The 72,089-nt window shown below is 35.2% G+C and overlaps 1 protein-coding gene across 1 annotated transcript; it reads right to left on the reverse strand.

Annotated features, from left to right (window-relative positions):
• Positions 1-2,026: 2,026 nt before the first annotated feature.
• On the reverse strand, positions 2,027-48,839 carry IGF1 (insulin like growth factor 1; the record flags this gene model as incomplete). Its single annotated transcript, XM_079538897.1, has 4 exons — positions 2,027-2,086; positions 10,749-10,930; positions 44,342-44,498; positions 48,777-48,839. 4 exons carry the CDS (start codon positions 48,837-48,839, stop codon positions 2,027-2,029), a joined length of 462 nt encoding a protein of 153 aa, XP_079395023.1.
• Positions 48,840-72,089: the final 23,250 nt, after the last annotated feature.

The following is a 72,089-nucleotide window of genomic DNA, read 5'->3' on the forward strand; positions in this document are numbered from 1 at the left end:
AATATTGCCCTTTTCTTGAAAGAAATACAAAACTCAAATTTCCTAAGGAGAAAGAAAATGGGAATTAATTTGTTACACTTTTAAGACCTACATTTCCTGTCTGGTTCACAAGAAACTCTTGATGAACTGTGCAATATATAGTCTACAGAGATTCTTCTGTATTTTAAAAAATTCAGTCCACCCCCATAGATGGTAGAAGATGAGACAGCTTTGAGCCTTTAGAGACAAATATTGCCTTTACAAATCGGATCTAACATCTTTCTAAGTGCTCCCCTCACACCGTATTCCTGATGCCCACTTTGAGTCTGACCAAGGGATATCTCTTTCCTTGCTGCATGCAGAGTAGTGAGGTGGAAGAAGTCACATGGAACCATGCTGCAGTTCTGCAAAGGATCAAGCAGTGCCTTCTCCCCAGCATTCTCTTTCCTTCTCTCACGTTAATTTATTGTTCATTCTAGGACATTGTTGGCTATCTATCCATCTTTACTGCATGGTTAATCTAGCACTGAATAGATTTACAAAAATGGGGCAGAAGAAAGTGTTGTTAATGTTAGAATCAATGCACTGCATATCAAGCTTATATGTCAGATATTATCTGGAAATATATTAAATGTCTCCTACAAAGCTTTTAAAGTAACAGTTTGAAGACCATTATGGTTTTTATCTTTTCTTGAACACTTTCTACACCGTAATTTGGTGATTAGCTTAGATTTTCTGATTTACAGAGAGATGCGGTGGGCTGATTAACAGCCATTTCAGTCACGTCAGATTTTGGGAAGTGATGAAATGGTAGAGGACCTGATTAACCTTCAAAAATATTTGAACAGAATTCTGATATTTCAGAAAGATTTAGGCCTCGATGTGCTACCTTTTAAAGTTATTTGAAAACTCTTTTATTAATTGTCTTTCCTGCACCTAGTCATCTATAAATCTGTGTTTCATGTAACCGGGGGAAAACACCATCATTCAATCAGCTAAAAGAAAAAAAAAGCAAAATATCTGAATTTCTTTTGTGAAGATGGAAGTTTTTTACATATTGGAATCCATAACTGTTTTAGTAATTTAAACCAAATATTCACAGCATTATTTTATTATTTGAACTTCATGTTTCCATATTTGCTTTTACCTATTACTGTTTTGGCCAGACCCTTTCATATAACAAACTATAAAATAGCACCGTTGTACTATAAAACAGAGATTTTTACATATTGTTTGATATATGCGTATTATTGATATGCTAAATTTTACATACTGCATTATATGGAGGAAGAAAAAAGTTACCTATACTGTTGCAAATAATTACCTGGAAGAATCATTAACGCTTTGAGAGCCTATGTATGCTGTAACTGCTTTTAAAAATCTTTTGTCTCACAAGTTGCAGTAAACTGCATCTTTGCAAGAGAAGGAAAAATAAAGCTGTCTTAAAACAACTGTATCTGTAACCCATGTTCTGTCAAAATGTTGCAGATGGAATTAATGGATGTTCAAAACTGTATATGTTACCTTACTGCTGCTGTTACTGGGAATGTCGGACTGTGCAAATATGAAGGGGTAGACAAACAATGTTATCAGACACTGTAGAACAAACAGCCTGTTGCTTGTATAGAAGTGCAAATAAAAAAACACCACTTAGACAAGGCTGATGAATGACTCCAGCAGCCAGTGTTCATAGGTTAATTTAGTGCAATTGGATCCATCAAAGGCCCATAAATTTGTAGGCTTTTGAGGGGCACAGGACTTTAAGAGATTTTGTGCAGGACATCTAAAAGAGGTTAACACACAGTTATATATCAACCACAGATTTTTTTTTCACTCTGAGTTGGTTAAAATGTTCTGTTTTCTAAAAGACTTAATATTGGAATGTTTAGTTGCATTGTTCACCGGGAGAATGCCCATTGGTTGAGATTGCATCAAGCTTATTAAACCATAGTTTTTTTAGTCTTCCAATGTTTAACAAATAATTTATTTACAGCAAAGTATCCTGCAGATGGCACATTCATTCTTCGTTCTTTTGGATGGCGTGATCTTACATTCTGTAGTTTCTGTTTCCTGTGTTCCCTCTACTTGTATTCTTCAAATGCAGTTCCTGAAGATGTAAAAAAAAAAAAAAAAAAAAAAAAAAAAAAGTCATTGCAGAAAGAATTTTATGTTCTATATGACCACACAGATTAGTAAGAAAAAAGTTATCCTAAATTATCCTAAATGCTAGAATTATTAGAGCTCTTCTGCCAGATTGCTGAGAACTTGACTACCTAAAATTTGTACTGTCATTTTCCTCTTCTTCTAGGAATAAACATCTTGATTGCTGTCACTGTTGACTTAAATAGTTGCAACATAACTGCATTTTGCATATTAATGATATTTGGAGAAAATCAACCAGGTGGAAGCTGTTATTTTGGAGCATTTTGGCAGAGGAAACCTCTATACAGGAGAACGTAGGTGGCCTTAGACACACAGTTAGGTATCATAAATTTTCTTTCTTTCAGAACAAGGGCATTTGCAAAAGCAGGATGCAGAGGGGCCAAGGGAACTTTAAAGGTGTGACTGTAGGGTTTGTGGAGCCTTCTGGGCTTTGGTACCCAGTGAGCAGAGGTTTTCAAAATTACCAGGTGGAATTCTGTTACCTATATGTTGCATGAGCTGCATATTGGATGCGTACGTAAGGTTTTTGTTGGATAAGGCCTTTAGCATGTATTTTAAAATATATGTGGGTTTACTGTAGCAGCAGCAGCCAAATCATTTGTATTTTCATAATCAGAGCAATGTGACAAACAAATCAAGACGACTTTGGAATGAATAAATGCCCTCAGTTCACCATCTTTCCATATATAGGCGAGTTTCTGGAAGCACTAGAAGTTGCTATATACATTTTTTTTTGTTTGATTTCTTCCTTTACCATGCTGATAAATATTAACTGGCCTCCAAACTTCCCATTCTCTATTGGAATAGAGGCAGAATTGACAAGTGACTTTCTATTTTTATAGTCGTCATCAGAAGTGAAATTCTTTGTGAAGAGGAATTATGTCTGCTGTCATAAGAAAACCACAAAATATGAAATTTCACTGAGAAAAGTGAGGCATATGTATGGAGATGTGCCACTGCACTGACTTCTATTTTAGCCCTAGAAAAAGAAATGTAACATTCTCTGAAACTTAAAAAGTAATGAAAACATCTGCTTTTCTGATGGACAGAAGGAAAATATGTGCTAATTTGGTGCATTACAGTATAGATATTTTTAAACAATTTCCTATATAAAGTACTATTTCATATATGACTTTTTACTTTGCTTCTTGGATCTATTAAAACATAAAATCAGAAAGTGATGAAAGATTACAAAACTTTAGCTCATATACAACTTATTGATTGCCATTGGTTTTGGATTAGGTTCTGATGGATACATGTTGAATTATGTCTTTTAGAATATATAAAAATACCAAATCCAACGAAACCAACAAGTGTCAAATTAATTATACAACCAAGCAATAACATTGAACTAAACTTAAAATTATCATCGCTGACAAGAGAAATTTGTTAACAGTGAAGTATTCATGACAAAGGTATTTCTTTGTTAGGAATCTTCCTTTATAGATTTTCTTAGCCTAAAGTACAATGCTGAATGAAGAAGAGATTAATCATCTAGTTCTATCAACTCAACAGAATGTGGGCTTATCTTCATCAAATTTTACTGATAGAGCTATAAAATAATTTTCTTAGAATGGATTGAGGACAAAAACAAAAACTTCAACAGAATTCTGCTTTTATTATCCTATTGCTGTTTGTTTCTCTCCAGCTTTTCTACATTTTGTTTCTCTAGTTTCCTCTCTCTTGCACTTTAGTTTTCACCCTAAAGTACTCATTCTGGATTTTTCATGATTTTCAGTTAAACTATCATTGTAGCACTTCACATGAGCTAAGGATCCTACTTCATGCTACAAGTATTTTGTTTAATGCTATTATCTATGATCTGAATCAAGAGATCAAGTGCATTCTCAGTAAGCTTGCAGATGTGACCAAGTTGAGTGGGAGTGTTGAACTGCACAAGGGCAGGAGGCTCTGCAGGGGTACCTGGATGGGCTGATAGATGGGCTGTGTCCAGTTGTGTGACATTCAATGAGGCTGAATGCTGGCTGATGCACTTGGGTTGTAACAACTCCATGCAGCAGTATGTAGCTGGAGTGGCTTGAAGTGTGTCCAGCAGAAAAGAACCTGAAAAGCTGGTTAGCAGTGAGATCAGGAGCCAGCCAAGTCCAAGTGGCCAAGAAGGCCAATGGTATCCTGGCCTGCATCAGAAATCTTGTGGCAAGTAGGACTAGTGAAGTGATTACCTCTTTTTACATGACTACATCTCAAATACTGTATTCACTTTGGGGCCCCTCAGTATGAGAAGGATTTTGAGTTGTTTGAGTGTGCATAGAGAAAAGCAGTTAAGCTGGTTAAGGGACTAGAAAACAAGAGTTATGAGGAGTGGCCAAGGGACCTGGGGCTATTTAGTCTGGAGAAAAGGTGGCTGAAGGGAGCATTCATAGCTCTCTACAGCTACCTAAAACGAGGTTGCAGTGAGGAGAATGCCGGTCTTTTTTTTTTCAAGTGATAGAGGAAATGACCAGAATTTGAGATGGGGGAGGTTTAAGTTAGATATCAAGAAGAACTGCTTCATGGAAAGGCTGGTTAGGCATTGGAACAGCCTGTCTAGGGAAGTGTTAGAATCTGGTCCTTAGAGGTATATAAGGGGTGTGTGGACACAGCACTGAAAGACATGAAGATAGGCCTCAGTAGATCAGGTTGATGGTTGTGCTTGATGACCTTTAAGGTCTTTTCCAACCTAGGTTCTGTGATAAGCACTTCTACAAAGTGCTTATATTGTAACAATGCACTAAGAAGACAGGAATTCATTGACTCATCTGTCTTGTTTTTCCCTCATGGCAACAAAACAAAATAGCCTTGTTACTGCTGCATCTAGAATCTCTTTTTTGAGGAAAGTTTACTAGTATATAAGAAACAAATTATACACTGCATTCTATTTGGAAAAAAAAAAAAAAAAAAAAAAAAAAAAAAGTCGAATATTCTTAAAGGCTGCAAGCTCATCATCTGTAAGAAAAGTAAGAGCCTTATTATGAAACAACAGCCATTTTCACCTCAGTAATAAATTTTTTTCAACTAATGTTGTTGTCTGACTTCAAAATTGCTTAATCACTGAAATAAAGCAAGCTTTCAGTAATAGCTGTTAATACTTGCATGTATATGGAGAAAGAGCTGTCACAATGTACAGGTTTTTTTAGCTTTGAAATTGAGGGAAGATGGCAGGTAACTTTTAGAACAGTTTCTCATCTGGAATCAGCATTTTGATCCATAAATAGATTAACGTGCATGCCAGGAAGTCCTTTGACACATATAACACATTTTTTTCCAAGTATGCAATGTTGAGACTATTTAAAACAAAATATGAATGCCTGAATCAGGATCTCAGACACGTCTTTACTCTAGTATAGAAAACCTTGCCTTATTTCTATAGACTTTGAAATTAAGTAACTAAAAAAGATTTTTTGTGTGTGATGTTTGTTTGTCTGATCTTTTTAGCTGATATTTAGATATAGACAAATGTAATAAGCATTTTAAGATGCCAGTTGCAAAATGTCAACTTTGCATAAGTCACTTTGTGAACAGAGAAGTTCAAACTTTAAGCCTACCACCTTAAGCATGGATGTTTGGAGACTCACGGATAACAACAACCTCAGTGACAGTAAAGGTCATTTAGCTAAGATGAAATGTACTGGGAAGCATGCAACAGCATTCTTATGCTATTAGGATGGACTTCCAAAACTCATATTGGCATTAAAAGATCTCTTGCTTTATTGGTAATAAATGGAAAGTCTAATGTTTGTAGTAACACACATGATATCTTAGCTACGGATTCTCTAAGGTCTATTTGAAAGTTTTTTAGTTCTGTGGGCAGTGTGGTTGGTAACAAAATAACAAGACTGGAAAGTAAGCAATGGGAGAAAATTTTCTGAAGTGAAGAGGCCAAGTCCTTCTATCTCTTACACATAAAAGGTCCCTCGCTGGCTTTGGTAATGTAGTATGGATGTGGTAGAAATTAGGATTAATGCCATTAAGCATATTTTGGTCTGTAAATATATCTGAGAGTTGATAAAGAGCCAATTACAAAAGATTAAGCCAATCTTAGAAAGACTAATGAGAAATCATGCAGTATGCTTTCTGTTTTCTCAATGAGATTTTCTTAGAGTAAAACCATCATATTTTCACTGTTTCTCAGTCCCACTTAGTATTTATTTAAATTTTGAAGATGAGATATAATCTGAAAGGATGTTGGCTAGTATTTGATCTTTTGAGAGAACCCACTTCCTACTACTACTTTGCTATTATTACATTTGTGTATTTTCCACATAAAAATGATAAAGAAGAATAAGGAATAGAGTTCTGAGAATGAGTTAAATTATACCAAATTGTACATCTCTTCAGTCTTGCTTAGGATGCAAGGGCATGGCACTAAATTACTTTTATTTTTTTCCTGTTCTTTGGTAGTGAATTTTATAATCAGCCTTATCAATGCAAAATTCATGTTATAATTCTCAAGGCATCTTGTAGCCTTTGTGTCAGCTTTGGACATTGATTTTATGGCACTGCTTCATTCAAAAAAGTTGCAGTCTTCCCTTGAGTATATACATAATTGTGGAAACAGTTCAGTCTCCTTTGCTTGAACCAAGAACAGTTGTTTTTCAAAGTTTTTCTCCCTGTTTCTTATTCCCACCTTACTAGTTAATGCATTTTCTCATTAAATGAGATTCTAATCTAAAAACAAGGTCAGTAGTTATTCTCATAATGTTAGGGGAAAAAAAGATCTGTAATGTGCTTTGGTTTCACACTCATTCTCTTTGTTAAAAGTTCAGGGACATCTTCCTTTTTCAAAACTTTTTTTTTTTTTCATTCAGTCTACTAGTGAGATATATAAAAATAAAGAACATTAGTATTACATATATGATAAGTGGATATATGACAGACATATGATAAATAAAAAAGTAATATATATCAAATTAAATAAATTAAAGACAGGAAAGCAGTCTGTATAGTATTGGCCTTAGTATTGCAGGGGGATGTAAAATAATTCTGTTTCTCATAGCTAAACTGTCCAGAAGAACAGTTGGCCCAAACATTTTTTTTTTTCAGTCTAAACATTAAATTGAAATGTAAGTTTAATCACTTAGTTTTGCTTAAGTAACTTACTGGAGAAAATCAATTGTGTTGCTGTTAGTTCTCATTTTATTACAGCATTTCTGTGTTTCTGGTGAGCAGCTGCTACACTGAGGAATCTGAATGGTCAAGGAAACATACTTTAGAAAACATTAATTGAGTAAAGATTATAGATCCTATTCTATTTCAATTCAACTTTGAAGGTAAATTATCTCTGTAGATTCTATTCAGGGGAAGAGAACCAACACACATAAAGTAAATAGCTTGCTAAATTTTAGACAGATATGTTGGTCTTGTATAAATTTTGATGATTGTTACATCTACATATGATGGCTACTGAAAAAACTACTTCTACATTTTCTCATTGACCAACCATTGTTCATTTGTCAAACATACTAGATAGTTACTTTCTTTTTCGTCAACTTTTAAGCATTTGAAAACAAAGCTGCCACTTCTTTATGGACTTTCACGTATTCTCGCTTGGATCAGTTGTGCAGCACTGGAGAAAAAACATTCAACGTCTCAAAATACCTCTCATATTACAAACATTTTTTCATTGCAGGCAGTTGCTGACCCAGATAGGTTTGGTGACCTCTGTAGGCTATTGCTCAAAGAATATAAAATATTTCAGGGATTTGGGGTGATACTTCTTTTAAAGCAGGACACATATGCTCTAATGAGAGTTTGGTATCCTTTGAATAGATGTCTGAAAAGGACGCTTGACTGTTGGGCACTACAGAAACATGTTTCTATAGATCACAACTTCATTAAGGTCGATAGTGTTGAAATCCATACTCTGCGTTAGCCCATTTGGTTCACAAGAAACTTTGGAGTGGTTAGCCAGCAGCTGTAGCATTGTGCTCTGATGTACACTTTATTTCTTTGCGCAAGCAAATATCCATGTCTGGTACTTTCATTGGCTGCCCCAGTTCAAGATAATTTTTTTACAGGCTGACTGTGGAAAAACAATTACAGAGATATTGACAGCTTGGTATCTAACTTAGAATTAAGGTTGAGTATGTGCTCCATTGCATACAGAATTTATGGCAATAAAGAAGCACTTCTAACTGCCTTTTTCCTCTTTCATTTTTTTAAATCTGTGAAGTATGCTGTATGTAAAATATCACTTTATATGTTATCAAAGTTTTTATTGCTTAGCTTTTGGAAAACTTTTATATTTGATTATGAATAAAGGTCTTAGAATGGAACAAATAGCAATCCTGAAGAAAAAAATCTTGTTTTTTTACTACACAAAAAAAAACACACACCCAGAAAACTCTACACATACAGTCTCTGTACTTGGATAAAACTGGTTCTTGATGCTAGCCTTCTACCAGCACAGACGTTTTGGGTTTCCCAGGCCACATCAATCATTCTCTGTCTGCCCCTGTTTATGAGCAGGATTACACAACATGTGCAGGACAGCCTGGCAATCAGGCCCAGCCTTGAGTTCATGAAAGGCAAGTTCTGCTTGACCAACCCAATATCTTTCTGTGATAGTGAACCCATCCAAAGAAAAGATATGCACATAGCATTGTCTTTCTTTAATGGAAGCATGTACTATTGCAAAAAGAAAGAGTAAATAATAACACAGAAATATGTATTAGAGCTTTCTGATGTATAATTTTTTTTCTTATTGCATTCTATTTCTTTTAACTATATGTTCCTCTTATCTAGCATAAGTTAGAATTATAGTTTCTCCTACTCCTATATTTTTGTTTCCTCAATCTAATTTTATACATTAACAGAGATGAATGAGAAATTCAGCTTGTTTTTCCTATAAGATTTCTAATATTTTATTGCCAATTTCCCATCAAGAAGCATTTATGAATTTTTTGCTTCAGATCATCTCTTTTTTCCTTCTCCTATAAATTTACTTCATCAGTTTTCTTTTCTTTAATAGGAATTTTTTCTCTAATTTTATTTTCTTTCCCATTTTCTCAAAACTCTGTACTTCACAGTTTGTTCAGTTTTCAGTGTATTTCATCTTATGAGACTCTTTAATTCCCTTCCTTATTTTTCACTGTTTTTCATTGTCTTTTTACTGTCCTTTTCACCTCTTGTTTATTCTCCTTTTCATTTCTTGAATGCTGTCTGCTGCAGCTAGTTCATCTCAGTTACTACACACTCACTCTATTTTTTTTCCTCTTAAATTAGAATATCTTACATTGGAAGGGACCTATAAGGATCATCAAGTCCAACCCCTGACTCCACTCTGGGCAGCCTAGAAGCAATATCTAAAAGCATTGTCCTAAAAGCTTCTTAAAAACTTAAAGTTTGATATCTCATCTCTTCTCTGAGGAATGGGAGCAAGGCCCTGATGCACACTATTCTTTCTCAAACACCTCCTTCTCATCTAATGTGCAAAGGCCTTCACTCTGGCTCTTCCAGTTTGTGAAAGTGTCTTCCTGCATGTATTCCCACAGGGAAAAATATATAAGGTGATGTTTCTCAGGAAGAATCATACAGCCATTACTTTAAAAGGTTGAAAATCCTTAAGGGAGAGATGGAAAGGATTCTCTTTCTTTGGTTATTTTACGGAAGAGAAGTGATGTTAGAACATTTACAGTTGTTATTTAATGAAGATAATGTTAAGAAAATTAGTACATAGGACTGGTTTCCTAGCTTTATATGATGTCTTAGGATTTCATGCAGTTTAATTCCTTATATGAAAAAGTATTCATAAAACTGTAGGAAAGGGAACAACATATATATAGGAGAGAAAAGGTCAACGGCAATAAAATATATTATTGTAGGTTTACAGAAGATGACAGATAACATGTAAAACAGATGTTCAGAACTCAAATAGGAGAGATAGTTGGAAGAGAGCTTAATGGCAGCCTAGCTGAACTATAGGCTCTGTTGAGGATAAAAGAGATTTAACAACATATATGTACAGTATCTTCATAACATAGGCAGATGTTTGAATGCTCTGAATTCTGTAACTATACAGATAATATCAATGAATATTTACAGTTCTTGGAGAATACACATATTAAACATTAAGCAGTTAAAATGAAGTATATAGTGACTGGAGTTAAATTATCAATTTAATTTACTTCTGGTAAATAAAAAAACCTAAAAAGCCGAAACAATAATGAAAGAAGAAAATGATTTGTTCATTTACACAATAAAAAGAATACTAGAAGAGCTCTCAGTCACTCAGTCTGCTTCTTCCTTACAAAAACGGATGAGTGAGTATTTTCTGGATAAATGAGTATTTAAAAACTCTGTTTGATTTCTCTTTTGAGAGAGGTTTTAGGTGCTATTTATGATCAGATGACGTAAGTACATCTCAGTTAATACCCAGAAGCAGGATAAAGCCTCACAACTACTAGCTTAGCAATTGCAGGTTTTTATGCAGCATTCTAAGAGATGAATCTTCTCCTTATTTTCTACCATGGAGGCTATTTTCCCCAAACCCACTAAATCTCAGTGTCTCTAGTAGGCAGAACGCATCAGTTTTTTTGCTAAGTAACCAGCCTTGACATAAATTTCTTTTCCTAAAATAGAACTTTTTGTCTTTTGGCCTGGCCTACCTTTTGTGCTTTTGGCATATCAGTGTGGCGCTGAGCACGTACAGAGCGTGCAGATTTAGGTGGCTTTATTGGAGCACAGTACATCTCCAGCCTCCTCAGGTCACAACTCTGGAAGCAGCATTCATCCACTATTCCCTTGTGGTGTAAGCGTCTACTGCTGGATCCATACCCTGTAGGCTTACCTATTCAAAACACAAGTGGAAAGTTTTCATGTTAGAAAGAAAATGCAAAGACCTCAGCAGCAATCATATTAAGTTGCATTATGTATACCTGAATTAGCACAACAGTAGTAGATGCAGCATCTATGGCTGTTCTTAGATAACAGCTTTCAAGGATACTCCTGGAAATGGCCAGCTTTGACTTCTGTCTATGAGTGGTTGCATTTAAGCATTTGAGCAAGCATATATCTTCTCAGAAAATTATTATCAAAAGATTTTCTTGAACTACCTTGGCATTGAAAATGGAGAAGAAGAAAGCCACATCCTTTAGATGTGCATTTAGAGGACTTGCAAAATAAAATTATCCTTTAGCTTTTAGACAAAAGCTGATCATTGTATTGATTGAGGTAGCTGACGATTAAAGATCATACCTGTGCAGTATTTTCAAGTATTCTCAAGTGAGAAAAATGAAATTAAGCCACTGTATGAAGTTAGAATATGTTCAAACGGGAAATGAAAACTGTATAAAACTACACAGGCTGGAAGATCTGCAAGTTCAAAAACTTGCAGGAGGAAATAAGCTAACACAGTAACTAATGAAATGCAGCAAAAATAGGATTGTGGTTGATGGAACAGGTAAAGACAGAATAGTTTATATTGTATAGCTTTGCACAGGATGGAAAACTGGACTAACATAACATGGTCCTTCCTGTGTTTAGTGTTTATACTGGGCATCTGTAGAAAATACATTTTACTACCTTTTCCACTCAGCTCCAGTGAAGAGTTACACTTTGACTCACAGAATTCTTGCACTGTCAAGGATTTCTGATTTCTTTACTACTTAGAGTTTTCACTGACATATTATGGAAAGATTACAGACCTATTTTTCCAGGGCTTCTATGTATAAAGCCCAGTTGGATACGTAGTTGCCCTTCTATGACTCTAGAAATGAATGAACAGTAAATTCACAGAAGAAACAAAATCATTGCTGTCTTACTATGTCTATTTTTAAATTCTGGTAGAATTTGGTTTCAGACAGTAAAATTTTGAAAAGATTAAATGTTTTGTTTTGACATTTTCAGCATTAAATTTTTCCATGTAGAGACAATCCACATTGGATAAAAACCCAAAATATGGAAAAAAAGGAAAGAAGGAGCCAAAAAAATGAAGTAACTCAATTCAGTCAGCTCAAAATTTTTTTTTTAATATTTTTCCTCTTCAGTTTTATCACTGAGACCAAAACTCTGTTATTCAGAGTTTGGCAGGGAATTCAGCTTTTAGAAATTACTGAAGCTAAATAAAGGGAAAGGGTATATCAACAAAGATGAAAATTCCATTTCTCACTGAGAAATTCTTACCTCCTACACAGAAATTCTAGGTTAATCTCCACATATCTGGTCTGCAGTTGTCAATTTGAAGACAACACTGCATTTTGCAGATCCCTGTGATTAAAACATATGTCCACTGATGAAGAACCCATGCGGCCTCAGTACATCCGTAAATGAAAAGACCTCTAGTGGTAAAGTATGTCTAACATTTTAGCCAGCAGTACAATCAGCTAAGAACTAACTATCCTCATGAGCTTTGTAAACCCAGACAATAGGTTTTTAAATGTCTTTTTTTTCCAGGGACTATAAATTAAACAAAAAGAAAAACATGCTTACTTGGTAGATTGCAATTCACTGAGGGCCTCTATACTGTACATTGTCTGCTACAAATTATTTGTTTCATAAGACTAAACGGAATAGCATGCCAGGAGTATGCTACAGTAATATTTTGATTTGTGAGTGTGCATTGTTTTCTGTGTATCACTGAAAAGTATTATGAATAGGAAGATAAAGATTTGTTGTTGGATTTTTTTTTCCAGACTATTTTCACTCACTGAGTTATAAGTTACAAGCTGTTCACTGGATTTTTTTTTTTTCCTGAAGCCTATTAATTGGATTCTCTAAGCCTAATACTCTTAAAATTTAGCTGTCATGATAGCATCTGGGGTGTCATTACTGTGTTGAATACCCAGAGCGCTCTCATATTTTGTCCTGCTCCAATTTAAAACATAGGAAGGCAAATTCTGTGATTCTGTGAAATTCGGTTCCTTCTCTTAATAGATCCAGTTGAACAGCAGGTACAAATTTTTGATTAGTTAAATATTTTCTCAGTCTATCAATGTCTCATAAGCAAGCACACTCTAAAAAAAATTAATTTGGGATTTTTCCTTTGAATAGTATTTCATAGGAGCTCGCAAAGTACATAGGTTGGCTACTGTACCCATTGCCATTGTATTGTATTGTATTGTACATTGTATTGTACCATTGTCATGCTACTGATAATAGTAGAAATAAGGAGGGACTGCTCATTTGTAGGTTTCAGCTGGCTTATCATGAGCTTTCTATCTAGAAAATAAGTCATACATTAAAAAAATCTGTCAAGCCAATAAGAAATTTTAGGATTAATTATGTTTAGCTCTTCTAAGAAGTGTACACGTGAGATCTTCTTGACATTCATACTAGACAGATATCGTTATATCACAGTGACAAAATGTAAGGCCAATAAGATGAAATATCTCTGCCAGGAACTTCCAAAAGTTATGTACAGAAGCTGATAGCTGAAATCTTCATGCTATGAGAAGCAAGACTACAAATATCTTGAACTTGTAAAGTTGTTTAGCAAAACAAGTGTTCTTTTTCTTTGCTGAAGCCAATTATTTACTTGGTAGAGCATTTACTAGGGTAGTTTTCCTTAGTGGAATATTTTGATCAGAATTTTCTTCCAATAATGACTAATGGCTAATAGTGGCATTTTTATGGGATCCATTTCTACACAAAAATGCTATAAAGGAAATAATCAAGTAAATGTTCTCAGAAATGTGCAAAATCTATTATTGTTTAACATTGCTAATGTTAAACAATAATAAAATAAAAAAAAAATGTGTAAACAAGCCAAAGATGAACTGGTTAATGGAGGTGATTTTTTTTAAAACTCCTTTGTCCTTTTTATCAATCCATAATTCTTTTCAGTTTGTCCAGATTGAGCATACAACATAGCTTAAGTTTTGACATTTCAAATTTATATAATTCAATGCATTCTTTCCTCAATTAACTTCTATTGCAATGGGATATATAGCATTCTGACAATATATCAGTATTATTTTGATTGTAAAATCTGTGATGTTTTGTTCAGAAGATTAGGCAAAATAATAGATAAGAATAGGAAAAATTGATTATTTTTCATATTGTAATTCTAGGCTCTACTTTTGAGCAATACCTAATGCTTACATTAATTAAAAATTAACAAATTTGAAATTGCTATTGTCTTCTAAAGTACTGCAATACATAATATTACTACAGATAGAGATGAGACAAAGAACTGCAAGGAGTTGTGATCACTTCTGTGGGTCTTATCAGTACTTGGCCCATGCTATATTCAGTAGGACAGGAGGTGATTGTCCCTTGTACTTGGCACTGGTGAAGTTGAATCTCAAGTACTGTGTTCAGTTTTGGGCCCTTCACAATGAGAAAGACACTGAAGCCCTGGAGCATGTCCAGAGAAGGGCAATGGAGCTGTTAAGGATCTGGAGCACAAGTCTCAGGGAGAGTGGCTGAGGGAACTGGAGTTGGTTAGTATGCAGAAGAGGCTTAGGGGAGACCTTGTCGCTCTGTATAACAATCTGAAATGAGGTTATGGTGAGGTGGGGATTGGTCTGTTCTCCCAAGTAATAGTGATAGAACAGGAGGCAATGGCCTTGAATTGCATCAGTAAAGGTTCAGATTGGGTATCAAGAAAAGTTTCTTCTCTGAAAGAGTGCTGATGCACTCTTTCAGAGGCTGTTGTGGAGTTACTGTCCCTGGAGGTGCTAAAGAACCATGTGGATATTGCATTGCAGGATGTGGTTAGTGGGCATGGGAATGAGTTACTAGATGAACTTCGAGGTCTTTTCCAACCTTTATGATTCTATAATTCTGTGATTCTTCTGAAAGGACTGCAGAATTAGATAATCATTATCAGATGCATTTAGATCTAAACCAATGTTCAAGTAAGTTGTAGTAAAGCACTTATTCGACATTGAGCACATGCCCGAGTGCTCTTTTGCACAATGGCTGATTTAACTGAGAACTTAAGCTGTAAACTAAAATCCATATGAGTAAATAAATGGTTGGGAATTCTGCACATTTTATATCAGTATTCTGTTCCTTAAGTTTTTATGATATTGTCTTAAAATACGGACTGATCCTGCTGCGTGAGTATACTGGGCACCCATAACATTTTTTCTCATATTTCTGACATTATTTCTGTGCTACCCTCCAGCTGTTATCAAAAAAGTTCCTTATAGTTACTCAGCCTTCAAAGTGCTGCCTGTGGACATGTGACAGTCCTGGGCATTATTTTTTGCTGATGTACACTGATTTCCTTGGAGGTTTCTTTTCTTTTTCTTTATTTGTCAGTTTCAGGCTCAAAAGGGGTTTCATATTGTGTAGGTCAAAGTTAATAGAATTTTTTGGCTTTCATTTAATCTACTGTACCAAATATGTGAATGTTTCTTTCCATGTGCTACAAGAAGAGACAAAGTTTAGTCACACTATTCTGAAGTTCACTGAAAGCAGGCCAAGTTGCAGAATTCCAATAGTTAAACAGCTGGCTTCTGTACTAACAGCACTTCCCTTGAAACCGCGCAAAGCCACTGTAGTAATTCAGTAGGTCTTGTTTATGTTTGATTTGTTTGTTTCCCAACCCCCAAATATTTCATTGATGCTTCTGCTCTACTGACAATTTCAATGTTAGAATCACTGGTGTAGGTGGTTTGTAAAAGTTTCAATTGTCAGACTAACTAGACATTCTTTAGAGAATCAAATCCACTGTTGTAACATTAAGGGGAGGAAATTACATGAAAAACAGCCCAGAAAAAAAAAAACAGAAAAAAATCAGTTTTTGAGGACTTTAGAAAGAACTGGGGTAATGTGTCACAGAATCACAGAATCACAGAATCACAGAATCACCCGGGTTGGAAGGGACCTCAAGGATCATGTAGTTCCAACCCCCCTGCCTAGCAGGGCCACCAAACATACACATTTAGATCAGGTTGCCCAGGACCCTGTCCAACCTGGCCTTGAACACGTCCAAGGACGGGGCATCCGCAACCTCCCTGGGCAGCCCGTTCCAGGGCCTAACCACTCTTCTTGTAAAGAACCTCCCCCTAACATCCAGCCTAAATCTTCCCTCCTTCAACTTGGATCCATTTCCCCTAGTCCTGCTATTGTCAGCCCTTTTGAAGAGTTTACTCCCCTCCTGGGTGTAGGTTCCCTTCAGGTATTGATAGGCTGCAATGAGGTCACCCTGCAGCCTTCTCTTCTCCAGGCTGAACAAGCCCAACTCCCTCAGCCTGTCCTCATAGGGGAGGTGCTCCAGCCCCCTGATCATCTTAGTCGCCCTCCTCTGGACCCTTTCCAAAAGGGAAAGGTGTTCTTTCTTTGACTATAGAAAGCTACCTGATCTACTCTCAGGGTACGCATGCAATGTCTAGATAATTGAAGTAAAGTAACATGATTTGCACTGCAAGTGATTTGTCCTAAATCACAAAGCATGCACTGCAAGTGGACTACAAAGCAATTTATTTCTATTTTCCATGATTAAATATGATGACCCATATTTGTTCTAAAAAGCATACCACCCAGTCTAATATTTAGTTATGCATCTCTATGCCTCTTGGCTTATGTTCCGTGTTTATGTATTATAAATAAATGCACATACAGAGTATGAGATTGTTGATATTTCTTTTCATCTGAAGATGTTAGACAAATGGTTTAGTATTATATCAGTAATACTTCCTGAGAGTACTCTGAAATTTATAATCAGAATTTGGAAAATTATGAGTCAGTGTTCAATCAGCAGGAAATGCCTGTATTCTGACACTTCTATGAACTAACGAAACACATACACAAATGAATAAACAAGCAAAAAACAAATGATGTGACCTTTCCTGAAGTTCCTTAGCAGAAGTACCTTGTGATTTAAATTTTGCAAAGTAGGCATTCTGATTTTCATGTAAATAATTTGCATGCATTTTGAAGCTACAGTATTTAATATTTAGCTTCCACTTTCCTCCAATGTTTTGTCACTGCCAAAAAATAATTATGCTTAGGCTGATTTTTGTTTGTGTTCATCAAAATGAGCATATATTAGCATTTATAAATGCTCAATGAATGGATGATCTAGCTCTGAAGTCTAATTTAATATGCATGAGAATAGAGGATAAGCTTTATCAGTATGCACAAGAGAAACTTTATGAAAGCATGTGCATTTGTTAATATTGAGATACTGCATGAGAGTTACTGCTTTGTAGAATACCAGATTGTATTAATTACTCAGTCTAAGGCAAGAAGGTCTTTGCTTGTTGTTAACAACTTTGCCATTTAAAATACTAGTTGATTAGAATCAGTTAACACTGTTCTATAAGAGAAATCTATTAGACTTTGACTTCTTGGAGATTTTTCCCTGAGTAATCAACATTTAGAAGCTCACATTAGGGGGAAAAAAAAAAAAAAAAAAGGAGAACTCATAAACATTTCAAGTGCAAAATAAAAGAACTCTTTCACTTCAGTGAAGTTGATTAGCCAACAAATGTAGATTTATCCTAAAAGTTATGATAATTTAATTTATCCGTCTATATTTATCAGGTACTCTGCCACAGCGTTGAAGAATGTTTTCTCCCCTCCTCTGGAAATATGCTTTCAGGAGCACTTTTGTTCTTCAGTGTATTTTAAATTGTATGTATATATATCCTCCTCTAATCTTATTTCCCAAGAACAGCAGTTGTAGCAATTTTCACTTACATATACTTATTAACTATATTCTGTTCTCCTTATGGAACTGCTGCTTCAGAGGTCATTAAGGGTACTAAGCATGTGATAGAGCCATAGAGCCATTATGCCTCACACAGTAGTTGCTAAGCCAGATGCAATGTGTAAAGAGAAAGACCTACAGTTTTGTGAAAATTGCGCTGGAATACAAAGCAGAAATTTTAGAATTTAGAATTCTTTTGAGGAAAAAAAAAAAAAGAGGAGAAAGAGTGGGAAACAGTATAATGTATTATTTTACACCAATTCAGTGCTCTAGAGGGTGAAAATGTTGCCAACCAAGCACAATTTACAAGCTTACATCAGATTCCAGAGCTGGAAAGTGCAAGATGCTGCCAAATATATATGTACTCTGGCAAGGGAAATGCTTTGCCGGACAGAAATTCACTCTTGCAAGTAGGAGCAGGTTTATCAAGGTTTAGGACAAGATAATTAGAAACCAGAAGGTCATTGTTACATCTGGATATTTCCCACTATTATGCAGCCAGGAGTACAATGGTAATACAGTCATCCATCTGTAATGAGTATACATTCGTTCCTTTTCTTGTGTATGCTCTCACAGTAATTAACAACTGCTTACCCTTGTGCCTAGTAAAAGAACAATAAATCATGTTATGACCTTCTCTACCCTTCTTATCCCATAGCCATATACATATATTAGCCCATAAACTCTGATTTATTTGGAATTTCCAAATGAATAAAAATGCAAAAAACAAAATTGGGTGAAATCCTAAGATCACTGATGTCATTAGGAAATCTTCTATGTTCTCCTCTATTATGAATCAGTTGCTTGAAGATACTTATATGGAACCTAATCCAAAATCTATTAAAATCAATTTTAAAACTTCCATTGCTCTCAGTGGGCTCAGCATCAGGCTGATAATGAACAATCATTTGATTTGCCTTCCAATCTTGCAGTTTAGTGAGTAAACAGGATCTTCATGGCATCCAGAAAGATGTGCAGGCAGTGGATGTAATGTGATTCGTTGAAGGAGGTAAGAACAAAAGAATTCTTTTGTACAACATGAAGCAGACCAACTGCTTCTCAGAATTAATGCCTCTGATTGCACAACAAGAAATACAATGTCTTGCAGTGTAATCGGGATTTTATCAAGATACTCTTTTTCAGATGTATTCTGAGAAGTGAAAGCAAATGACAAATGACAATCAGGGTACTCTTATGTCTGCATTACCTAATTAGAGGCAGAAAGTTTAAGTGGCTGTTGCATAACAATGAGACTAAACATCTCGTATCTCATATCTTTCACACTATCCATGTGTGCAACTATAGTTACATGCTACCAACTGGCAGCAGTCCTTACAGGGTGTAAGCAATTAAAAGCAGGCCACTGTCATTCAATCTATTATAGAGAACGATGCAGCAAGTTTCCTTCCCTCATTAGAAACAAATATGACAGTACAGGGTATGAGGAAGAGTAGGAGGGAGAAAGAAGATATCAGCAAGGGCAAGACTCACTTCTCACACTAGATTTGTATTTGTCTAACACAGTTGACTTCAGTGACGTTTCTCTATTATGCACTGTGTTACAGAGCTATAGGCTCTGGTTAGCAAGATGTTGCTAAAGGCTTTGTCAGCAAGCATCCAACCTTGTATACTGTTCTATGCAGTAATTGAGAATAAGAAATGAACAAAATTCAGCCTTTCACCTGTGCAGTAATTTTGTTTAGAGTCTCAATTATTTAACATTTTTTCTAGAAGTCAGAAACACACTATTTTTAAAAATTAAGCAACAGTAAAACATATTAATGCTTTCAATTGAAGTCCAGCATGTATCTTTCTTACCAACAATATTTTAAATGTTAAATATTTTCCAGAAAAAATATTTTTTATTGTCTGCTAGTTTGGGGCTATTGGTGTTTTCTTTGTTGAGGTTGAGTTAGAAAAGTTTTGATGGCCTACACAGATTAACCACCGCATTCTGAAGGGGAATTTAGACAGAAAAATTTAAAGTCAGTTTCTTTTATCTTCACTGATGTTAAACAGTACTTTATCTGAAATTAAGTGAGCTCTTTGCAGAGGAAGATGCTACTTAGTTTGAATGTTTGTGTGATCCAGCTATCAATTATTTGCAGAACAGAAGGCTGTGACAGTGATAGGAATTGAACTGACATCAACATAAGCACATTTGGTCAATATCTTAACCATATACCTGTTCTAATCTTGAAAGCAAACATTCCTTTGAGGTCATGACACTCCTGCTAAGTTTGTCTAACAAGATAAAAGAAAAAGTGAAACTTTCCAGCTAATTACATAGCAATTAGGGAGTGAGGATGAAGTCATCGGAGTGAGAAAGGGACATTTCATCTGGACATAAAATCTCGTTAAATCTGGCTAAATATAGTGCTATGCTTGACTTGCCTTTCACTTGCACTGGTTCTCTACCAGTAGTATCTTTATTCCTTAGTGATTTAATACTGCAAGAGGAGGTGGGAAGATAAGTTCCAGTGACAGGGACAAGAACCTGAGCAATAAGTGAAACGACTCTTACTCGCCTTGACTACCCAGCCCATCTTTTTATCACAGAAGACTTGCAGAGTACATGTAATCAAAGTAACGCTCAAATAGTTCAGGGAGAAATACACTAAAACCATGTTTACTGTGGGACCATTGAAGATGGCAGTGTTTATAGGTAATAAAGATACATATGAAGCAAATATGCAGTAATCCTACTTATACAAGACTGACAATGCCATCTCCAGTCACAATTTCCAAAAGACATTGTAGTTTTCTAAGAAAATGTTTTGAAGTTCTCATTTGCTAAGTTTCTATGGCCTTTTCAGGAAAGTTGAAAGTTTTTAAAAGTTCATTTCCATTTAAAGAGAAGTTTTTTTCTAAGTAACAAGAATTCTTTTACCATTTCCTTTCCAACAAGTTTAAACTTGATTAAAGATTGAAATCTCAGCATCAGTTAAAGATGTTTCTTCATGTCTTCTCTTATTTGGCCGTCATACTGCGCTTTTGTTTCCCTCCTTGTTCTCAAGGTTAAATAGGAATATTATCAGTATAAAAAGGCTGTGGTGATGCTGAAGTTTTAATCCAAAAAGACTCAAATTTTGACCCTAATTCCTTCTGGAACTGATCTAGCTTCTAAATTCCACATGCCACTTTTAAAAGCTCACTGACTTCTTTTGGGCCACAACTTTGTGCATCCACAAGCATTTAAGCAGAGGAATCAATTTCGTGAGAAAAGAAGTTGGATGAGTATGTATGCTTACGATGTTGCAAACTACTTAATTTATCATTTTGGTAGACTAATGTGTAAACTTAGTAAGCTGTGTCTACAAGATCATTCTTCCCAACATGGCCAGTGACTTTGTACATCATGAGATCCTCTACATCAGGCTGGACATATTTCTGCTCAGGAGCTATGGTGTTTATGGAAAAAAAAAAAAAAGGAAAAATAAAAAAGGAAAAAGAAATTCTGGAAAAATGAAAAAAAAAACCACCAACTAATCTTAAGCATACTTGGCTACTGAAGGACTCATATGGTGGTATCACAGAAAATAATAAAAAAAAAACAAACACGTAATTCTTTTGAAGTATATTTTTAAAGAATTCCTTAAGTCTCTATATTGGTCATTATAAATCACAACCATTTTTAATTCTCATGCCTTCAACACCTATAGTTCCTTGAAACAATAATAAATCTCAAAACCTGAAGGATTTTTTAAAAGGTTTTTGATTCTCTGGCAGTGTAGATTCTGAGTTGTGTCTGAAGATATTTCTTGGACATAGACAGAAGTATTCAAGTCTTTTCAAATATTTTTGTTGTGAGTCTTACCTATTCCACAGTTGCAAGTTATTAGTTGCATTTGAAATTAATAATCTAGTATTCAAACTTGAAATTAAGAGTCAACCTGTAGATAGGAAAGTAGTCTTTGGGCATGCCTGTAGATACCCAAAATTCGCCTTAATAAGGTCACTAATTTTTTCATATAACTGCTCTTTTGTAGTGCATTGTAGATAATCCTACAATCAAATCTGATATTGATATACTTAACCAAATCGAATAGCTAAAAAACAGTAGTTCCACAACAAAAAACTGTACTCCTTGTAATGTATTCATTTGCTTCTTCTGTATAATTTCATACAATTAAAGGAAAGGGCTAACGTCCAGGAGATATTAAGTCATGTTCAACCATCACAGATGTAGAGTTAGAAAGTATTTTTATAACATATTCAAAGTAACTTTATCCTTAGGCGCCCAAATTTCATAATAAAATAGAATAATCAAATTCAATTTTGTGATTATACATGCAATCATCTGCACTTTTAGCATTTATACACTCAAGAGTGTGGATACAGATTCTGTCAGCATAGTGCTTCTCTCTCAGTCGTTGTGCATCAAAACTGCTCAGAGTTCCTTCCATTCAGAGTAATTTTTGGATAAAATCTGACCATTGCTCTCACTGAAACTTTGGTCAAAACGTATACCAAATGAAAGTTTTCTGTGGTTTGGGAAAGTTGGATTAATTTTTTCCCCTTGTTTTTCATTTTGCATTCCTCTGAACTGCTTTTTGCTAGCCAAAAAAGGAGGTGCCGAAATAAACCAAGGAGGTTGTGCAGCCTGGTTGGAGAAGTTCAGCAAGTTTAGTGAGTGTGGCTGATCCTGTGAGGTTTCCAGCTGAAGGGCCATAGCCAAGATGACACTAATTCTGCAGACCTCAATCTCCTCCTTTGTGAAATTCAGAAAAGTTTCAGGTTAGCATCCAGAATGCAGTCATAATAGGAAGTGACATTAAATCAGCTTGCCTAAAATGAGTCTGTTTTCTCTTCTCAGTTTCTAAATTACTGTCTGAACTGCATCTCTTGTGATTTTGCTTAATTAGTTGCAATCTATCCTTATCTGTCATTTGCATATGCTTCTCATACAATACTTCTTGTCTTCTTTGTAATGTCACTTAATAACTTCTCTAATGAATTTCCTAAATTCATTCCAGCATTCTAGGTATCCTTTGTTTATGCCTCTAGCAGTTAGACAGCATGTCATTAAATAAGTTGTTATCAATTTAAACTTTATAATTGTTTTTACTTTCCATCTAGTATCAGAAAACTGTTATTCAGTCAACTGTAATCACTCTAAAGATTAAAACCACAAAAATAGACTACTGCATAAAGTTTTCTCTATAGAACTTAAGAGCAATATTTTGTGGACCAGATACATTTAACATATATCTCATTTAGAATTAGAGATGATGGAAAACAATCAACATAAACATCATCTTTGCTGCTTTTTTCTTAATCTTGATGATGCAAATCACAAACCAAAGACGAGGGAAGTAGCTGCATAGTATTGACTCGTTTGAGACTATTTGCTTCTCTTTCTTTCTCTGTGTGCATGACTAGCAGCTACGCAACATCTGCAGAAAATACCCCAGGTACCAGCTGGAGCTCTCCTATGAAGAAAGCTTGAGGGAACTGGGTTTGTTTAGCTTAGAGAAGAGAAGGCTCCAGGAAGACCTCACTGTGGCCTTTCAATCCTTGAAGGGAGCATATAAACAGAAGGGGGAATGGCTGTTTACTAGGGTGGATACTGATAGGACAAGGGGGAATGGTTTTAAACTGAGACAGGGGAGGTTTAGGTTAGATATTAGGTATTAGGAGGAAGTTTTTCACTCAGAGGGTGGTGACACACTGGAGCAGGTTGCCCAAGGAGGTTGTGGATGCCCCATCCCTGGAGGCATTCAAGGCCAGGCTGGATGTGAGTCTGAGCAGCCTGGTCTGGTGGTTGACAATAGCAGGGTTGTTGAAACTAGATGATCACTGTGGTCCTTTTCAACCCAGGCCATTCCATGCTTCTATGATTATATGAATTGCCCTCTGTGGTGACATCTATAGAAATTATTTCTATTTAACAAAAGATAGAGAGAAGTAATTGTTGTAATGAAGAGGTATCATAAAATCACAGAATGCCTTGAGTTGGAAGGGATCTTAAAGGCCACCCATTTCCAACCTCCTGCTGTGGGCAGAGCTGCCACCCAGCAGCTCAGGCTGGCCAGGGCCCCATCCAACCTGGCCTTGAGTGCCTCCAAGGATGGGGCACCCACATCTTGTCTGGGCAGCTTGTACCACCTCACTGCCTTCTGAGTGAAATACTTCCTGACATCTAATCCAACTTTTCTCTGTTTTAGTTTAAAATTTTTCCCCCTTGTCCTATCTGTACCTACTTTTGTAAGAAGTTGATTTCCTTCCTGCTTATAAGCTCCCTTTAAGTGTCTCTAGCTGATAGATCTGGGCACTGAAATATCCAGAATATTACTTCTACTATAGAGCAAACTGATCAGACCTCCAGAAGACTTGTGTTATCAACATGGAAGAGCTAAAATTTACCCTAATACAGAGGCTTTCTGTCTTTTAAATGCATTTTAGAAATTCTTCCCGATGAGAAGATCTACTGAAAAACTGAAACAATCCCTTTGCTACTTCGGTGTTGATAGCCAGGATCTATCACACTCATTGCTCCTTCCAGCCAAGGCACCTTGCAGGAGTGCTGGTTGCTGGTAGCAGTATATGCAGCATTGTGAGCCTGTTACTCTAGGGAGCCCTGAGCACTTTGGTGGCCAGCACCCACACCTAATCATTGCTTCTGTGTGCTCTGACACAGTAGTAGGACTCGTATTTTACAGACTGAAGGAAACACTGCACTCCCTGCACATTGCAATAGGTTTCCTGTCAGTATTTGGATCTTGGACTGCAGAGGCTCAGTTAAAAAACAAGAAGTGAAAAGAAAGCTTAATTGTTATAGGAAGGCACCCCCATGTGATAACTCCATTTTAGAGTCATATTTCAGGTCATGGCCTGTAAATATAGATCCTGCAATTTGACAATTAGAGAGAATAAGTGCAAATCAGGAAGTAACACTTCTCTAGTATCTCTCCTATACTCTGTACTTCGGCCTCCTTTCCACATTATTAATAGCTTCTTAATTGTCTGTGCAGAAATTTCTTAGTATTAATCAGGCTAGGCTTTCTTAATTTCTAATTTAAATTAAACATTACGGTAGAGAGTCATCAAATGCCTGTGTATTATAGTTCAGTAAACTTTTAAGAGTTTCTAAAGCAACCGAAATACGTTCTGTGCAACTGCTTGTGTGGTAAATAAACACTGCTGTCTATTCAAGTAATGATATCAGAAATTGCTCCCAATACAGAGTTCTGTTGATATTTTAAAATACTCTACTGATCTCCACAGCTTAAGCAGTTAAGCTCTACCCTGCTCTTTGTTAGCTTCATGCTTTGGAAATGTCACTGGAGTGACAGCTGGTGGAGTGAAGGCAAAGAGCAGAGTGGAAGCGCTGAAAAATGCTTGGAACATGTTGCAGTACTGCAGAGAGAGAAGATAGAAGAAATACTGAAAACAATATACGGCTTTTAAAATCTACAGTTTGTTCTGTCCAGTGTAAAAGCGAGGACTGGGTGTAAGGAAACATACAGTGAGTGGGACATTTATCAGAGCTCCTTGCCATTCTTCAGTAATGCATCAACAAGGAAGATTATCCTATTCCCTACTCCAGGGTGACGTCATTGTACTGATAAGTAGGACTTAGGAAAGATTTATGTTCTTAGCACTAGAATTAAAAAATATAATGCTCTTTTTAATATAATTATTTCTAGATCTAATAACTTTCAATGTTTATCTTGCGAGATCATTAGGAAATTCAGAAATCATTTCTCCTTGGTTGAGAGAACAGGAGAGGGGTGATTTAAGGATAAACACGCTCTCTGTTAATAGCGTTGCTTTACCACTGTACCACATCTGGCAAGTACCTACAGTGTTTCAGACCAGTACCCTGTAAAACTACTAAGAAGTGAAGTCTTTAAAAAATCATACATACTGTTAACATTTCAGTGTTGAAACTGGTAGTAATTACTGAGTAATACATTTGTTTCCTAATAGAACAGATGTTCTTAATTTATTATTTCACATTGTAAATTTTCACATTAGACACCATACTGGCTGAATGAATGAAAAAATGAATGATAAAATATCTCTGATAGAATACTTGCTCTTTCCTTATGTTCCAAAGAATCTAAGCATTGTTGCACCATGTCCCATATCTTGCTCAGACACATTTTGATTCACTGCCTCACAAACATTGCTGAAATATTTCCAGAGTTCTACATGGACTATTCGTTCATTATTGTCTCAGTGCTCTGGTACAATTATGTAAAAATCATACTTAGTGAATGTAGAAGTAGAAAAAATGAGGATTAGCTCTTCTGGATATGGCATCTGGTAAAGCTCAAGCTTGAATCAGTGAGGGGCAGCCCAATCCCTAAAGAACAATTCATACTGCCTTATTGCACGCAGCATATGTAAGTGTTTGAAAATTAAATACTTTTACAAAAGCAAACTAAATATCCTGCAACACTATAAACAACTGAGCAGCAAAATGAAAAGTCTGTAGTCACACACATAAATTAAGACTGTTTGGCACATAATATTGACAGTGACACTAATAGCTGGTGCAGGCAGCAACACCTAAACTTTAGATTGCCTGACACTTTCTAATATTAATCTCTGCCTTAAATTTGTTATAATTTAACCAAATCTAAATGACAGAGTTCCAGGTGTTTTGCATTGTAGGTCTTCAATAGGTTTTTGTTTTTCTTCTTTTAAAGGATGGGAGAAAGAAAGGTGCAGACAAAACAACTGAATAATTTCTGACAATAAGAGTAGAAGAATGCCCCTATGAAAAAGTAACACCTTCTTCTCTTAACTATATGGCTGCCTTACTGTGCCACTCTTCTGTTTCCATGAAGTGAAAATTTCAGGCTTCCAAAGTTCTGAACCGTATAAATAAATATAGGTGTAAATAGTTATCAATCTGGTGTAAGTATCTATCAGATCTATTTTCCAAAGAGTTAGTCTGCCACAGTTTTTGCTTTTATACCTGCCACGTGATAATCTTAAGAAGTCGTTATCTGGCAACTCTTCTGTTTCTTAGAATGTCTGCTGCCATATTTTTACTGCTGCTGTAACTTCCAGTACTGGCTTTTCCCCACCTGGTTGTTGAGGGAAAGTTTCTCTTAACATTTGCTCTTGGTCTTTGCTGACATGTAAGTTAAGCAAGATGTGGCTACTTTGTGGTTAGGTAGACTGGTGTGAGTACTTCTGAAGAGATCCTTTGCAGCCTGCTTCACAGTCTGCACCAACCAGGGCTGCAGGACTGATTCTTATATAGCTATCCACCCACATGCAATTGCTAACACACGGTGCAATCGTTGTCCAACCCTGATCTCGTAAGAAAAATTGGATGCAATTGCAAGTGCTGTGCGTTTGTGAGAGGAGAACTGTCCTTGAAACCTGGTTCAAACATGATTCACCCTCAAAGGAATCAAAGTCCTAGTTCAGGTAAGGTAGCTGCCAAATACAGAACTTTAATAGTAACTTTTAAAGTCCCCTGTATCTTAACTTACATTTTCATCTGATCCATCATGTTTACCTCTTTTGAGATGAGACTTTTCCTGCCTTGCTTTTAATGCTTTCCTGTAACTACTCATTCTCACCTCCATTTCTCCTGCATGCAATTCTGATATGTGATGATTATATTTATTTTTAAAACAAATGTACCAGAGTGGCAACTCTTATAAATGAAAAATGGAGATTTCAAAACTCAGAATAAGGGATTTATTTTCCCTTCAATCTTGTGTTCACAAATGTCGGAAACTTTTGAACAGTTTCTGTTAAATTGGAAAGAGTAAAACGTCTCTCAAACGATTTTCCCAAATCAAAATTACTTTGCAATTCTGAAAAAAAAAGAAAACCTCCAAAGTTAATTAACACAGTGTTGACCCAAAACTAACAGATAGCCTACCTACAGGGAAGTCACTGACTTCAGGGAGGTTAACCTGTTGGGAATATTGACAAAAACTGGGCTAGAAAAAGAACATGCAAGGCTAGTAGGTTCTTCTCTGAGGCAACTCTTGATTTATTGCTTCATCTCTGTGTTAGTGTTGGCAGAATGTTGTGGAGAATGAAAAGAAATTGCTTACTAGGCTCTACCACATTACTGAGAGGATGCGAGAAAAGTTGTGTGAAGAGTGGAATGTGTGGGGAATTAGAGTGAGAGCACAGTATTTTGTCACTGGCAGATGTCTGCTGGGCTTTACCATTTTACTGGGGTGGTACAATTCAGTTGTTATGACACATCCAGGAAGAAAAACAGAAAACACAAGCTGAAGGCTTGGAGAAAAATAAACGATGATGACTCAGAACTTACACCCCAAAGTAAAATGAAAATTGAAATATTGCATCAGTTTGCTTAGCAGAGCAATCTCAAGCACACATGAAGAAGTAAGCTCCCAATTATTTGAAGATTTGCACTGATCTTCAGATGAAGAGGGTAGTACTAGAAAGCCAGTGTTCATGTGAAAGGATAATTGCGGATAAATTGCAAACTGAGCTTATGTTTTTTCCTGACATTTTCTTCTATCTATGCTTTTTGTTCAGTATGTAGTCAGCCCCACATCTGCTTCTGCTGAAGTCCAAGGAAAAGTGTTTCAGTGCCTGGAAGTGTTATGGTTTTACTTGTTTGGCTAGGAAAGCTGGTCTCATGTAACCTCTGAACCCTGTGCCGTATACTTGCAGTAGGTTGTGGGGCCTGCTTGGGTGATCCACTTGCTGTTAAGTTTTATATAACTGTTCAAGTGTTGCTTAAAAAAGGTTTCAGGGATTCCTTGCAGTAATATTAACTTCCAGCAGTAGTCAATTTTTATCCCTTTGAAAAAAAAATGCATTTTTACTGTATTTACTGAACTGTTCTTTTAAGTCTGAGAAACTGTTACTTGCAATTTATTACCTTTACTGCAATGTGTAATTTTGCTTAAAATTTTAACTTTTCCAATAGTTGAGTTTACATATGGGTAAGCTTCTAAAAAATAGTGTTTGGATGGATCTGAATGATGACCTTAATCAGTGGGTTTTAAAAACGTTTAAAAGGTGAATAAACATCATTGCCTCATTTTCACACATGGTGAGTAAGACAAATACAGATAAAATGATTTGGTCAAGGTTATTTAAGATAGATCTAGAAATAGTCATAGCCCTTCCAGCTGCTGTCTGTTTAATGGGTGTTTGATCTGTTCTTTAAAATATAAAAGGTAAGAGTTTACACCTACTTCTAGTGTTCAGAATTCCATTCATGGATTACTAAGAAAAAAGGTGTTAACCATAATTGTGTACTACTGGACCCATACATTTAAACATCTCACTGTTTCTTTTTATGGGTGCAAAAATGATAAATAAATTCACTGTACATACGAGAAACTGGATAGCAACAAGATCATCTTAGGTAGCATACAAAGAAATCAAGTGAATATGGGTTTGATACTGAAAATAAGATATGCCCAGAAATCTTAAGCTCTTTAAATAGTAGTTATTGCTAAGTGTTGAAAGACATGATGGTATTTATTATTTTATTTGCTACCATAGATACACAGTTGCTTTTGTTCATACCAAAGAATCTATAATTCAGTCTATTCCAGATGATGGTTTTCTAAGGGGCACATCATTCCTTACCTTGTGAAAGGAGAACCTCAAATCACACTGAATAATATGCAGCATAATGGGTTTAGTAAGCCTTTATTTTATGTTATTTTGTATTTTTGTGTATAACAGAGAAAGACATTGTTAGTGGTCTCCTCAGTGCATCATCAATGGCTACATAATATCTTCAGAGATGTCTGTGATCTCACAGATTCTATCAGACCAACACAGTGCCTCTGAAGTGCTATACTGATACTCTAGAAGGTTGGGTTATGGGTAACAGCAGATAGTCCTGCCGTATGTCATTTGAAGCAAAGAACTTCACTTCCTTTACAAATACCTGGCAGCACTGAATTCTGTTTATTACCAGGCACTTGGCAATGAAAGCTATTTCTGGTCAGTGCTTTTCTGATGCACAGCAGCAGCTTTGGACTTTGTGCAGCTCTCAGGAATGAGGTGATTTGTGCAATGGCAGCAGATGATGCTTTGGAAAGGTTCTTACTTTTGAAAAAAAGGAGATGAAGATTACATTCTGAGCATCTGTTCTCCATTGCTTGTTGTTGTTGGGCCTAACCTATATGGTGTTAATTTGGCTATTTACTCATACCATTTACTGAGGTCTGTAGGATCTCAATGGTGTTTGTTACTATGTGCATTTAGGTGCATTTTGTCCCAGTGTTGTAAAAATTCAAGTTTACTCTTGTCCATCAAAATGAGATTAGCTTTCCTTCCAGTTGGTGATTCCTGATTATTGTTTGACTCTAGGCTTCTAGTGTTAACACTGGCTAAACAACCTTTACATTCTTTCTCCCTTCTAAAAGATATAAAGAACTCATATTTCAAAATAAACCTCCTGATCTGTCCGTTATTTAATATCTGACAGCTGAAATTTTAAGCTGTTGAATGCACATATAAAGTATTTTTAAAAGTGACACTGAGTTATGAGGTTATGAATTACACAACAACATAATGTCAATCTTCTGATTGGAGTCACAGTATTTAGCAATGTTGCTTGGACAGGAAAGTTCACACACAGAAGCCTGTCCAACAGTTCTAAGAATTTTATATCTTTTGAAGTATTTAATGTATTTCTTTATGTGTTAAAGCAGTGGACTTCCAAACCCTTGTTTTGGTTTTCCAGTAATCTCAGTGAACTCAGGGTCATTGAATCGCATGCTTTCTCACTGGCTGAACTGAAATCAAGTGGCCAGCAACTAAATTGCATTAGTTTAAATGTGTCTAAAATTATTTCAAAGCAGTAGTTTAAAAGAACTTTATGACTCCGCTTTCAACATAGCATGCTTATATAATGGAAACTGAAGAGGTAAAAGTGGTTCAAAGAAAAGGTGGATTCTCTGTACTGACTCCTGTACTGACTGTACAGGACTTTCAGATTTCAACTGCCTATTTCATCCAGAACTTTTCTGTGATTGTGGTTGTGTCAGTAAAAAGACAGTCTGCTGTTGTACAGAATTACATCAAAGTTTTCCTAGCCATCTATATGTATTTTGAGACTATAAGAAATCAGCAAAATTGGCAATAGAGAAATGATGCACTCTCATCTCCTTTGTTTGAAAATGTCCAGCCAAAGGCAGCTATGGACTTAACAAACAAAACTGTTTTGTTGTATGTACCTGTTTAGGTGGTTCAGAATGAACAGTTTTCCTAGTCTTTCTTACAGTACTGGTGATAATTCGTGGGGGAAGCAGGAAGAAAAAACAAATTGTCACATAATGTGGATTTTTTAAACCAGTTTACTGTCCATTGGCAGCCCAGGTTGATATGTGAAAAACATTTTATTCATATATGATTACTGCAGTGGTGGTCTCTGCTGACATTCATACTGTAAAATTATTTGAATGAATTGCCATCCTGTTGGTAGTTTCAGAATATTAGCCATGAATGGATAAGCCTAATTTATGTTGTTGTTACTGGAGACAGGAAGTTACTTATTCCAGCTAAAGGCTTAGTTTGTAACTCCGAGAGGTGTTTCCATAACCACAGCACACTACGAATTTTTGCAAACAACCATAGGGCTTTTCTGTACTAATTTGCTTCAGCTTTTATATAGCTGCAAAGGTTTTATATTCTGTTTTGTTTTAAATATATTCATCTAAAATGAGATCTCTGGACCAATAGATTTCAATCAATTACAATTTTAGATGATTCTGCACAGAATTCTGTTTACCACCAGCCACTTGGCAATGAAAATTATTCCTGGTCAGTGCTTTGCTGATGCACAGCAGCTGCTCTGGAATTTGTGCAGCTCACAGGAATGAGGTAATTTCTGTTGCTGTAATGGCAACAGAAGAGGGTAATGATGCTTAGTTTTGAAGAAAAGGAGAGGAAGATTAGGTTGCTTTTGATTCTAAGTGTCTTGTCAAAAGTGCTTTGTTAGTTCAAGTAGATTGGGGCATATTTGCCCTGTAAAAAGGAACAATGCTGCTTAACTGTATCTGTAGGTTAATTTCCAAGATATTTGTATTCTGTTTTGAATATACAAAGCACAAGCAGAAATTTTAAAATTACTTTACCAAATTAATCTTTGTCATCTCCATTTGGGAATACAATTAGTAGGTCAAAAAACCTTGTAAATGCTCATAGAAACAAGTAATCTTCTGAGAAGTTGTATGGTGCAATGCATTTGTCTGAGCATAACAAACAAATACTTCTGTGATGAGCACTCCAGAAGAGTTTATGAGAAAAATATTAATTCTTTTTGTCTGTAGCATTTGGATCTTTGAAATCAATAGGACACGAGACCACCCATTAGATAATGAAGAAAAAAGTAAATATTTGACTGGTTTATTCTTTCTCCAAAGAAGCATGCATCCCTGTGTAATTACGAACACAATTTTTATTAAAAAAACCTGTAACTTAATGTAAAACTGGTTGACCCATGACCATGTAAAGTGACAAAATTACGGTTAACATCTCCTGATTTTAAGGGATTTAAAGAACCACAGTTCCAGTCACTATTTTTTTTTTTCAATAAGCTCTTCTGTTTTAGCAACCATACATATTTAAAAATACATTCAATTCATACACTCCTACATTATTTGTGGTTACACAAACTAATACTTAAAATAAACCCTGTGGATTGTCTTACTCCTTATAATACAGTTCATTTAACATTACTGTGATAAATTTAGCTATCAGATGCTCTCATTTCATTGGAAAATGATAAGTGCTTGGAATTTCAAAACAAGATCTCATGTGAACATCACTTCTAAGAATTTTTAGAGATTTTAAATTACAGTTTTCAGTTTATAAGACAAACCAAACAATGAAATACGAATTGTCTCAAACTTCCTGCAATGATTATTACTTTTCTCATGTTCAGTCTTCATCCTATAATAATGTTTGTGATCCACATTCAGGCCTTGGCATCTTGCAAATAAGGCTAGTAGAAATATAGAATTTATAGTCCTTATTAACCGCTATCTGTTCCAGAATGCTTCTTTTGAATACTTATCCAAATTCAGCCTTCATTATTTTTAGCTCACTTGGGAAATTATTAGCTTTCATCTGATGCCTCACATACTTATGCTAGAAATAAGAAGATTTCATATTAAGCGTATTAGTATGTTTCACGTCAGAGAGGAAGCTAAGTCATTATTCCAACTCTTATTTTAAAGGGCTGTTGATAATGGTAGCTCTTTCACCAGCATTCAGTAAGTTCCATAACTGAACTAAGACAAGCAGGGAAGGAACCTGACTCCTGTTTCCAGAATCACTAAAGTGACTAAAACCAAAGGTATTTGCCTAGAAGGGTATTAAATAATTGTCTAGGACCATCTATCATTTATTTCAGTGGAAATTTGGATGCATGCTCACTTCTGAAAATCTCTTGAGTATCTATCTGCCACTTCAGTGCCTATTAAACTTTGTATATCTGCCACATATGCCTTTAGGAGTCTTCCAAAGACTCACTGACTTTTAAGAGACTTATACCCTATTTTGAAAACAGGGTATAAACTGTTTTAAAAATAGATCAACGCTTCTAAAATTTTGTCTCAGTCTTCTAGATGTAGGCATTTGGATGCCACAAAACCTAGGACAGTTCAGACATTTCAACAAACATCTGAATAAATTGGTATTCTTAATAGTTTACATCATGTACAAATGGTAGATGAACTTTAAAATTACACTACAAAGCTCTCAGATTGATTTGCAGTGCTATTGCCAGATGTTAAAATGATTTCCCGATGTGTATTTTCCCTTTTCTTACCAGGCACGAGAAGTATCTATGGATTGCATAAGATAAATAATATTTACTATATTTATGATAAAAGGGGGAAAATATCAAAATTTCAGTTGTTAGCTCTTAGGAAAAACAGATGATTGGTTAGAAACCTGTGGGAATCCAGTCAAGGGAAAATATCTGTGGTCCAATGATGCTTATAGTCAAAAGGCCTAGGAAAATCAATCATTGATTTCTTAGGTGAATATGGATAACTCCTCAAAGTAACTCACACTATCCTCATTGCACTGAGCCAAAGCCAATTGAAGTTAGCAGATAATCTTGAGTCCATTGACTCCTAATAGTGGATTGTAAAGTGAAGGAACTCCTGAACAAGGCTATCCTGGATTATTTAGTGTCACATACTAAAACAAAACAAAGCAAAATGAAAGGAAAAAGTTGTTCATTTGTTTCTTAAGCTTTTTTTTTTTTTCCTTGTATTTTGAGGATCAACTTCCCCAAACCAACATCAGCACTTGAACATCAGAATTTTAGAAAAAATACCTGATTGTTGTTTTATTATTTTTCCCCTCTCTGGTAACATATATCTTCCTTCCCTATTATACTACATAACAGCTTTTCCTTGACAGTGTTTCTCTTTTTTTTCTGCAATATGAAACTGCAGAAACATGCTTTTTTGTTATTATATCCCTACAAAAATTAAAGCCACGGCCCTCTCACCTGTTTCATAAAGATAACTCAATTGGTTATTTGATTATTGATAGGGGCTTAATGTCTGATTCATTCCAAAAATTTAGGTAATTTCACAGATCTGAGGTTCACCTGTTTAATATTAGAATACGAATTTATGTTTGAAAAGAGCACCAGACAGTAAGAATATCACCACTTATAATTTTTGCTCATTTTGTAAATCTTCTTAGTGATAACAGGAAATAGTTGTCCTACTGCTTTCAAAAACTAAATGATTATGTAGCAAAAATTATAGTAGTTCACATAAAGCCATTAGAGGTGCTGTTATGGAATTTTGTTCCATTCTTTGCAAAACAAAAATATCTTCCTGTTATTTTTTGAATGAACACATTAGTTAGACTACTCCACTTTTTGAAATAATCGTATCTTGGGATAGCTATATTATAGCTATATTATATAATATTATTATATTATCATTTCAGGCATATGGTCGAGTGAGAACTATTGGTGATAGGTGGATGGTTGGACTGGATGATCTAGTAGGTCTTTTCCAACCTTGATGTTTCTGTGATTCTGTGATTCTGTGATCTAATGTATTAAATTCCTTAAATAGAGACAGAATTTTATGAGTGTTTGAGTATATCATACAAGATCATGCAAGTACCTTACACAAGATCACCCTGCATGACTTTTAAACGTGGAAATCAATATATAATTGTGAAATCAGAGAACACTATATAAACAAGCACAGCCCTCATTTCTAACTATTTTCCCCAAAGTCAACTAACTGGGAATGGTACAACGCATAACTTCTCTGGTTTTTGTTTGTTTTGTTTTTATGCGGTTCTCTGATTGCTTTAAAATATTTCATATTAACAGTCTGTCAAAATCCAAATGACCTACTAATTCTTACTCTCCTAGCTGCTTCAGAAATTTTATGTTTCCAGTGAAGTCATCACTCTAAAGGTCACAGAATGCAATTATCTTTGGAGTGGTCCTATAGAGTTTCTGTATCACCTTGAGTGAAGGGAGAAACTCAAGTGAGGAAGGTAGAGGGGCATTGGGCTGTTGATTCAACTCAGTGAATGGCTAAGTACTTCAGGAAGGATTCTTATTTATTTCAGTTGTGTATTTGCTTTTATATATGATCTTAAAACATCATGAGTAGTTATAAATTAAATCTTCAAACTGTCTGATTTATCACTGAGTATCTCAAACCTTACTTGAGCATCATTCTGGTATCATCCTCAATCCTGGTACTTCATACATTTCAATGGAGAAATTGCTTCTTTAATGAGGTATGATTTCTGTGTTTAAATATCACTCTAGGTTTCAAATATTGTTATTGTCTCTTTGTCTTAGAAAACTGCTGGGCCATGCACAGTCATAGGACTAGGAATGAATCGTGAATAGCAGTATAAAAAATGGCTTCATTTTTTGTTGCATGGATAAGTGCACCTTGTCTTATTATGCAGGGAATAAAATATGAAGGAATATTACTTATTTTTCATAGAATAAAATCATAGAATCATTAAGATTGGAAAGACCTTTAAGATCATCTAGTCTCAAAACACATGCAAGATGCGTGTCATTCAGCTAGAGATTTCAAGCTTTACCTGAATCTTACTAGGTTAGCTACAGTTGTACTTATTTTCCAGAACATAGTTCACAGTAAGAAAAATCCAATTCCTACATGAGTGATCATCAGCACTTAAGTTAGCAACAATGTTTGATATGGATAAATAACAGAGACAGAAGAAGCTATTCTTTTTGAGTTTCACAGTAAATAATGGATTGAATTGAATACAAATTCCTACTTGAATGTTTCTTAGCAGACTACTATACACACAGCTAAGATAAAGGCTACAGAATAAAAGTTAATGGCTAGAGCATAAAGGATAATAGTTTTGGCACTTACCCAATAAAGATGGGAAAATGCTTTTTTATTAGACCTTGGTAACTGCAGCAATAAAATTATATATATATATATATATATATTATTCTAATAGAATGCAGATAAAATACTGCTTTAAGGTTTTATTTTTTAATAGAAATGTATTAATACCATATTTTCATTATCAACACCACTCTTATTTACGTCTTGTAGAGTACCCAGAGTGCTTCCTAAAGAGTAGCCTGACACCTGTCCTTTGAAGAATGTATTAAACCTATCTATTATGGGAAACCTTGAGGCAGAGAAAGGACAAAGAGCAGCCCAAGCTCGACACAACATCTCTGTGTGGTCCTTATGAGAGCACCTTAATTTAGGACTTAATAGAGAGTCTTTATTCAACTAACTTAACTAACTTAAGCCTGCAGTTGCCATAGCTTCTTTACTTAATTTAGAGAAGAAGGAAAGGTTCGTGCTATGGCATATCCACAACTTACGGAGAGATCTGAAAGCTTCTGACTCCTTTCACAGATTGTAAAATGAGCTCGGTAATCTCCTAACTACAACATCTCATTTAAGAAACTGAGAGTAGATGGAGTGAATGTGAAAAATCTCCTTGTATATTGGATCAAGCTTTTTTAAATCTTAATCTTTCAGAAAGGTTCAGTCTGTATGTGGATAAATGAAAATGATACATTTGTCATAGATTGTCTAGAAAGAACTTAATTTAAAAGAGACTTTTGTCTGAAAAGAGGCATAAGCAACAATAGAATCAATATAAATAAATATGAGAGCCCTTCTAGTACATCTATTCTCCATATGAATCACAGAGGAATAACATCACCAATTATTCCTACACCTCTATTCTCCCTTAAAAAGAAGAGAAAAAAAATCAGCAAGAAAAAGCTTATATTTCTGAATTTGAAAATGTAAATACGAGCATAATGCAAATGATTTTAGTACTGTATATGTTTTCATTCGGTGCCCATTGATTTAGCATATGATGCCAGAAACAATTAGGAAAAAACATAAGTGTTCTAAAAGCAAGGATTAATGGTGTTTTGAGGTTTAATATTAGCTATATATTTCAGAAATAAACATGGCTTTTATTCAGAATATGTATTTGCCAATAATACATCTGATTAAACTAGGAAAATTAGACATACTATCAGTAGCTTGCTCCCAAATTACACAAGAAGAAATTAGATACATTTTCAGTAGCTTGCTCTCAAATCTCTTCAGTCTGTGAGTCACCAGATTCTTCCTGCCAAACTAAATATGTCTGTGAAAGGCTGGAAACTTTAATGGAAAGAAACATAAAACTTGAAATACGTAGGAAAGTTTTTTCATGGAAGACCTGTTGACTAGTAATTCAGGAATTCAGGGCTTGTAGAAACAAATTATTACATCTTACTTGACTACAGCAATTTCAAGGTATGAAGTATATTCATTTTAAATTTGCTATGTTAACTTAAAATAGTTGTCCTTATTAGCTTTCATGTAACTTGAAGTAATCAATAAGGAATTACAGGAAAAAAAAGCTATTAAAAATTCATTGTAATAGTAGAAGCTTTCATCCAGTCCTTTTGATGTCTCTGAGTTAAAAGAAAACTTCAGTATATTTAAAGAAATATCTCTACTGTAGGTCAGGTGCCTTTTATACAGTACCATAAAACTATCAGAGCTAGTGAGGAATGTGATCATCTTTTCAGATTACAATTTCTTCTCATTGCCATTTTCCCCATAACGCTTATACTTTTCCTACCATTTGAAAATATTCCTTAAAATACTAAGGTGTGAAGCAAAGAGTTTGTGTGTGGAACTTAATATTTTGTCCATTGCCTAGTAATACATGGCTGTTAATGAACATTCCGTTGAAGTCAAAACAATTTTCAGCAGTGTCTACTTTCCTTAGAAGCTGCTGTTTATAGTGGCTGACAGTAACAGCTTGGAGATAATAAAAAATAAGAAATAGTTATGAAGTATTGTTAGAATATTCGTTTTCTGAAAGAAAGCCATTTTGTTCACAGAGCTGGACTGAATCAGAATGGTCTGAGCCAACCCGTTCTTTTTGCTGCTTACTCACAGCCTTGTGTAAATTTCTGCTTATCAAGAAACTGTGCCAACACTATAAACAAATTATATTATATATATATACATATATTTTAAATATATATATATATATATATAAAACAACATACACTTTCAGATTTGGGAGTAGACCATAGTTTCCTACAGAAAGTGCTTTAGCAGCATGCTTTCTCTACTCCTACACTTACATGGGAACATAAGAAAGTGAAAGGGTCTTCTTCAGCAGTCATTCTCTTACTCTGTAGCAGTTACATTTCATAGATGACAAAATGAGATCACAGCTGAATTTCAAAAATAAGATGGTAAACAGACAAATTACCTGAAGAGTCAGAAAAGAGAAAGATGGGCCCTATAAGGCATAACTTGATATTATTTCTTCGATATACAGCTGTTCTAGTTTTTATTAACAAAGGATTTGGTATGAGGTAAGTGAACAAGTTACACTCTGTCTTTGAAGAGCAATAAAAACACATTAGATTTGACTGTATGGGATACAGTTAGAATACACATGTACATGTCTAATGTACAGTATTTTAGTCGAAATAGGCAACTTTTGCATACAGTGACAATGTAAAGTTTTCTATTGGTTGGAATTACACACTGATCAGCATATGTTCCTCCCCTTCGAAGACTGTATCTCTGTTAAAGTTTTTGTTTTCAGAACTTCATTTACTAATCCAAACATGAAATGTGCTTGTCACTTAACAATTAAACCCACTACTTGTGCTGTATCTTGAATAGTAACTTTGGATTAAAAGTACCACACACAAACACACACACACACACAAAAGTATGAATTGAAGGCCTTTTCTTCTTTTTGACATGGAAGATCCTGCAAATATTACAGGGATAAATTGAATGTAAAATACTCAGCTGTGTGTGCTCCTTTTTTGGTACTAATTTTTAGAATGAAAAATGAATTAACTGTTGGTACCCCTTTCATTTGCGGTCGTATTTTTGATCAGTTAAACTTGTATCATAGACGAATGTTGCATTTGAGTATAATTTTATAAATAATTTCAGAGGCATTCTTTTTCAGAAAAGCTCTGAAATGAAAATAGCTTTAAGTCTACTTGATTTTCAGTGGGTGTGAGAGAGTTTTGAACAGATGTGTAAGAACTAAAATGCCAAATAAGCTTTAGAGAAATGGCTGTATGAACTTCTTTGAATGAGTACTTGGTATAGATTACCCTAGATGCTCAATTAGTTAATGGAAGAGTTTTAATCAAGAGGCTGTGTTTCTGGTAAAGTGAATAGTTGTTGCTTTGCAACAGTTCCTGCTGTTGATCAAATATTAATTCATTATTAGTACCAGACAAATGAAGATGTCCACATGCAAAGTTTTGGCATAATATATATGCCAGAACTGAAGTCAGTGAAGGGTTTTTTCTTGGTATTTAAGATTCAGTGGAAAAGTAAGAGGGGCATCTATGCCAAGAATAAATGCTGGTCTTGCCGAGTGCTTCTTTGAGTGATTTTATCCAACATGAGACTAAACATCGTATTAAATATACATGTAGCTAACTGCAGTTGAGGAATTAAATTTCAAATAACAGCTTTCTGTGATTTGAGACCAAATTTGAAACTTTGTCTAGTGCATAGATAAAGGCAAACATAAAATGCACTAGCATCTCCCATGTCTAACACCTAATAAAGACATATGTAAATTAAACTTCTGAAGAAACTATACTTATTTGGCTTTAGTAATCCAGACTTATCTCAGAGATGTTTCAGCATGAACTTTTGATCAATGTCTTGCTTCTGCTCTACTCAAAATTATAATTACTACTGCAGTCCCTCATGGCGAAAGGACTGAAAGGAAATGGAATTCTTGGGTACAGAAGAAGAACTAGTTGTAAAGGAGACTTTTACATACAGTCTAACTTTAGTCTATGTTAAAGCTAAATCCTCCCAGACTCGTTCTCTCATCTACGGATAGAGGAAGATGAATCTCTATTTCTGTTATTAAAGAGGTAGCTTAAGAATATTAACCTCACTAAACTAAGGCTAGCTTTTTTGAGTACCTTCTAGTCATTCTTAATAAGGTAAATAAGAACAAAATAATCTTAAAGACAGGCTTTTTTTTTTCAGAGAATTTACACAGTGATTTTTTACACTGGGCAACATAGCATACTCCAAACATCAGTTATTTGACTGTACAGTGATACCACTCTAGAAGCCCCAGCTATCTTTTGTTTTACAAAAATGTGTCAGTAACTGCATCTATAGTTCTGGTTCCCTGAGCACTGACACTCTGGGCTTGGCTGAATTGCACCTTAGCTCCTTTCTAGGCTACAACTCCCCTGTAAGATGTAAGGAGGGTAAGAGGGAGGAAGAGACTGAAATATTCCATGGATGCAGGATGTGGACATGGATGGGGCATGTAGCCAAACCAAGGAACTTAAATTAAAAACACTCTCAGATCTTGCTGAGTGGACATAGCCAAGGCAACTAATATTTTTTTGTGTTTGTCACTGACACTGTGAGATCTATGTCCACCACAGCTTTTCAGCACACCATTCCTGGTAACATTACAGTTTCTTTCAATCAGAGATACACAGAGGAGCTAGTGACTCATAGTTCCTACAGATATGGAGTAGTTAAAGATTCACACTTATAACACAGAAGCCTGTGCTAGGTCATTCTCCATTTCCTCCATTCTCATATGAGACAAACCATGTACTGTCATGTTTCTAAATTCAGTTCCTCCTGAGGAAATGATGCTTTTAGATTCAGAAGACTCATTTTTATTCCTGAAGTTGATACTCTGTGCTACATCTCCAAATTACTGTTGTCATTGAACCTGGGCTTTAGAGGTTGGAACAATCAAAAGTATCCAAAGAAATAAGCAAACTACTTCTTTATTGGCATTTGCATATACTGTTAGCCAAACTACTATCCATGTAATGGGAAAGGAAAATAAATATTTTCAAAAGAGAAGAAACTAGATGAAAAGAGAATATATTATTTTAGAGCAAAGTGCGCTTGCTGTTTTTGTGTGTGTGTGTGTATTTTTGTTTTTTACCTTAGAAAACAACACGAGTTAGAATGAATGTTTGTCCATCAAATTCAATCAAATTCAACTAACATGAAAAAAAAGGATATTTTGTTTTATTTTTTTGACTAGTTTAAGAAGAAAATGCTTGTTCTTCCCTAAATAACTTAAAAAAATACTCCCTGTTAATCCACCTCTTGAAGAACACAAGTTTTAGAAACATGTTTTGACTTCCTCTTGAAGTCAATACTTGTCTTCATGTGTGGTAAGCAGCTCAATCATCTCTTCAGAAGCTGTAATGAATTTCATTTTATAGCTAGGAAATTAGTTTTCATGAGCGGAGTATACAAAGAAAAAACTTTATTCCAGTCCTAGTAGTAGATGTCGTTATATGGTTCTGGGGTAATCTACATAAAGTATCACAATTAATTCTATCTTTATTTCCACCTACAATTTCCAAGAAATAGTCAGAAGCTTTGGCCTTTAATCTGAACCAGGAGATCCACCTCAGCTAAAAGGTACATTTCAAGTCTCTAGTGAAGAAAACCTTCCCACCTTCCCTCAGAGCTATTTTGTGAGCAATTTAAAGACAAACATAATCAATGATTATACGTTATGTAAAGGAACAAGAAGATGAGAATAGAGGGCTTAAAATACAATTTAAATTGACGTCCTCTTCACTGTAAAAGAAAAAAGTTCACTGCATTTTTACTTCTGCAAACGATGTAGTCTTCTTAAACGTACTGTTAGATTGAACAATGTTTAAACTTCCAACAATATATTGCATCTGAAGTACAGTTGATAGAAGGTTCTAAAGCTGTTTCACCAAAGAACTTACTATAATTTTTATTATACTTTAATAAATAAGAGGAAGAACACTAAAACAGATTAAATGGCTTCCTCATGAATCAATAGTAGAGTCAGGCATGGGACATACATGATTTGGCACCCAAGGGCCAGGTATTAACTTTATAAATTTCTTATTGCGATTTCTTAATTACAACAGTGTAAGACTTTACTAAAACACATTGGCCGTGTAAAATCTTTCATAGTCTTTCACAAAGATAAAGTAGAACTTAATGTGTCACCAGTTATACTAATTTCAAGTCAAAACTTAGAATGTAAGTACACAAGAAAGAAAACTAGAGAGGAAGCCTCTTACTGATGCCAGATGAAAGTCAAGATTGCAAGGGTTATGAACTCCTTTGAAAAACTTCTGAAACCCGTCCTGTTATTTTAAAGAAAGGGTCATCTAGCTCAGGGACTTTAGAGATTGGAAACAGGTTGTGTAATTTTAGAACAACTGAGATTGAAAGCAAAGACAATTTTTTTTTCTTTTTTTTGCTGATAGTTAGAATTTGACATATATTTTTACCTTGAGCAACACAATAATTGCACAGAAATGATGTCTGATTATTTGGCAGTAGCAGCCACTCTTTCAGGAAGCAAGTGTGATAGTTCTCTGAACAAGTAGCATTTTGCCAAATGACTGGAAAAATGCCCAAAATCCACATACAGTTAAAAAAAAAAGAAATAAAAGTTATGCTGTTCTAACAATAAAGTAAATTGTTTGATTGTTTTCTAATGTAGAAAAAAGAGGAGAATAAGAAAGTCTTCCTTTGAATTCCTTCAAATCACAAAGAGAAAGCATATGTATGCTACTCAAATAGTCCATTAAGAGTAACGTATCTGCTGATGATTGTAATAGATTGTGCTGTCTAGGTGAACAAATAAAGAACTGGTAGAAAAATGAAAATTTCTTTCTGAGTGCTTTAATAAATTACTGTGCATATATGAAACTGAGGCTTTCAGGTTCAAAGGGTAAACTTTAATGAATGTCTGAAGAAGAAAATGAAAATGTCAGCAATTTGTATGTAGAGGAAATCCAGATTTTCTGTAAAGTCAAGGTCCAAGAGTTTGGATTTCCCCAGTTCTATTTTTATTCCAAGCAAGGAAATAAATTTTGAAATCAATAAATCCATGTGTAGAAATGAATAGGAATGGTGTAGGGGGAAACTGATCAGAAAAATGAACGTGAAATCTTGGAAGGCAGGAATTATTGGGATAAAACAAGGATTGAAAAATTTTCTAAAAAAATTGTAGACTTTGCAAAGAATATAAAAAATATGTAGGAAAATTAAAACAACCTTCAGTTAGATTCTTGTCTTTATAGCCTAACCACTGCATATTTCCTTCTGTTAGTTATATCCTTGTTTGGAAAGGGAACTGAGGCCCTGAAAGACAGGTAACTTCAGACAAGAATAGTCTGGGAAATTATTTTGTTAGAAGTAAGCACTAATTTCAGAGGCTCTACAAGCACAATTTTATGTCCGTTTTGAATTTATATATATTCATGAATGAGTTCAGAATGAACATACTCCTTGCTAAAAGTTTCCTTATCCTTATAGCATTTGAGTAGCAAGAGCTGAAAATTGGAAGTAGACTTCTATTATTTACATATTGTGTATTCTTGATCTTGATGCCACTTGTCAGGAGGTACTAAGAGCTTCGCACAAACTAAAGCACAGCAAAGAAAAGGTATTGTGATGTTTATTTTCCAACTTGCTCCAAAAAGTTTCTTGAGTACTAATATATCCACTCTGTTACACACTTAATTTTATCTATTATCTGTACTGGAAATATTCTTTATTATCTCACCATGAAAGCATTTTCCTTCACCTGTACTTAACTTATGTAGCATGTGGATACTTGGATGCAGTACCTTTCTGCTTGCTGCCTTCCAGCTTTTCCTTTTTTTCAAACCAGATGTTGAAGATTTGTGTGTTTTTAATATGATACAATGTGTACTTAAACTGTTTACGAATAGTCTGAAATAATAGGTACGTGCAGTTCTGCTCTGTGAATATCTTGGGTCCAGTGTGTCCTTTCATTTCCTTATTTTTAGTGGCAGGTCAGGAGAAGTAATAACATAGCAGGTATGATAGCAGCAGCTGGTAAGTAGTTATAAAAACAATAATATGCCTGAAAAGTAAAATTCATCAAAATCTCAGAGAGCTGAATATAGGAACATATCTATTCTTAACTGAGATTTAATGGTCATGAAGGCTTGGGCATCTCTGAGATCCAGGATACTAGTGGTACCTGGCAGCCTGGTCGGATAATTCCTATGCTTGCTTAAAGCAGTTGCAAACTCAAATGGATGACATGGAAAAACTTAGCAGTTGAATGTAAGGATTAACTTACTGAAGTAGAAGCCTCTGTCTCCACATACGAACTGAAGAGCATCAACCAGCTCAGCACCACACAGTGTTTCTGGGCCAGCAGCAGCAGAACTGGTTAAGGTAAGCAAACACAGGGCAAGGTAGAAGAAATGAACGTAGGACACAGTGTGCATCTTCACCTGCCAAGGAAGGAAAAGTACTGTGTCAGTTTCCCAACAGAGTCTTAAAAAAAAAAAGAATCCTGCACCTGTATAAACTGATAGCGCATATGTACTGTAATTTGTTAGACAATGAATGCAGTATCAGGATAGGCTGCAATCTACATATTCTAGACTTAACATTTGGTAAACTGATGACTTAATCTAGTAAGTATTCTTGGTTTACACTCACATGTAGTTAGAAAGCCTTGCAGGAATTATGATTAATAGTTGCTCTTGTTAGAGAAGGATATGGAATAGTACTACAGAAAGATGAAGAAACTCAGGAAGCCTGGAATAGTTAGGGTAAGGAAAATCGGACAGCCTTATGTTGTTCTGTTTGTGTCCAGGTAGGCTAATAGGGAAAATAGCTGTCTGTCAATGCGCTGGGTCATGTGGAAATGGTATATAAGAGCTATTTAAACTTTAAAACAACAGTGCTGTCATAAGAATAAATAGCTGTTAACTAGATGAAAGGAAATTTTGCCCAAGAGGAAAAAAATAAATTATTAGAGCTCTGTGGCTGTCCAGACACTTTACGAATGAAAACATTAAGACAAAATAAAAAGGCGTTTTAAGATAGAACTTCCTGAAGTTACTAAAGAGATTGTATGGGACCTTCTACAATAGGAGACTACATTCAGTGACTCTTCCAGTCTTCTGTTACAAGCAGGTTAACATTTGGAAACATTCAAGAAATTAAGAGGAGAAATAGCGAAGGATTTTTTTGTATTTGATACAAATACAGAAGCAGGTATGCTTTCTCTATCTACTTAGTTCAGGTTTGGCTATGAGGCATAAATACAGGTGATGAATATTTCATCAAACTTGGATGCGAAGTCTTTTTTTCCCAGACATAAGGTTGAAGTATGGTTGATCCTCAGTGGATGTCAATTTGCCCAATTGCATTTTGTCTACTTCCCTTAGTATCACTTAGTAGCAACAGAAGATCTTACTCAACATAGAATTTTTTTGAGTCTTAGGAAAATCTATTTCTATTTAGTTTCAGAACAGTGAAGAATGTGCTTAATGCATTTTCTGACCTGATTTAGATCATTTGACAAAAATGCTATCTTCAAAGGGTGTAAATCTGCATTTAATTTCATTCTATTGCAAGGTTAATTTTAGTATTGTAGTCAGGTAAGAGGTTATGAATCTTTCTTTTATGTACAGTTAACCTTGGCTTAAAACTTCCTTACATTAGCAACTGGAGTAAAAAAGTAGTATTTCCTGAAGTTTCTTTTAGGGACTTGTTTCTCTTATTTTTTCACTGGACTTCTGAAAAACTGACGAAACTGTCTATTGTCTGGTCATATGAGAGTTGATCCAGTGGGGTATTGAGCCTTCTCTCATTTAAGTCAATAATTTGTAAGTATTCTTTTCTTCTTGGCAAGAGATCTTAGCATCTTGCTGGATGAGTCCCCTATTTCAGCTTAAGTCAAAGCTGAGTAAGAAAAAAGTCTATAAATAAGTCAGAATGTACCCCTCTGTTTTTCCTGATAATATTTCCACTGCGAAAATAACAAGCAAATCTAAATCCCAGGTTATCTCATGAAAAGAAAGAATAATTATTTTCCCATTCACAACAGTCTTTAGCCAACTTTGCCATGGAAAAACCAACAAGTTTTAATGCATGGACATCTGCTGACTACAGTGGCAGATGGAGGAAGGTCAATTATAAATGAATGATAACACATGGCATTCTTTCCTGTAATTATTCCATATCTTAAAAACATGAACTTCTTTTTTCCCTTGCCATATTTTTTAATTTTAAAGATTAATGTTATGCACCTGTGGTTTAAGATGGTTCCTAGTTCTGAGGAGGTAAATCAGAAAGCTGTTCAGCACACAGGCTGAGACGGGAGAAAGGCATTATAAATACAAGAACGTTATGTATTTAACAGTTTGTTCTTGTTTAATATTTGGGCCAGAAATAAATATAAATCTTAGACATTTAACAATTTTGTATTTTGCATGACTTTTCAGCTGGGTTACATTTTAAGATAAATATCAGCACTAGACTACAACAAAACAGATTATCTACTGTTTTTCCTTTACTGGAGGCCAAAAAGGCTGCACAGTATAAACCACAGAGAATTTCTACACTTTATCTCCAAATTTAAAAGCAGTCAAGTACTTGCAACCAAGTAAAAACTTTGGGAGAGAGAAAAGATCACCATGTTTCTGGGAGTCAATTACTTTTTTGTTTAAATGCTGTTGTGTCAAAACTAATTCCAAAACATAGTTTAAGACTTTAACTATACTTCATCAATTTAATTAAATACAACATTAGTTGATTCAATAAGTTCATAGTTAAATCACAGTTCCCATTATTTCTAAGGAGAATAGTCTTAAGAAAATACAAAGTTATAATCCAATATTGCTTCAGGTCCTTTGAAAACAGGCAGAGTTCTTACAGTGTCCCCAGTTTCACTAGAAAGTTGAGACTTTAAAAGAAAATGCATGTGGGTGGGGTTTATTGAAGCATCTAATTACGTTTGGAAATTGAATACAGGTTCAGGATGAGCCTGGTTAAACACTTCTTTTGGTTGCATAGAATGACTGACCATATTTTCACAGCTGGAATTTCCTCTTTTTTTTTTTTTTTTTTTTTTTTTCTTCAGTAAAATAACCAGCTTTTGCTGCATTCCTCTTTTAATAGTCCAGAAGAGTGGCACCACAGAAGAATGTCATATATGAGCACTCTACATCTCTTTTACATCTTAGTTTTCTATATAAATCCACTTCTTCTAACAAGCTATTAGTTGGCATAGTTTGTGCATAGGAGTTCTTCCCATGCTTGGTCATTTTAATAGCATATTGACATTCATAATAATTATAAATATTTTGATGTGAGAAAAAATTCTTATGGATAGTATATGCTATAGGAAAAAAAAAGTTATACTCATTTTGCTACATAGTTTTTGGATCTAATTACCAAGTCATAGCAAAAGTTTACAATTAACATTTAGTAACAGTATTCCCTAGCATTTATTGTATATAAAGCATATGTACTTCAGGATGGATCAAGGTTTAAATACTGCTAATTTTGTTTTAAAAAAATCAGGGCTACATCTTAACCTAAATCAATATGCTCCATTGATTCCCAGGAAGCTTGGCAGGATGCATCAGCTGAAGAACTAGCACATTACTTTTATGTCTCTTAATGCTTTGCTCAACAGTTAAAAAAAAATACTTCTTCACCTTTCAAGTAGACTGGAAAGGATGCCCATTTGTACATTAGGAGAATGGTTTTATCCACTGCATTTACAGACTTGCTCTTCTGAATAACATTAAGGAAGGGAGTAAGTCTCTCTAAAAAAAATAATTAGGCCCTAAACAATTAAAACAAGAGAATTCTGTCAACTGCATAAGTGTGCTTCAAGCCACTAAAGAGAATAAGTTCTTGAAGGATATAAATTTGTTGATAATGAAAAGTTGAACAAGAGCCAATTGACAGAAACAGAGGTCAGTGCACATACTGAACCCAAATTTACCTAATGACAGCTTATATTAATGACTAGAAATTCTAGAGTCATAACATGAAACTTCATATGCAAACTTTCATGAATCAGCCCTCCCTACAAGAAAAAAAACTTGGAGAAGAACATGTAGGAGAATTTCCATTTTCTTTATATACAATTGCTTGAGCTAGACAAATATGCAAGGTCAGCAAGAGTTGCAGCTGGGTTCTAATGTAAAAAACAAACAGAACTTCACATTTACTTTTAACATATGAAAGCAAAAAAACAAGCAAATGCAACAGTGCTGCCAGAAAATTGCTGCAGTGACAACATCCCTTAAAAGTTTCTGTGTGAAAGCATGAAGATTTTATCTCTAACTGTGTTTAACAAACTACAGAAACTTAACATGTGTACAATGTCCATTTTCCTATAAAAATCTGCACCTGCAGAAAACTGCTAAAAGTTCTTGTACAGAAGCATTAATTAACAATATAGACAATGATGTAGTTGGACTATTTAATAATGACATAACTGAAATATTGTGAAGTTCTCTGAACAGAAGTGACATTTAAGACATGTATCTGCAATAGTTTACCCTTATACTTATCTATGTAATTGCAACTATTACATACAACCATTTTCCAGATCACATAAAATTGCATGTTCAGCAATTTAGAAATAATTCTCAATACTAAAATAATGCTACTGAAAAGTGCACATACTCTTCAAAGCAGAAGCAGACAACACACAGTAAAATAAAACTAAAAAATTATTTGAAATAGTAATAAAGATTTACCTTCAAGAAATCACAAAAGCAGCACTTAACTAATTGTGTTGAAAGACTGTTGATTTTTTCCATTGCTTCTTAAAAGTGCAAAGTCTGGAAATGAATTTGTTAGCAGTAATGATGAGAAAAAAGAAATCCAGAGAGATGTGAGATGTTGAGAGCAATGTCACATTTCAATATTGAGGACTTTATTCCATTGCGCAGGCTCTATCTGCTCTGATTTTAGCAGTGACAGTGAGATTTAGCAAACAGAAGAGGGATTTAGAGAAAATCCTCACATTTATCTACATTACACAGACACTGTAGACAGGAAACAGCTGGGGGAGCATTTGCCTTCTCTCTCTCTCCCTCTTCTGGCAAAGTTACCGAGTAAGGACTTTTTTGGGCATGGTGACAAATAACATCATACCTTTGCATTTTAAAACTAGAGCACAGAAGCATATTTTTTCCCCTTTAAAAGAATGTGAATTAGTGACTGAGGGGTTAGCAGACAAAAAAGCTTATGCTGCCACGGAAAATAAGAGAATGTATTCTGGTTAACTTTCGGGTGGCTATGTGTACATTTGCATTTTTGTGTGTATGTTTCTGCTTTTCAAATAGACAAAAGCCTCCATAGGTAAAGGCATCGTCTGTATACCTTTATATTCCTGTGTACGACTGTGCACATTTCATTCATGCAGAGACACAGGTATTTTATTTCATTTATTTTAACCTAGAGAGACGGGCAGACAGTTTACTTTGTTTTAAGTGCATCTTTACGTTACTAAACTTGGCACGCTTACATGCTGACTAACAATTAAAACCACTGACTCTCTGTGCTATTAACCCTAAAATAACAGTTTGTCATTTGCATAAAGTAAAAGAGTTGTTGAGCACTGCTTGTAAATAGGGCAAAACAGCCCTGTGATCCTTTAGCAAACACACAGAAGTCATACAATTTCCTAGAATTTACAGTACTATGAATGTAGTAACTCAAGTAGCCTAGTTTGAAGAGCTTCTCTTACTTTTATTTTAAATGCTCTCTTGTAATTGTAAGGCGATTTTCCCCTTTTTAGAAGCAATTTTCATAATTACTCTTAATAATTTAAGTGACACTGGGGAGGAGAGAATTTGTTAGTTCTGCAATACCTAACTTTTGCCTTTTTATTTTTCCTCAATTATGAGTATATTATAAATAACACCAGCTGGCCAGCAGCATGCTCTCACGGGTTATGATGTCATTCAAATCCCTCAACTGTGTTAGTGGCTTGCAGTGTGCTCCAAGCCAGCTGTTTTTCTATTTATAATGTATGCTTGCATTTCAGTACTTAGCTATTGAGAATAAAATCGAGATGCTGTTTTATTGATACAGTTTGTACTTGTTAGCCTTTGATTTTGGAAGATGGCATTTCAAAGTAGAGCATTAATCAAGACTGCAAACAAATACACGTCACAAACCATAACAGCTAGATGTACTGTATTATTAAAAATAATAATTGAGGTCATATTGTTTCAGGTCCTCAGTTTTCAGATCCACTTTGAACCTTATCATACTAGCCAGGCAGAAAGGATGTAGTTGGTTATTAGTATCTTCTATAAATGGCTGATAGTCTGCTCTGTGTAATGTTAAGCTGGTTAGAGTTAGATAAACTAACTCCTTGGAAGGGGCTTCCTCTAATTTTGCATAATGGCAGAATCATGGGTAAGTTTGTTTACTTGAGGCAATACCAATCAGAATTTCAAGTGTACCAATATGCATTTATACTGAAGGCACATTATTTTGTAATCCTGGTATATTTTATTAATTCCACTGTGATTCAGAGTTCATTGAGCAGTGGCATGGTTCTAAATATGCCTCGAGGATATCCCAAGGGATACCCCAACTTGCAGTACATATATCACTTATTTCACCAGCCTAATAGGAGGAGGTGAGAAGAGTAGTACTATAGATGGGTGCATGCACTTCTTCCTTTATCTTCCTAAATATTAAAAGGAATCAGTACATTTCTCACATCCCCACTGCCAAGGTTCAAACCTTCATTTTACTCCTCATGGTTGCTTTCTTGACTTTTTACCAGGCCTCCGCTGATCATGACAGCAACACACAGCAGAAGGTGGAACTTTTGTCTTTCATGGTAGCCAAAGAATTGTGGTTTCTCTCCATAGTACTGATCCATCTTCTTGCGATGGAGCCATTTTGAACTCTGCACCTTCATTCCAGCAATATAATTTGACTTTCAGAAGCGCTCCATTCCTGTCTAATTGTCACTTTCAAGTGATTTTGTGAAAGGACAAGAAAACAATGACAGATTTTTGGTAATAATTTTTAGACTTACTGTTAAACAGCGCAATACATTTATTACAACCCATTCCATATTTTTTTTTCCTAGGAAATAAAACATTCCTTAGGACATATTTATCTGGGAATCACTACTCTCCTAAAAACACAGCTTCTCTTCTGATCATTTATTCTACTCAGTATAGCAGTCTGCTAATTACTAGAGATTTTTTCATTTCTTCCTAGTAAAAAGCTATTAGGTAATAAACCATTTAGAATAAATTGCTGTATGTTTTACTTCTTAATGACTAGTTGCAGTTATATCTACAACTTTGAATAAAATGCACCTGTAAACTCCATAATGTATGGTAGTCATAAAAATACTCAGAAAAAAAAAATATCCATTGGACTCAGCAGAATTGCTCTAAATCTATAAAAGACAATAGTCTGAATATCTTTGGCTTTTTTTTTCAGTGCCTGAAAGGCAAAGTGTATACTGTTATCTTGCCTTCTCCTGTACTAGTTCACTGGTACCTATATCGAGTTACTTATTATATAGAACTGCTGTTTCTTTTCCTATATTAGGATAATAATTCTTCTGGAATCAAGGTAGAATCAGAATAGATACCATTGTCTTAAAAACAGCAATTCTGCACAGAACATATACAAATGCAGTGAGATACAAGCTGATTGAATGGTACTGAATGTTGTGGTAATACGTTCCCTGTTCCACCAAAAGGCAGAAGAACCGTTAGAAGAACACTGTCTTATCAGTCTTCCCTCAGCCCTTCAGTAGGCCTCCTTAGCCTATTTAGCCTACTGATTGTATTGACTGGTTTCTGAATTCATTTTGTTGCGCTAATGGAAATTGTATTGTATTTTTCTCCCCTCCCCTCAATTCCTTCCCCTTCCCTTCCCTTCCCCTCCCCTCTCCTCTCCTTTCTTTTCATTTTTTGAGGAGACAATCATAAAGCTAGGCATTAAAGGCAGTATTTGTTTCCCTAAATCTGGGCATCCAGTATCATTTTTAGGGCTGTAGGATATCCTGCATGTCTTCCAGCTTCCACTACTGAAAGATATGTAATTCCTCTCTGTGTCATATCTGCTGACCCTAGATAGATTTCTCGGATAGCTTAGGGCATCTCAAATGGCCTTCAGCAACAGTGTTTAGGTAACTGAACCCCACCATAAGGCCTTATTTTGGCATGCTGATCTAGGATTCTTGTAAATGCGGACTTTGACCTGAGTATTACCTTTGGCTTCTTCATAAACAGAGATACTATATCTTCTGTCACTTACTATTTTTGTGATCCTTTTCTGAAAAGGTTTTAAAGTGGAGAATCAACATTTTCATTCTAGCATAATCTGAATGTATATTTTCCTTATTTTCTTATTAGCATCCAGGTCAAGGTCTTTTGGTTTGGAGAATTCTCTTTTTATTTACTTCATTAATCATCTTGCTTGCTTTTGGATAAGATAAAATGTTATTTACAATGTAGCATTATTTCCTGAAAGACAGAAATGACTGCTTAGTTCTTACAGTCTCACATGAATTATTTACTTGTTTGCTATTGGAGAAGTTTAGCTTTCTTTTCTAGGAAACTTTGGAGAAACAGATGAGGGTAAATATTGTGTGAATAAGAAATGTTGCATTGAAATTCAAAGTAAGACAGGTAGAAAAATGCTTGCCAACTGTTTTTTTAAAAACTGGACTAACAAAAAAATGAGCTACCCCACTTTTTCCCATGGTGACCTAAGTAGTATCATCACTACATGAAAAACAAGGTACAAATTTGATGGGGAGAATAATGATGTTACATTTGAGCTGTCATTACAATGGTAGTATTGAAGAAAGACAAAAGAGAAGAGCAGTGCCATGAAAAGCAGTTTCTCTTTAGGGCAAAACAGGGAAAGTGCAAGTTTCCCGATTAAATGAGAATCAAGGAAATTGAAACCTTTTATGTTCACAGATCAAGAAAAACATGTTTCAAGAGAATGGGTGTGTGAGGACCTCAGTTCAGAGTTTCTTTTATGGGTAGAAGCGATAGAAACAACTGGTATTAATAACAGTCAAAATTAACCCATGGGTTCGTTAAATGAATATACTGAGTAATTCTATAAATTTAGTTTATCACAGAAATTAGAGTGTCTACATTTGGAATATCCTTCAATATAATATATTACATTTTTTTCCACGGAGATTTAGAAAGTTTCTGCTAAAAATAGTACAAAGCCAAATACTGATCTTACTTTCCTATGCAAATGAAATACACATCAATTTTTATATGTACTGTTTTCGCAATTTAAATACTTAAGTAGATTTAAAAAACAAACAAAAAACCCACCACAATAACATCTATTATGGAAATTACTTAATTAAGTGACAACAGATAACATGCAGTTATTTCTGGCAAAACAAAAACTATAAAATATGAAAAGTAGTGTAAAACTAACAAAACTAAAATGTCAAAAAAAAAAATGTGTTTCAACATTTTTTGAAAGCATAGTTTTTAGGGTATTTTTTCAATTTCTGTTTTGTGGGAAATTTTGAAATAGTTTATTCTGATTCTGAATAATCAGAATACCAGAATTTTCCATTAAACTGGAAATCCCCGGTTTCAGCCGTCTGTAGTCTTGTTCTCCCTTTCCCAATGTTAAGATCATCTGAATAGATCATCTTTGCTCCAAGAAATTGCTTTTTTTTTTTTTTTATTATTATTTCTAAAAGAAACAAAAAGTCAGTATTAACAAAGAAAGAAAATTGAAAAATATTACTGCATAGTGCAATGCCTGCATACAGGGAAAGAAGGCAAAACAAATGGGAATTGCAGTAGCCTGGGAAATATGTATGTTTGACTTCCACTGCCACTTAAATGTCTGTGTCTCCCAGAGATACATGTATGACTTTAGGTATTTCTCTCATTTTCTAAACTTTTACTTCCACAAGTAGATGAATTGTAGAGATATTTGTTTTTCCTGAATGATCTCAAAGATGCATCTGTTGATCATGTATTTTTGAACAATAATCTACCAGATATATGAAGACTGTTCTGAAAGCAGTGCCTCCTCTTTTGTTAGCCCACAACATGAGAGGCTGGATGTTGGTGGCATGGCAATAGAAGCTGAACCTTCCTGCCAAAATTGTACTTTGCTGCCCTGCGACAGATGGCAGCAGAGAGGCACCAAACAGTGAAAGCGAGCACAGGGAGGCGGTGGGTTGTGCATTTCAACAGTGGTGGCAGTGAGTCATTTCTGCTGGCGCAGATGTTTGTGAGCATGATATGCAGGCTCTTTTTCATCGCTGGCAGAAGCGCATGGCCAATGGTTGTGTCTACGTTCAAAAAAGGTGTTTTGTAGCAGAGAATTTTCTCTATCAAATTATTGTTCTCTTTGTTGTAGTTTCTGTGAGAATAAATAGGAGGCATTACTTTCGGAATCATGTATGTGGTTTATAGTGTTCTTCCTTTTCCATATATTATGCATGTGAATTCTAATGCCCATGCATATGATTTGTTTTTCTATTTTTGCTGCCTCAGAAAGGACTGTAAAGGAGAACAAACTGAATATTGTGCATTCTGTCATAGATTCGTTGTATATTTCCATGCAAATCAGACAGAAAACATGGCAAAAAATATTTATTTCACATTGACCTGAAGAACTCTTGCATGAGTAAGAATAAAGAATACTTATCCCTGCTCTATAACTTTCTTGTAAGCAAACATCCTTAGAGATGAAATAAGATGTCTTTAAGGAAAAAGAAACAGCCACTTACTCTATTTTTGGTTTATTTAATTTACTACTAATTCAGGCTTATACGACATTGCTTAGGACTCTTTCTTCTGGGTTCATTTCTCTTCACACTCGTGATTTACTACACCTAAGTGGCTTATCTCATAACATTTCTGCATTGTTTCTTGGACAGAAGCCAGCATGTTCTGCATCTTCAAAGACTGAGCCCCCTTATTGACCTTTTTATTAGATTTCTTTCTTCAAACAGAAAATACTGATATGTTGCTTCTAATTTGACCTATTAGCTACAATGAGCAGGTTTATTTTTATCAAAACATTAAGGGCTTATGAAAACTTAACAGAAATCCATAAATAATCTTCAGTTAACTGTAATCTTCAGTTAACTATAACTTCAAGATTTTGATCAGCTGTGCTTTCATTAAGAAACTACCGAATCATTTATTTAGCTATTGAGCTAGTAAAATCGCCAGAATTCCAATGACTATACAGAAAGAACCCACAGAATAACAAAATTTACACAAATAAAAGCTGCATTGGTTCTTATTGATGTGTGCTTCACTGTGATAAAAAGATAACCAATGTCATTTAAGATCCAGCCTCCATCTATATATCCCTAGGACATAGAAACTATTTCTGCAACTGTTGTCCTAAGAAGTATTATTTAGAAGAATAGTAGGTGCAAATCTATCTTAACTCACCCACCCATGAATTCTATGGTTCTGAAGAATAACTGTTTAGTAAGTGTGATGTATTTTTCACCTTTTATTTTCACCAGATTTTTTTTTTTTTCTTTTTAAATAGCATATGCTTTCTAAACACTGATGGTAGTTTAGGCCATTAATACTTTTTACAAAACTGTGGTTTCAGATTTTGATGCATCCTGCATTTGAATGCATTGAAACAAATGAAAATGTGTCGTTCATTTCTAATAGGTCTTAAATATATCAGTGCTGAATTGTGCTGTGTATTATCATTTTTTACCCTGGTGTTACAGTACTACTTCGAGCCTCTTGAGCCATTACTGCAATCACTTCCATATTTTCCTATCTGTAAAATATGAACAACAATTCTGAAATACTTTGCAATGTACTTTAAGGATTATAGACGGAAAACGGAGCGAGCCAGGCTATGTATTTTTTGGAAAACACTATGGTGGCCGGAGCAACACCTCTCTATATTTATAGGAAATGACAAGTTACTGTGTAGCCCTGCACATATTATGTCTCTGTCATCTTCCAAAAGTGTTAAGCATAGCTGGATGAAGCCCCAACAGATGCTTCCTTTTACTTATTTTCTTCTTTTTCCCTTTACACTATCCACAAGTGTTCTTGTCAAGGACCTTATTTGCAACCCCCTTTTTTTTTTCCCCTGGAATTACTATTCTTTATCTGATGACTATATGATAAAATATATAAAGTTAGATAACAGTTGTGTTACTTGTCATGCATAGGGAGCAGTTTAATTAGTAAACCTTAGTCCATGTCTGATTTATAGAATAGTATTCTGATTCCAAGAACAGATTCATTGGCTCTAAACTTTGTTTTCAGTCCCTAAACCTGCACATGGGTTAAGCCATGCTCCTGCACAGGGGAGAAAAAAGAGTATGAAGAAGGAAAAGAAACAGCTGGCAGAGAGGCTACTGCCAGGATTGCTTTCTAGTGGGAAAGAGGAAAAGCTACATTGGTTGGTTTCTTTAGATACTAATTGGCGGTTACCATTTAGGATTGCTAAGATTTATTTGAAACTAACTTTCCATAACTGTTTACTTTCCTTCAGTGTTATGTAGAATATTTGTTAGATCTTTCAAAAAAAACCAAAAAAAAAAAAAAAAAACAAAAAAACCCACAAATCTAAAATGTTTTGTCACATCCAAAACCACACAAAAAAGTAAGAAAGCAGGTTTTATTGTCATGAAAAAGGAGCAAGCTCTGTAAGAAGTGTCATGGGACAGAAATTTAGATGGTGGAGATAAACAAGACTCATAAGCCAACTGACTTAATTGTTTGGAATTTTAGTATTTTTCCAAATGACTGAAAGACGGAATACAAATTTACTTCAAATTTTGCTATCTATTTAAATGGAGCTTTCATTTTTCTGTATTTTCATTTTATAGCTACCACATCTTCAATTTGTGAAATCATTATTTTTCTTGCATGACTATTTTTTTACATAGGCCATTTTATAGATCAAATATTATTACTGCTTTTATAGAGAAATGTTGCTGTTTAGAATCTTTCTTTTTATGGGTAATGACATTATCATTATAGGATAGATCTGAATACTGGTGCAATTTTGAGAGGCTTCAATCAGTGGTTCAAAAAACTTTAATATTTGAAAAATGTAGTGATGTGTGTGGCAAATTGTATCAGTGGAACAAAAATCTTTTCTTGCTCTTTAATTTTTTAAGTTTTTATTTATATATTTCTTTTTCTATCCTTGTGTTTCTTGACTAAATAAGAATTACACACACAAACAGCTGTCTACATATATTTTGCAATGTTTGTGGTGTTTATTTTGTTGCTGTGTCACATGGCGAATGACTCAGATTTTTATCAAGACCAATAAAGCAACCTCCGATGCCATAAGTAGACTTTTTGACAATGTCAAGTTTTGTCCATTGGTGGTGATAAACATTGCTGACAATCTCTCAGTTCTAAATTTATGAATCCTTAAATATTATCTGAGCTTCTCTTTACATGTGAAGTGGTTAGGGAATGTTTCTATAATCATTAATACCAAATATACATGCTATTGACTCATACAGAAATGCAAGTCTGAGCCCAATCAGCTCTGAACATAAAATCCTGTTTCTGCTGAACAAGGCATAGCAGAATTCAGGGCTGATTTGATTTGTGTAGGTTTTAGAAGACGATATGGCATGTAATTCTTTATAACATTACAGAGATGTCAGCAGTTGTTATGTGAGTTGGCATAAAGACTGCAGGTACAAAATCAAAACAAAACCCATCAAAACTTCAGCAAATTTTAAAAAGTACAGTGAGTTTCATTTGAAGCTTTGTGTCATGTAAACTTGTAATATTTTTGTATAGTATTACAGCTCTAAAACTGCATATACTAATCAATAAACCATGGGTCCAACAGCAAAATTGAAACCTACTGTCTTAGAATGTGTTGAATTTGTGAAATGGGTCGCTTCCACTGGTGCAGATTTTTCTGAATGTGGTATGCAGGCTTTTGTTCATTGTTGGTGAAAATGCACAGCTAATGGTGATGACAATGTAGAAAAATGGTATCTTGTAGATGAGAACTTGCTCTATCAAATATTGTTATTGTGCTCTATTTTACAGTTTCCATGGAAATATAGGAAGCAAACTTTTGGAGCAACATCCATTGTGATTGCTCTATTTGATTCTATTCATATTAGAATGCCGGTAAGACATCCCATTCAATTCCTAGCTCATACATGTGGAACAAGATTTGTTTGCTTCTTTTGCCCCTCCCCTCAAGGTAGGAAAAAAAGACTTCACAGTTGAAATATCAAGCACGTCATACGAGAAAAAAAAAAGAAAAAAAAGATCTACTGTTGCACCTGAACCCTTTAGTAAGCTCCCATTGTACACTTAATTTCTTCCCTGAATAAGGGAGAATTTCTTAGGGAAAAATTCTATGTGGTCATGTAATTACAGATTAATAAAGTATGGAATCATGGCTACATGAACAGCTACATGTTTGGCATTGCCCAGACCACTTTCCAGTCTTGTAGAACACCTGTCTGAATAGCAAAAATGTCATTTCTTGGGCTTTGAGCATGATATACTCACTTCTTTTCCTCATGTTTCTCTCTTCCTGCCACAAAATTACTGTTGCTTCTCCATAGCTGCACAGCCTGTGTTATTGTGGCCAGTGCTGTTGAGTAATGCTCTTACAGAGGCTGTGTTTATACTTCACAGAGTGAGCAACTTGCACACTGTCTTTCTTTGGAAACCACAGCAAAGTGTACATATTCAAGCCTTAACTCAAGATTCAGGATGTGGACAAATGCACACCTGAACTAGGAAGCTTTAGGTCTGCTTCTCAGTGCTCAAATGGAGTCACAGAAACCTCGATGGCTAAACACTGTCTGGGAAAGAGCCTCTCGTATTTTCATGTTGCTCAGTTTTCTGGAGGTACCAGTTGCATGACCTTGTGTATATTAGTATATAGGATGAACTAATTGAGGTGTGACCATGATTTACTTGGGAAGCTCTGTCAAGAATGTCTGTCTGCTGAAAGAAATGTTTTTTAGCTGATGCAGTTATTCTCCATAAAGGTGTACAGGGAGGCACTGGTGTCAAAAGAGATTTGTAACAGATGTTAATGACAGTTCCTAGGTTCTTGATTCTATCTCTGCAGCTACAGATGTCTATGTTTTTCTTTCCTTCCTGCTTTTTAGTCATGCGTCATGCGGTGCATAGTAAAAAAAAAGGCTGTCGCTTTCCACTGGGGACTAGATGGGGAGACATTTTTAATATTGTTACAGACCCTTCAAGACACACAGTGTTTAAAATTATTTATTAACTTGTTTCAAAATTAATTTAGCCTGAATTTAATTCTGATTATGTGTGATATTTGTTTAAAAGACAGTGTTTGAATAATATGCAAGACAGAATCATTTTGCTTTTGTCTATTCATCCAAACTGATCGGCGGCTTTACTACTTGCAGACCTGTAAATATATTTAAATGTATGCTTAAAAACTGTCCAGTGTGGTATGAGTAGCGACATCTTTTCTCAAACTGACTGCAGTAACTGGCAAGTAATCCTCGATTTAATGAAAATGTTCTCAAAATCATGTTTCAAAACACAGTATCTTAAACTTGCATTATGTGAACATTTCTGGTTTTGGTTGATTCATGTGTTATAAGAACCAGCTGAAGTTCATGATGTAACCATGTTAACACTTTTTAATAGCTCTTTGAGAACACAACACAATTGTGTTAATGATAATCAGTTAAAGACTCTATTTGTTCCAGATGTTACTTTCCTAGGCAAAAGAAAAAAAAAAAAAAAAAAGAATTTATTCTGTGTCCCTGTTTAATATCGTCTACTCAAAAAGTCCTAATGCTAACCTAATATTTTTCTTTAGATAACATACTAGGAAAGCGTATCTTGAGTTGAATGAGAACTGTGAAAGAGAGATGCCTAGAAAAGCATTTTCTTTTTTCAGTCATGGGCCTTCAGTTCCCAGTGGCATACAGTTCCACACCACAAAATCACTATAATTGGCATGACTGGCAACTCCTTCTCTCATTGTCAAACAGATCCTTTACAGTAAATTTGTAGGAACTCTGAAATTGAGCTAATACCAAAAGTATCAGAAGAGAAAAAGGAAACAAACCACACACAGATTCAAGCATAGCAATACACGACTGATCTTTGATAAACCATAAAATTAAGTGACCTATATTAACACGTGCAAAAACAATATTATTATTTGCTTATATTTCAAAGGTTTTTGCAGGAGAAACTTCCCATTCTGTGCCTCGTTGCCAACACTGAGTACATTTTACTAGTCTTAGATGGACATGTTCTGACTTGTTCAAAAATGTTAAATAAACACTGATCTTTAGGTTATAACTTCAGGGAAGAAATCAAAACCTTGTGAGGTGGTGAAATATTATACATTTATATATTTTATGTAACTTCTGTGTTACAGTAGGAGCTGTCAAATATTTTTAGTCATTTCAGTAGGCTGGAGGAAATGACTTTTTCCACAACTTACCCTCCCTGTGTGAAAAGACATGGTGGCCCTTCACTCTCACAGAAAGCAAGAAAGTTATTTGTGAGTCCTAGAGTTATGTAGGAAATGTTTTGGAAATGGTTTTAAACTAAAAGATGGGAAATTTAGACTGGACATAAGGAAAAAAGCTGTTTTACAATCAGGGTGGTGAGGCACTTGCACAGGTTGCCCAGAAAAGTGGTGGTTGCCCCATCCCTGGAGACACTCAAGGTCAGGCTGGAGGGACTCTGAGTACCTAATCTAGCTGTAGGTGTCCCTGTTCATTGCAAGGAGTTGGACTGGATAGCCCTTAAAGGTCTCTTCCAACTCAAAAAATTCTATGATTCTATCCTCTTAAATGCTTTGGAGAATCTCCCTGACAAGGGCAGCTCAGGGAGAGTATTTGTACAAGACTCCAATGAATATTCAATGATTTTCAACCATTCATTTTTACACCATATCCTTGGGGTACAGTCTCTTGTAGGTAGGTACCTCTTGTAAGGATAGTTTCCTTTGCTTTATATCAGAAACACTATGGCCCCTCATATTGCCTTTCATTAGGGAGCTTTCTCAGTACATCCCTTTATCACTGCCATTGATTTTTCTGTAATTGCATGACAGGAGAGGTGCAAGGGAGGAAGCAGAATGCTTCAAGGAGGGAGGTGAACCTGCTGCCCAGAAACAAAGCAACCTAACATCCTTATGTGTATATGTTCATTGTTTCTTGATACTGTTTCCCTATCATCAATACATGTTCCATTGAAGTCTCTTTTCCTTTGCTGCACCAGGATCTTTTGCTGTAACAGCATTTACTCAATTCTGGGCATGCATCATGAGCATGCTTGGTAATATTAATGAGACTACAAGAATTTAGCTACATGGTATGACTGCCATGTATCCATTGAGTTTTTCTCTGGTTTTCTTAAAGCGTGGAGGCATTGCATATGGAGCAGGTGGATTTCTGGAGAGTGCTATAAAGATCATTAAAGACTACAAAATTATTGTAGGGAAAATATGAACTGTCGATGTTCATTCCAACCCAGTGAAGACTTTGGTCTTCATAGATAATGCTCTTGCATAATAAAGGAAATTTACCATCTGTATCAACATATATTGGGCATTAGATAAAAATAATAGTTTTTTTTTTCATGAACAGCAAACCTGGATTTTGTTCTTAAGTGTAAAAGTAATTTCTACTTTTCAATTTAAGCAGATTTAATTTGCCTTACACGAAGACAAAAAAAACTTTAAAAGTAGTGAAACATCAATGACAGATCTTTTTTGCTCTGTTTTAAAACTGAAAGAGAAGAACACAAGAGACAGAAGATATTTATAACAAATGCAACCAACATCTATATGAAAAGGCTATCCATATTAATTGCAGTCAGGTTAGGAGTTGACATTTTTACAGAAGCACTACCCTTAATGGGCTGCTTTGTTTGGATGTTTTCCAAGTGTTAGTGGGTTTTTGAAGGTGGATTAGGAAAAAGCAGAAAATTTAAATATCAGTTGGGTAGTAACAAGGATTTTCAAAACTTGCAAGAAAAAAATGTTCTCTAAGAGCAACATGTGCATGTGGAACAACAATGAACAAAGTGAGTGCCACTAGCTTTCTCTGTTGTACTGATTTATTGTCTTCTCCACTGTGTATTCATTAAAAAATGTCCGTTATTACAGTTTCTCTATACTACTGAAAACAGGACAACCTGCCTTACCAAAAAGTAAAAGATTGAAAACAAACAGGGTTGAGATGAGATCCTTCTCAATGTCTGTCAGTCATTCGTTGGGAAGTAATTTACAATCACTTTACTGATCAGTGTTGAGGATGTTTTGGATGCCTTCTCTGCACTCTTTTTAGGTCAGGTGGATAGAATCACTTGCCTTGACTTCACAGTGTTGAATACATAGAACTGAAGTAAACAGAGGTGAGTTTATTGGAGGAGTGCTGCTGTGTTTTTAATCACTTTAACAATCAGCACGCTCTTCTTACTTTTGCTGAATGGTGTGATCTTGCCTGCTAAGACTGCTGTTTTGGCTTAGTAGGAAGGAGATTGTGGACATATAGATAGGAGAGAGATTCCACTGTCATTATTTGCAATAGGAGAAAGGACTGGAGGCTTAGGTGTCTGCCTCATTACATTTCTCCTCACACGGAATGCTGAAGTCCACTTCCTCTTTCTTATCCCCATGGACATGATCATGATCTTCTCCCAGATGTGAACATCTTGTATACAAATAAAAATGCCTGCTTTATGAATTTGTTCTGTTTAGAAGGGTTTTTGAAGGGAAGCATGGAGGTTAGGCTGTCTGATCCATGACTGTATTAGGGCAGGTTGTGCCTTCTGATTTGATGCTTTGGAATACAGGGCTATGTGACTGGAGTGCATACTACCTGAGCTGTGTAAAGAATTCTGTGTAAAGAATTCTGGAGGAGAGCTATCTGGGGTTTTATTTCTTGACATTGCTTGACGTGCAATGCTCTAAGTTCATCATAAAGGAGATTTAAAGTGCTAGATAATGTGGCCAGTCAGAGAATTTGGTTTTGAATGTGCTGGTGAAACTGTAACAAGACAAACTAACTGCAACACAGCATTTGACTCCTTCTGGCCATAGCCCTGGCATGGCTGTTTTAACATGTGCCAAGCCGATTATAGTCTGCAGGAGATGATGTGCCAATTGAGAATTGCTGGAAGGCAGGCCAACATCAAAACAGTTAGAGGGTAAACTGCTTGTTGACTTTGTGAGTGACTTCTGGGAAGAGGGGCAGCCTCTGGCAGCCTCTGAAATAGTTGAGAATGGAAGGAAGTAGTGTCTTCTCAAAAATGCAGTTTGGGGTGGTTATGAAAAAATAACCCTTGTATCTCTTTGAGAAGAGAGTGGGAAAGATAGATTGAGTTTATGGACTCACGTGGGGGCAGTGAATGAAGAAACTTGCTGGTTTAGTTAGGAAACTGGTTGGCTTTTTCTTGCTCACTCCAGTTCCACCCAGAGAACTGGGGCCCTATATGAGCCAATGAAGTGAGGGTGGTTTGCATTACATTACACTTCATTGGCTACAACTGAATAAGCAAAAAAAGCAAGGCTTTTAAATCCTAAACACATTTAGTAACTATGGTCACATATCAATGTGCATATATCAATGCAGATGCCCTTGAATTTTATTCTTTTTGCAAATTATGAGTTGACCAGTGCCCCTCAGTTGTCCATGGCTAGCCTTCTTAATGGAAGATGAAATTTACAAGACATAGCTGTATTTCTTTGCTTTCATCTGTGCTTAGAAGAGTTGCAGTTGGAGTCGGAGTTGACAGATAAACTTGTGGCACTTAAATCCAGACACTTATTCAATATGAAATGTACTTTATTCATTAAATCAATCTTCGTCTGCATATTTTCCTTCTGCCCTCAATTCTCTGTACCACTACAACCAAAAGGAGTTGTAGTGTCTGCATATTTTTAAAATAAACAGAAAAATCCTTGATGGTGCTGTACTAGATGTTCCTGATAACATGTTGCCAACAGAAAAGTTCTCATCCTTTAAGAAAGTTTCTCAAGTGGTCATGACACTCTCGATCATGTAAGCCTTTCTTCAGAACAGACATTCAGTGCCCTAAAATGACTCTTCAGACTTGGCTCAGAAGCAGACTGACACAAAAGGGGCTAATTAACACACACATTTTCATGTGGAGGGATCTGTTTTCCAAATAGATTTTTACCAGCAATATAGCTGATGAGCTGAATCTGCTAGGGTTGTTCCTTCCATCCAATTTGAATGAAAATGGAAAAGAGGGATAGGAGTGAGGCATCTAATTCCAGTGATGAAACAGACAAGATGAATTCCTTTGAGCTGAACGTCTGTCATGTTAAATTTCTTCTTAAATGAAGCAAGGCACAAAATATAAGGGAAACAATTTAAAATATATATGAATGTTACACGTGTCATGTCATAGCCACAGGAAATATCTCAGGCATTCTTTCTAGAAAAGAGGCAGAAAGGGTAGAAAGAAGGTCCTGAATTATAACACTGGATTAGAATGATGAAGGCAACACTAAATTTTTAATTTCTGCTATAGACTTTAAATCTATAGACTCATTCTGTTACAGATTTCATATTCCCTGCAAATTGTTTTGCTCTACACAAAGGTTTAAAGCTACACGCATATCTGCCCAGGTAATCATGAAAGAACAGTGACACAAAAGTGGTAAATTTAGTAGAATACAGAAACCAAATAACATCACCTCCACCCCCTCACACACACTCCCCAAGCCAGTTATCCAGATATACTTAATGTGCAGGGCCTCAGGTTCTCCTACTTACTTCCAGATGTTCCCTGCTCCACTGGGTTTTACTCTGAAGCAATTATTATTTTACTGTCATCATTATGGGAAATTATATATGACTCTCTTCCCACCATAGCAACAACTACCAAGTGTTGATAGCTAATTGCTGCAGACTAATCCACTGCATGTACCCTTATATCTGTCTGGGTATTGTAGTAGCTGCTACGACAGGGCTCTAAAGATAAGAACAGATTTTCACAAGTTTAAGTGCATCACAAGGAGACCATTGTAACATTGTGCCCTTTGGATTAACATAAAAGAAATGATTTCTTTTTCAGTTTATCAAAGGAAAATTAAAGTTCCTTAGACATCAGTTACATTAAACCTGAGCCTTTAATCATACTGACAAGGAAAGATAGAGAATTTGAGCTAAAGCACAAGCTTAAGGCTTGTGTTTATAGCCTTAATGTTGGATTGCTGGTATTTAACTCTGAGTAAGCTACTAATATTTTAAGGGGAAAAATGTATCTCTCTGAAGATATATACTTCTTTATCATTTAAATTTAAAACATTCTATCCTATCTATGTACATTCATCTCCTATGGTAGACTGGATTTTTTTTTTCTCATTCCAACAACTATTAAATAATTTTCTAGAAGTGGTTCATTCAGAAATCAGCTTCTTTTGCATCCAGCAACATAAGAAACAAACACAATCTGACTCTCAGTAACACTACCTAGGTAGTCCTTGTTACTTATGGAAACTTATTTGCAGCATTACCAATTAGCATACTGATAACTATTATGAATACGTACTGGCCCAGCTTCTAGAAAAGCTTTTAAGAAATTCTTAATAAAAAATAGTAAATATGAAGTGTCTCTATAAGAAAGTAAGGAAATGTTCTGAAAATAGTATGCAAACAGAGGTAATCTTGCAAATGAGTCGATGTACAGTTATTTGGCATTATAGACTTTATCTACATTTGACCAATAGAAAAATGAACAAGCAAGTTAAAGGTCTACTAAGATAGAAAGCCTGCTTTACAAACAGCTGGGGGTAATTATAAAACCATGGCAAGCTATCAACAGTGGAGATGTTACTTTCAGTCTGGAGCCAAAGGAATAGGAGTCAGTTAAAAAGATGATTGTGAAGAAGGAATAGGAAAGAGCTGTAAATATAATAACATAAAATGTCACCTTAAAAGCAGGGAGTAATTAAAGAGTATACAAGCAACATAAAACATGTACTTTCAAAAGAACAGTATATTTTTAGAGACAAAAGAGTAGAAATAGTTTAAGAATTATCCAAGGTCAAGCTTTATCAGATATTACCAAAAATCAAACCCAAACCCTAAATCAAATTCTTGTCCACCTCTTCTCTTCTACTCTTCCTATTCCTAATAACTGGGCTTATTGCACCTTTTTACTTTCTTGCCATGTTGTTTTCTGCTTTCTCCTTCACTTCATTTTGCAGTGCAGCAAGTATTATGCTACTATAATTCTGCTGTGTAATGTGCTCTTATTTTCTTTCATTTGTGGGTATTTTCATGGGTTGTCTATCTTCTTGTCTCCTTTAACATAAATTTTCCCTTTCATTGCTATCTCTTTGCTAACTGCAACAAGCTGGAATATTTGAGATGGATGTTTCTAATTACACAATATCTTTTGCTATGAAGGATCTCCAGTCATTGAATACCACGGGTGATATCTTTTGCACGCAAAAGTATTCAGAGTTAATGTTAATACTCAAAAACCCAAAGCCCAGCAGGAGATAGATTTACATGGTATGACCATTTAAAAAGCAACAGCGAAAATACCGAGGTGTGGAATCTTTAGCGTAAGTAGCCTAGGGAGAAGGACAGCAAATATCGTACTGCTTTAAAAAAATACAGTGTGCCTTCAATGACTTGCTAGCATCTTAATTAAAACTAGCATGAAAAATACTCAACATATATGAATGGTACTTCATGTAGCAGTATATGTATTTAATGGAAGTCTATTATCTACAAATCTTCACTCAGTAGAATGTTATTACAGTCAGTAAACAAATATCATTAAATAGTTTTCAAGACTGGAGTTGATTCTCTTTAAGTGTCTTTTGGTATTCAATTCTACAGTGATGTAAGGTGCAGTAAGTCCACAAGAGATTTAACACTTTGGGTGATTCAAGAAGAGTAACTTTTAAGAATTCACTTCTTGTGAAGTTTTAAAAATGTAAGCAAGAGTGAACCTAGACCCAAGAGAAACTATGGGGTGGTAGTTGGCCTTTTTGTTCAGAACCAAAAAATAATGCTGAGCAAGACAAGGCCATCATCACAAGAAAAAGGGGAATGAGAATAAACAATGCTATCACCCTTCACTAAGAACTGACATCTGAAACAGCTGATAAAAACCTGTAACTTCCAAGTTTAATTACAGTTTGACAAAACTAACCTGAATTTAAGTTGATTTTGAACTTACAGATTTTCTGATATGTCTTCTACAGTCAAACTAGTTCTTTAATTTGGTTTTTCCTTTTCTTAAATTATTTGCCTGTTGAGTTTACACAATAAAATTTTTGCCTTTTGGATCCACTGGTTACAGCTCTAAAATATCAATTTATGATTTAAAGAATGGTAGGGAGCATCAGGTATATGTTTGCATATTTTTAGCATAAGTTGTTACAGAAAACACTATATAAACACCACAAAAGCTTTTGGCAACAAATCTTGAAAGCTGTTGAAAGAAAATGTTGAGCCATGAGAAAAATAAAGGAGTGTTTAACTTTTTGTGTTGATGTGTACTGAATATGTATTCCTCTGTTTGTGAGGTGTCAAGTTTAGCATGCTATTTAACCACAGCCTTTTCTAGTGGCTGAGGTCTAAACTTGACCCAAGTGCATGTTTAGCCAGATGTCATTTGCGATTACTGGAATTTGGACTGACTTTCAGATAAACCACAAACCTGGATGAATGTTGTTCCAGATGCATTATCTTATAATCCTAAAGAAAATAAGATTTCAGATGAAAGGACTATAGAACTTTTCTTTGTATGAGCTTTAAAAGCTAAGGCTAATCCTGGGATCAACAAAGAGGTTTAACCTACCACTGTGTGAAATTTTAGCCAAACAGAACTTAAGAGTCTTAATACATCTGTACTACCATGAAATAGTAAAGGAATATTCAAAATTAATCAAATTGGTTCAGCGACCTTAAAACATGTAAAAAATTTTCATCTTAAGACACTTCAATATAGCATGATGTGTTTCAACTTAGGTTGTGCTATCAATGTCTTGATGATGTACATATATTGATTATTCTTCATTATCGGGATCTCTTTACATAGTGTATTATCTAGAAAGGTCATGGAGGTACTACAGCTCAATTTAAAGTCTTCCACTGAATATCTGGAGGAAAAGGAACTGGGAGGAAAATAGTGTTTTTAGGTGTCTTATCCTCAGTCAATAAATAGCCACTGTACATTTGTAAGAATACTATATGTATACTGTATGAATGTTACTACTCCTCAATTTTACTCATCTGTTCTGGAGAAGGCAATCCAAGCTATTAGTTTAGTTACAAACTTTTAGCTCATTAGAGATCTTGGGTGATACCTCCTCCCACACATAGTATCCCTGGTGACACAAAAATAGAACAGCAGCATAAGCCCACTATCTTCTGTAGAGCTGAAGGTCCAGTATTGTTAATGCCATTCTGTCATCCTTGATTTCAGATTAGGTTACAGTGTATTAACATGCTATCATCCATCAGCTCAGCTGTGACAAATGTAAATGGATCTTAGTCTGTAGCACGAGTAAAAATGTGTCTCAGTTGAAGTTGTCTTCTTTGTAGGTGAAATATTTCACAGTGTTTTCCCTTTGTTTCTGGCTAAGAGTGAACAGGCAGACAAAGAAGATAGCATGTTGTATCATAATTTGTTACAGCACCAGGCCCCTGTTCTTGATAGCGGGACATTGTTCTGGATTACTCGAACCAAAAGAGGAAAAAATATGTGTATATGTGTATGTATATATATATATATATATACATACATTTATATACGTATCCCTTAAAGTGTGTGAGAATCATCATCAGTTTCCCTTGTGTCACCAGAGTGACTGATGGTTTGTGAATTACAATTGTGGAAACAGCCATGAAACAAAATGAACAGATTCAGAGGTTTGGGAAACGATGACAAGGGATAAATATGCATGAAGTGCAAATCAGTTGTGCTGAAGACTTTGCTGTTAATATCTTAGAAAAAAATGTTGGCTCTGTTCATGGTACATGTGTCTTTGAGATATATGTATTAGCCAAATGATGAAAGATTATCCAGCCTCTTTTAGTTAGCTAATCTGTACAGGCTTGTGTCAAAAAGTAATGATACTCTTTTCATTTGGGGATTTGACACCTTGTTATAGATATTTTAGAGTGTATGAGAGAACTGTACTTTTGACGCCAAATGGCAATCTCCAGTAATGGCCTACATTGTTATAATGAGTATCACAGATCTAAGTAGTTACTCCTTCCAACCATACACTTTCTGGATGAGAAGTGAAAGTCTGCTAACATGATACTCAGTTATTTGCTTAGCCTTCTTAACATTTAATCTGTGGCAGCAAAGTGTACAGACACCTGAAGGGAGGGAGTAAACAAAATGAAGCCAGACTTATCAGTGGTATCCTGTAAAAGGATAAAACTCAATGAGTATAAATGAGAACATGGGAATTTTGATTAAATGTAAGGAAAAAGCTTTTTGCAGCAATGTTGTTCAAAGACTGGAGGATGTGGCTCAGAAAGATTGTAAATAACTCATCCTTGAGGATATTCATAACCTGACTGGATGCATTTCTATATAACCTGCTTTAGTTTACCCCATTCAGAGCAAGAAGGTGATAGATGAGAGGAGAGCAGCTGATATTATTAGATGATTGACAGACAATCTCCTGAGGTCCCTTCCAACCTCGATGATTCATTTCTCAGTATTGACTTGTTGGGGACAACATATTCATTTCTTGTATAGATACAAATAGTTGGGAAAAGCATACTGTTATTATTGAGTTGGCTCAAGTCACAATCATAATGTTCAAAACTAAACAGTACTTTTACAAATATCTTCCTTTTTCAGTATCTGAAGTTTTATATGTTTTAACTTTCAGCAGTAAATGTGTCACTCATACAGAAGACTCATCCAAAAGTCTTAGTTGGCACACACTTCATTATACCAAATAATACTAAATAATGAAGAAGAATGGAGACTGATTATTAATGCAAAATGACTTGAAAAAGCAAGTGAATAGAATGACAAAAATAGATTAAATAATTGCAACTCTCAAAAAAGATGTTAAAATGTACATCTTACATAAATCAAAAATGAAGTGTGTACGACACAGGATGAGTCATCCTGTGAATAACGGGGAGATGAATTCAAATGTTATTTGCCAGTCGTAATAGATGGTACCACTCTGGTTCTGTCAATTGACTAAATCATAATGATGGACCTGATACAGGAAGTCTGTAGGAGTTTTGCTTGGCTAAGGAATGTAGCATAGAGCACTAGGAAAGTAATGAATTTAAATAAGAAATATCTATTGTGTTGGCCTATGTTCTAATCCTGCCTCAGTGAATGAATTAGCAAAGTGTTTATTAGCATTTCTGGGAAAAAGGAAGAACCCCCTATCATCTGATACAAATTCATTCTTTTCTTAGCAGCAAAGTAAAATGTAAACTAATCTGCAAATAGCCTGTAATGTTATTTTTGCACAAAATATTAAGTTTTAACGTACTTTTTAAAGTAATATCCATCAGTGAAGGACAAAGTAAGAATATTGCTCATTTTAGAGGCAGAAAAATATATGTTTTTTCTGTCATATGCAATGGAAATCATGAAAAAAATAACAAGTCTATAGGAGAGTTGCAAAAATTGACATACAGACGACATCAAGTTATCAAATCTGAATATTTTAAACAGGTATTGTTATATCCATCACTGCATTTGAGTATAAAGTTTTACAACTGAATTAGAAATTGGAAGCTTAAAATCAAATGGCAAAATGCATTTCTGTATGAATTTCTGGCTAAGGACAAGATGCCACTTGATAAGTCTTGAAAGTTTCTATTGTTTTCAGTGGTGTCTGGATTGGCTCAGTTTTTCAGTCTCCTTTCCTGCTCATACTAGGGTGAAAATACTACCACAAGGGCTGCTATTTTATTGTGCTTGCAAATGTGAGTTCTCAAATTTTAACTTGTCATTGCTCAAGAAAAAAAAAAAAAGAGTAACATTTTTAGTTCACTGAGAGAAGAAAAAGCATCAGAAAAGTAAAAAGAAAGACAAAGGGGAAATAAACTTGGCAAAAAATATCTTAAAGTACAGGAAGGTCAGAACAGGAGGGAAAGCTTGGAGGAGACAGATGTGCTTGGGAACAAAAAGGGTAAATGCAATTTCTGGAGTAGAACGAAGGCTTGGACTCATTAAAACAGAGCAAAACAATAAGGAAGGAGACTTTGGGGAGCAAAGAGAGCAATCACACCTTGGAAGGAAAAAGAAAGAGAGAAACTGGGAAGTGGGCCTGAAAGAGGAGAGCAGGGGAGAGTTGAGAAATGAGGTTTTGGGAAAAGAGATCAAGCTTTGCAAGGATGGAGTTAAGTAAAAAATATTGCTAAAGGCTCCAACTCTGTGAAATGTCAGCCAAGGTGACTGTTTGTAAATCTTTGGGTTTATTTATTTGTCTTGCCACAATATATAAAGGAATTTATTTAGTTAGTGAAACACATTTTTATTGCATTCTGCATTCTATTCTCCCCTCCATGTAAAAGCTAATGGGAAATTGTTGAATAAATTGATGGGAGAGCATATGTCTCTGAGTAGTTTTCCACTGGCAGTTTTTTCTTGCTAGTTAGAATATTTAAGAATATGCAAGCTTTTGGAAGAAAAAAAAAACAGAAACAAAAACATAGAATTTGTCTAATTCTTGGAACCTACAAACACAGAAATTCATACCTAGTTGTGAAATACAGAGGGCTGATAAATATGGCCTGACCCTGGAGGTGCTTAAGGCCAGGTAGAACGGGGCCCTGGGCAATCTTATTTACTATTTTACCTAGCAGTTGGCAACTTTGCTTGTGGTGGGGTTTTGGAACTTGATGATCCTTGAGGTCCCTTCTAACACAAGCCATTCTATGTTTCTATGATCTGCGATTCTATCATATAACTCTGAATCTGCTGATCACTAACACGGTCAAACTGACTGTCTGTGATGTTACTCTGAGAGGAGGTGCTTCCCTATGAGAAAAACAATTGTACACTGAATTCTCTATATCTTGGTCAGTGAATTGAGCAGAC

The sequence above is a fragment of the Tetrao urogallus genome, assembly GCF_951394365.1.
Source record: "Tetrao urogallus genome assembly, chromosome: 1".
Lineage (NCBI taxonomy): Eukaryota > Metazoa > Chordata > Aves > Galliformes > Phasianidae > Tetrao > Tetrao urogallus.